This window comes from Delphinus delphis, chromosome 19, assembly GCF_949987515.2.
Source record: "Delphinus delphis chromosome 19, mDelDel1.2, whole genome shotgun sequence".
In the NCBI taxonomy this organism is placed as follows: domain Eukaryota; kingdom Metazoa; phylum Chordata; class Mammalia; order Artiodactyla; family Delphinidae; genus Delphinus; species Delphinus delphis.
In genome coordinates this window covers 56,513,352-56,574,299 of record NC_082701.1, presented here as the reverse complement: position 1 = coordinate 56,574,299, position 60,948 = coordinate 56,513,352, and the positions used below count along the sequence as shown (strand labels likewise).

Here is a 60,948-nt window from a genome sequence, read left to right as displayed (position 1 = left end):
TCCAGTTGGAGTTGTTTGCGGGAAATCTGCTTGCCTATCACTGTTCTAGCACATGCAGATTCATAGTCTATATTTGAACTAGACTGAATTCCTCTTTCCTATTTATATTTATGAGGTTATTTTGAGCTCTAGTATTTGTATTACTATTTTCATTACACTCTTATTCTTAACAAATCCCTTTTGAGCCATTGATTCTTTTCTGCGAACTGGGGATTTAAAACAACAGAGAGTGACACCACCAAAAAATGACAAATTTAAAAAAAAAGGATAATTTAAAAAGAAAATAAAACGAAGTGCTTAAATGAATTAGATAGATGTCCTCGTACAGGATGGATATATATTCAGTAAAAGTTGGCTTGTGAAAACAGTATAAGCAAAACTCAGTATCCCTAGGGACAGGTAATGTAGAAAACCTTCCGTCTTTGGTTTTCAGGAAATGGGAATCATCTGAAAAGTTCAAAGTGTGTGATTCCCCAGAGAATGTGATCCCCCCATTCTATCAGACAATGTTCCTCTAAATACCCTCAACCAAGTATGGGGTTTATTGTTTTCCCTTTATTGCAAGAGATGCCCCAATTATTTAATTGATCCCCCTTTAACCTTCTGACTAATTGCCACGGTGTGAATGGAGGTTTAGAAGGACATTCTCTCCTCCTGCTGTTTGATTATAAACACAGGTCTCACTAAGCAACAGAGAGGCATTTTCATTTGCATGCTTCCTTTTTAATGGGATATTGGGTCTACCAATTCAGAGCCCAACATCCCAGTGCAAAGTGTGGGAAATTAGAAGAGCGTTTTCAAGTTTGGGACAAGACGGGGGCCTCTTATTTCCTGGCTCTTACCCCAGAATTGAAATCTGGGGACCACATTCTCAGATGGTAATGGAGAGAGAGAGATCGGGCCCCAAGAGAATTCCTGACTCAGCTACTGACTGTCGCACAAGAGTGAAGATAACTAGCTGGCTTTACGTCGCTAGTAATACCCAAAAGAGTGTCAGGCCCTTGAGCAGGGGCTTGAACCTAGCGGCCCCAGTGCTGTGATGATTTTCACGGTGCAGTGAGTCAGTGATCCCCAGTCTTTCCTGGGGAAGGGCCCTGGAAGGGGGTAGAGAAAGGCCAGCGATGCTCCCTTCAAAAGTGTTCCATAAGGAGGGGAGAGAAAGTCTATTCTTCTGTGACCAAAATATGAAAAGGAAGATGTTCCTTCCCTCAGGCACTAGTGTTCATTGGCTGCGATGGTTTGAACATGTGTCCCCCTAAAATTCACGGGTTGAAACCTACCCCCCCACACACACACCAGGTGATGGTATTAGGAGGCGGGGCCTTTGGGAGGCGGAGCCCTCATGAATGGGCTTCTTGTCTTTATGAAAGTGGCCTCAGAGGGCTCCCCTGCCCTTCCACCACGTGAGGACACAGCAAAAGGATGGCCGTGTGTGAACCAGGAAGCGGGCTCTCACCAGACACCAGACCTGCTGGCACCTTGATCTTGGACTTCCAGCCTCTAAAACTGTGAGAAGTAAATTTCTGTTGTACATAAGCTCCCCAATCTGCAGTATTTTGTTATACCAGCCTGAACGGACTAAGACATTGACTCAGAAGATAATGGTAGCAATAAAGAACTTGAACGTGGTGTCAAGGCTCACGTAGAAGGGGTGGTAACTCTATCCAGTTAAACTTGTGTGGGATCCTCAAAGGTCAGGTGACGCAGGGAGCACTTCACAGCGAAGTGAAGAGGAGACAGGTCTGCCCTTGTGCTTGCAGGGTCATGGGGGGCAGTTCTTGGAAGACAAGGTAGGATAAGCGCCATTCAAGAAACATGAAGGAAGTGGTGTAAGGAGGTAAGGATGGAGGTGGGGGCTCTTTTTAGGATCTGGGAAAGCTTAATACAGGGGGTGAGATTTAAAGTGGGAGACAGATGAAAAGATGCTCAACATCACTAATCCTTAGAGAAATGCAAATCCAAACTACAATAAGGTATCACCTCACACCGGTCAGAATGGCCATCATCAAAAAATCTGCAAACAGTAAATGCTGGAGAGGGTGTGGAGAAAAGGGAACCCTCCTGCACTGTTGGCGGGAATGTAAATTGGTGCAGCCACTATGGAGAACAGTATGGAGGTTCCTTAAAAAACTAAAAATAGAGCTACCTATGATCCAGCAATCCCACTCCTGGGCATGTATCCAGAAAAAACCCAGAATTTGAAAGGATGCATGCACCCTGATGTTCACTGCAACACTATTTACAATAGCCAGGTCATGGAAGCAACCTAACTGTCCACTGACGGAGGAATGGATAAAGAAGATGTGGTACATGTACACAATGGAATACTACTCAGACATAAAAAGGAATGAAATAGTGCCATTTGCAGAGACGTAGATGGACCTAGAGATTGTCATACAGAGTGAGGTAAGTCAGAAAGAGAAAAACAAATATCGTATAATATCGCTTATATGTGGAATCTAGAAAAATGGTACAGATGAAACTTATTTGCAAAGCAGAAATAGAGTCACAGATGTAGAGAACAAACTTACGGTTACCAAGGGGGCAAGGGAGAGTGGGATAAATTGGAAGATTGGGATTGACATATACACACTACTATATATAAAATAGATAACTAATAAGGACCTACTTAGCACAGAGAACTCTGCTCAATACTCTGTAATAACCTGTATGGGGAAAGAATCTAAAAAAGAGTGGATATATGTATATGTGTAACTGAACCACTTTGCTGTACACCTGAAACTAACCCAACATTGGAAATCAGCTCTAATCCAATAAAATTTAAAAAGAAAGAAAAAAAGAAAGGAAAGGAAAGAAAGAAAGGAAGAAAGAAAGGAAGAAACCCAGAAACTCCAAGTCTGCTCTTTTCTGGGGAGAAGGGAGTTCAGGCGTGATGCTCCAGTTCTCTCCTCTCAAATTTGTCTTCCCTTTGAAGAATCCCTCATTAATCGCCAAGGCTCCACCACACTGTTCTCTGTAGGGATGTGTTACGTGTTGTGTGTGTCCCCTAAAATTCCTATGTTCAAGTTCTAAACCTCAGTACATCAGAATGTGACGTATTTAGAGACAGGGTCCTTAAAGAGGTAAGTTAGAATGAGGTCGTGTGGGTGGGCCTTAATCCACCAGGACTGGGGTCCTTACAAGAGGAGGGTACTTAGACACCGACCCACACAGAGGGAAAGCCAGGTGAAGACACAGGGAGAAGTTGGCCGTCTTCTCTGGGCAATTTGTTGGGGCCACCCTGGCTAACTAATACAGTGGGGGTGGAAAGTGACTTCCTTTGATGTCTTAGAGCCCCCCTGAGAGGAGGCATTTAAGGCAGGCTTCTGTAAAGTTTGGGAGACAGCAAAAAGGAACCATACTCCCAAACTAAGGTAAAACTAGGTCATCAAGCTTGTAAGAAATGGCTTGCTTTTAAAGATGCTCACGAATCATCCCATTCACAAAAGGGTCTGTCCAGGGATTGATGATGCCTTTGGGTCCTACTGCCGTCTCCTGCCTCCAGAGGGGGATCCCCAACAGCACAGCTGTGTCATTTTGTCCCGCAGCCATGTGGTCACACGTGCTGAGAGCAGGGTTAGGACTCAGACCACAAGTGGCCTGAGGCTGGAGTTCGTGGCCAAGAAAAGAACCTGGCGTCACAACCCCCGGGCTTGTCTACAAGCTGGCGTGGACGTCCCACGTATCTGTCTGGCCGTGGTGTCCGCACACATGCGCTGAGAGGGCTGTGTAATGAACAAAGTGTTTATAAGCATCTGATGAAAACTGTGTTCCCACACCCCTGGGAGGGCCGCAGAGCAGGCAGCTGCATCCCTGCCGTGCACAGCAGGGGCGATGCTCTCCTCTCACTCGAGAGAAACGATATAGGAACATTCTCTGGCAAAGACAAACCCCTCCAGCGTGCTCCAGGAAAATAGTTCTGAACGTAAGATCTGCCAGGTCTGGATAAACATAGCTCAGTCCCTCAGATGTTTGGACCATGACTGAGTGTTCATACCACACAGCCTTTCATCAGAGGCCCCTAAATAGTTCACATAAAATCCTAAGCCTGTTCCAGGCAGCGGCTCGTCAGGAGTTATCAGATCCGCCGTTAGAGCCACCCAACGCCGTGAAGTATTTATCCTTGGAGATAATGAGCCCCGGAGAAAGTTGAAGTTTGAGATCAAGCTGGTGGCAGAAGAGTCCAACTCCAGCGGACTTAGAAGTTTCTCTATACTTGGAACCCCATTTTCCTCATGTTTAAAATGGGAATAATAATAATAGTGTGTCTTCACATACATGCTCTAAGTTTGTTTTTTATAACGTGTTTCTTTAAAAAAATTATTTATTTTATTTATTTATTTTTGGCTGCATTGGGTCTTCGTTGCTGTGCAAGGGCTTTCTCTAGTTGTGGCGAGCGGGGACTACTCTTGGCTGTGGTGTGCAGGCGTCTCATTGCGGTGGCTTCTCTTACTGTGGAGCACGGGCTCTAGGGCGGGCGGTCTCAGTAGTTGTGGCGCACGGGCTTAGCTGCTCCGCGGCATGTGGGATCTTCCCGGACCAGGGCTCGAACCCTTGTCCTCTGCGTTGGCAGGCGGATTCTTAACCACTGCGCCACCAGGGAAGCCCACATGCTCTAAGTTTTTAATCAGATTAAAAAGCAAAGAGGGTTCCTACTTTATTGTAGGAAAGCTCTCAAAGTTCCTATACACATTAGCGTTCAGGAAGCGTCATAGAGAATGATGGTGAGATGATAAAGACCTTCAAAGAAGCATTTATCACTGCCCTAGGCATTCTTGTGACATCCTATGATTCTACTGTACCACGTTCTATTTTCCTTAAACCTGTCTTGAAGTCCAAGTGACAGAATGGATAGTCGATGAATCATTAGGTTGGAAATTTAAAATGCTTGAAGTAACATCAATAAATGAGTTGTAAAACAACTCAAAGCAATATTTAACAAAGTGTGGTGCATATATAAACATGGGGTCCCCATGTTCACGTGCAGGCTTCCTAGTAATACATGGAAGTCTGGAGATTTGTGTGTTTCTCCAACAACCCTTTCATGCATGCATTCAACAGATATTAATAAAGTGCCTATGTTATGCCAGGGACTGTAGTTAGCCACAGGAATCAGAAAATGGTAAGACAAGTCCCAGCCTTCCAAGCCTTATAGCCTAGAAGGAAGACTCCACTAAGGAAATAAATGAAGAAATGCAATGAAGTATAATTAGATTCTCAACAAATGGACTTGGTATTCATGGTGTCAGCAGTCTCTGAGTACTTACATAGGTCTATGCCATACATTGATTTTGTTTTTTTTTTTTTTGCGGTACGTGGGCCTCTCACCGTTGTGGCCTCTCCCGTTGCGGAGCACAGGCTCCGGACACACAGGCTCAGCGGCCAAGGCTCACGGGCCCAGCCGCTCCGCGGCATGTGAGATCTTCCCGGACCGGGGCACGAACCCGTGTCCCCTGCATCGGCAGGCGGACGCTCAACCACTGCACCACCAGGGAAGCCCTTTACATCGAGTTTTTAAAAGACTATTTTTAAAGAGAAGTTTTAGGTTTACAGCAAAAATTGAGAGAAAGGTACAGGGATTTCCCATATAGCCTCTGCCCCACACATACACAGCCTCCCCCATTATCAACGTACCTCACCAGAGTGGTACAGTTTTTACACCTGATGAATCTACACTGACACAGCATCATAATCCCAAGCCCATGGTTTACCTTAGGATTCACTTGGTGTTGTATATGCTATGGGTTTGGACAAATGTATAATGACATCTACCCATCATTATATCATACGGAGTATTTTCACTGCCCTAAAGATCTTCTGTGCTTTGCTTATTCATTCCTAACTGCTCCCCAAATTCCTGGCAACCACTGATCTTTTTACTGACTCCATAGTTTTGCATTTTCCAGAATGTCATAGCGTTGAAGTCAAACGGTGTATAGACTTTTCAGGTTGGCTTCTTTCACTAAGTCATATGCATTTATATTTCCTCCACGTCATTTCACAGCTGGATCGCTCATTGTGTGTGTTCAATAATATTCCATTGTTGGGATGTACCGTAGTTTATTCACACATGCAGTGATTTTAATTTTGCTGGGTGCGGTATGACCTGGTTGGCTGAGGCCACAGTGTGAAGTGTATGGACAAGAACATGTTGCCAAATTAATGAGGACACCAGCTGACTTCCCACCAACAGATGCTGGCTTCTGGGACAGTGATGGGGGGACTGGCACAGTTACCTTCACGGTGTCATAAAAAACTCTCAGTATAGTGAGAAACAACCTTGAGAAAAATCCAGTTGCTAGTGACAATGATAGAAAAGAGGAGAAATGAAAGACCTCCAAGGACACAACTGTTCTTGTCCAGAAAACAGAGCATTTAGAGAGAATAAGGGTGCTTTACTGGTGGGCCCCGATGCAGGAACTCATGAAGTGCTCAGAATGTATTCCTCACGAATAGAAAGGCTCTATTCTATACAAAGTGCGTGGTGGTAGCGGGAAATTGTCAGGTTAAGCTTCGCGAAGGGAGTGATCTTGGGGCAGATTCTTGGAAGATAAGTCATGTACCGACCATGTGACTAAAATCAAAAGAAGAGAAAGACCCTCGCCTGTTTGGAAAATACTGGTCAAAAACCAAACAAAGGGACTTCTGTTGCTGGCCAAGGAGGGTGATAGGGATTTAACCGCTGACCGGAAACAAACAAAAGTGATCGTGGCAGGAAAAGGTCATAAGCTGGTTGTTTGCCCTTGAAATATCGTTTCCAATAGCATCAGTTTTAAGTGGTACTTTCATTCCTGGCTAACCCACAAAAGCTTGTTTCCTGCACATGACGGAATTTCAACTGCGTTCTCTGTTAAGTAGGTTTTGTGGCCTGGTTTGAAGACACAGTCCCCACTTTAACATTGTTTTCCTGGAGGAGATTTTGGGAGACAAGAGCAAAGAAACCATGTTTATTCCAAAAGCCCTTTTACCTGCTGCCAGGTGCCTGCTGAAATGGAAATGGAGAGGTGTGGGTGACAGGTCTGGCCTCTGGGAACAGTTAGGCGTCTTTTGGTCAGTGGATGAAGGTCTTGTCTAAGCATTGAGGGCTCGCTCCTCCGTGGGGAGGGCTGTCCGAGGCTCTGGGCTGCCCTGAAAGGGTAACTGGGGAATTCTTATGGACCCAGAGGCTCTCCAGCTTGATACAGCTCCTTTCAACCCAGGTAACGTAATGAGTGAAAGGAGTGGTGGGAGATGATAAATGGCAAATAAATATCAATGTTCAGCAGGTAATAGGGTCTGTGGACATTTAGCAAAACAGAGAACACATATTCCTGTGGGGCAGAGAAAATACTCACCGGGTATTCTGTCGGCTCTTACATTGCCCCGTCTCCCTTGTAGCTGAGTTGGGTCCACCTGATAAGTTTTGGTCAATGGATTCTGAAGCGAAATGTCAAGCTGGGTGGTCAACCGCCAGGGTGCTTCCTCCACCTCTCCTTCCTCCCCCCAGTAATCTTGGATGCTACTAATTTATATGATGGGTCACAGGAAGGAGGAAGCCTGGATCCCTGAGTTGCTGCTTGGAGCAGAGCCCTCACCAACCCTCAGTGGACTTTGAGTGAATGAACAGTAATCTTTCGTTGGGTTAAGCTGCTAAGCTTTTTTTTTGTTTTATTTGTTATGTCATCAGAGCCCATTCTGTCTTGACTAATATACTATTTAAGTCTGAGCCAGACGGTTGCTGCCATACATAATGCAGGATTGGTGTTGCCTAATATCCCAGTTTTTCAAAACAAGCCAGAAATGGACATTTTCATGTGACTCCGGGTTTGAAATGCTGGCGACATATTCAACTTGAAAACACCATGGTTCTACGCTTTGTAGACCAAACATGTCGGTGGGCTGAGTTCAGCTTATCAGGGGCCAGTTTCCAATCTCTGAGGTCCCTCCAGCCTATTTAAGTATTTTACAAACTGAATGTCCTGTTACCATTCTAATTTCAGACTTAAAGGCAACAATTACGGGGATCAGTGGCAGGGAAATAAATGTCTCAGAAACTTCAAGCTAAAACGTACGAGGTCATAGCCAAGGAAGGTAACCCAAAGAGGAAGTTCTTCTGCTTCTTCTCTCTCCCCTCCTCTCTTCCCTGCCCTTCCCACCACCTTCCAAAAAGGATGTGAGGCGTGCCTTAGGTCAGATTCTCCAGAAGCAGATGCTGAGATGGGGCTTCAAGAGCAAGTGATTTTGCTAAGCAGATGCTCTCAGGGCAGGTTGGTTAGGGATGGAGAAAGCAGGGAGCGAAAGGGGAGGAGCCAAGCAAAGATGCCACCATCTCAGGCAACATCCTGCAGAAGGGAGCTTGTCCTGACCCTATGGGGAAGCTTGGAGGGCTAGTTACACCTCCGAGTTGTCCTGACCCAAAGCAAGGGGTCTGTGCTTTCATTCTCCTCAACCGGACAGTCGGGCTAATGACCAAAGTGGGGGTGCAAGGCAGGTATGTGAACACCAGGCACCACCAGCTCTCCGAGCCTGCAGGTGGAGTGGTCCAGGAGCCCAAGGGCAGCCCTTCAAAAAAGACCTGCAGGTACCCGCCATTGGAAGCACAGTGATGGGGGCAGTTGGGGGCGCAGGTGCAGAGAAATGCTAAAATGGGATGTGAGGGTATTGGGGCACAGCATGGATACGGCCCACGTTAGGCGTAAAAAGATCTAAGGAAAAGAATTCTCTAAAACTGCATCATTAGGGAATGGAAAAGAGTGATTTTGTTGGGAGCTCACGTAGTAGAGATCGTAGTTCTTTGTAAGCACATGGTAATTGTGTGACTTTGGGAATCTCGTTTAATTTCTCTGAGCCTCAGTTGGCTTGGGATGATAGGGTTGCTCTGAAGAACACAGAAGTAGTGTGTTAGGCACTTAAGCCTGGTGCATTTTGGTGCTCACCAAAAGTCCTTAGCACCTTCCTTCCACACACTCCTGGGACCCCGGGTCCAAGCACCTGCTGTCCGATGCTCTCCTCTGTCCGGACGCCCTTCAGTAGCCTGCACCTCCCCGCTTCCCCGGGCGATGCCTCCTCCCAGAACTGGTCCTTCTCTGGTCCACGGGGTCCTCTCCAGGGAGTAGATTCCACCTCCATCACTTGGAAGCATCTGATACAAAACTGATGCATGTTTCAACATTCCTAACCTAAAAGGACCCTCCAGCAATGAAATCAAGAAGTGTTAAAAATCTTGCTGTGCAGGTAGTTATTCTGGTTGTCAGAAATAGAGACAGAGGAAGAAGAAGGAGCTGCTTGTACGAACATATGAGAACTTGAACTGGAATCCAAGCTGACCAGGGTCCCGGGCAGCCTCAGGGACTCGATGGCCCCTCCATCTCACTCACTTCCCATCCTCCAGGGCCAGACGTGACAGGGGGCAGCAGCCAGCCTGGGTGCCCCCATTACAGTCCGCGACTACCTCTGTGCACAGTCCCCGGGGTGCTGGTGGCAGGATTGTGACATTTGTGGTTTTGTGGGACAGGAGCCCGACCAACAGCACTTTGTCACAGATTCATTTCTGTGATATACTAGGGACTCACCAACAAGGTCAACCCTGCTCCAAGCTGCAAGGTTAAAATTCACAGTCATCCACGGAGCACCTGCTGTGAGTCAGAAATGGTGCTTTGGCCCAACTCGGAGACAGTGCAGAAGATGGACAAATAAAAAGAGAATCTCCAAGGCAACGGAGAGGAGTGCTATTTGGGCGGGATGCGGGGGTGGTGAAGTGGGGACCGTAGCAACACAGGGGATGGATTCCTAACCGGTCCTTTCAGGGCGTTTGGGAACTTTCCAAGAAATAATAAGCTGAGAGCTGGGGGATGAGCACAAGTCAGAGAGGAGAAGGAGGCCGAGAGAATTCCAGGCGGTGAGAAGGGGTAGGGCAGGGCTTGGAAGACAGGACAGAACACACATGTTCATTAGAGGCGCTGCAAAGTGCAGCCCACCTGTCACCTGGGACGGAATATGTCGGGGATATTTCAAAGCACCATCACAGCAAGTTTTGTTACAGGAGAAAAGGATGTAAGTCAGCTAATAAGTAGGCTATAACCAGGTTTTCGTTTTGCTCTGTTTTGATTTTTTTTTATTGCAGGACTTCTCAGAACCTTTAGAATTCTTCTAGATGCTCATGTCCATCAGGAAATCCTCCAATGGACTTTTTTCCCAAGAAATATTTAGCGTGCTCCATGGAGCCCTTAGTGGGCAGTGCTACCTCGGTAGAGGCACCTGGCTGAAGCTCCGTGGACAAAACAGGGCTGAGAAAGTGGTCTCTGGAGATCGAAAGACCCAGGTTTTTTGACTGATTCTATGAACAAATTGTTCACTGTTTCTAGCTTTGTTTCCCTCATTGGTTAAAAAACAACAACACAAATAATAGTTCCAAAAATAATAGTTGTCAACAGTGGTTGCCCCTGGAGGCTGGAGATGGACTGGCAAAGGGCTTGATGGAATTTTCTGGGTTGACAATAACGTTCTGTATTACTCAGGTGGATGCAATTATCAAGTTCCACCCGTGATGCCCTTGAGATGTGCACATTGTACTGTATGTAAATCTTACCTCAGAAAAGTTAAACACGTGTTGCACTTTAACGATTTTCATGCCACGTTATTTAAGAGTGAAAAATACCCTGGCATCTGCAACTTACTTTTAAATGAGTAAAAGTTAAATGGGTTGGTAGATGGATAATTCTGTGATAAAGCAAATGCCGCTAAAAGGGAGCAAATAGAGCCTCTACGTGGTAGGAATTTGGGTGTACACTGGGTCACTCTGTCGAATTTTTTGGTAATTTTTTGCATAATAAAATGTTGGTGAAAAGGAATAGTAACTATTTCTCAGGTCAAATTTTCAGTACTTAGCACAGTGTCCAGAACAGAATACGTTGGTGATGATTGTTATTATTAATGGTAAGTAGATAGTGGCAAAATGGAGGCGGACAGAGCCTTTGGCTTTGGCAGTAATTCAGAGAAATTAAACCAGGGCCTAAAATAGAGTAGTTGCCGTGAGAATGAAGGTGGTGGAAACATTTCCAAGGTGCAGCTGCTAACACTTGGTGGCCAGTGGGTAACTGGTGTTGAGAGAAGGGGAAGAGGCTGGGATGCTGCTGCAGCTTCTGGTCTTGGCAATGGACGGATGCTGGTACCTTTCAGAGATAACCATCCTCTCCAGATGGAGGATAGCTGGCTCTAGAATGTCCTGGGACTCCAGGCAGTTTTGTTGCCAAGGAGCCGCCGCAGCCCTGACCCTTTGACAAGTCTTATCTTCCCCCCTTCCAAAGAACAGTTCAACATATGTCAAGCTTTGTTTCCACCCATGAAGGGAAAATCTTAAGGCTTCAAGACCCTCCCTCAGGAAGATGCTTCAAGGGACACTCTTTAAAGTACTTTGCAGATTTCTCTGGAAACGACACCCTTCGTGGTCCTGATGTCTGCAGGTTGTTAAGAAAGTGGTAGCTCCGTGGAGGGGAGTGGCCGCTCAGAGAGCAGGCTGCATCCTTCCGCCGGCTGGAGTGCAGTTCCTGCAGCCCTGAGAGCTGATCCTCGCTGGGCAGTGCTTGTACCAGCGCTCGGGGCAGGGCCGGCACTCAGATCAGCGTTGCCATCAAAACTGGGACCCACAGGTGGTAGAACGATGCTTCCCAGTACAACTACTTTTTCTAGCCAAGAAAGTGCTGAACGTTGAGAGTTATTGTTTTCATTATTCAGCACTCTTCCCAAGCAAGGGTTCTGTCCTTCATAAAAGCTTTCCTGTTTTTTGATTTTCCATAGGCCTTGCGTTGGGGATTGAAAAAGTACTATTTGTTTCGGTGTTCAAAGAAAACATTTTAATAGTCAAGCTTATGCCACAGATGAGAGTTCGCGGTTCCAGGCCAGGGATTGTACCAACGGCAGGGCTGGGCTCAGCCTTCTCCACAGCGATGCTGCTGGAAGTACTGTGCACACATGGGACCGGTGCTGGCTCAAAAACTAGTACCGGGCTGCTGTGAGTAAGGAGAAGTTGAGAGTGAGAATTTAGAAGGTTTCAGAGCAGTTTTACATGGCATGACATCCAGTGCGTGACCAGGGGACACGTCCATCTGGCATGTCTATAGGGTCCTACAGAGGCTCAGGAGTCTTCTCAGTCTCTCTGACCTTACCACTCTCCTTCTTCACGGACACAGCCGAGCCAGCAATGAAAGCCCGTTTTCCAGGCCCCAGAGCACCAAGAGCGCCACCACGTCTATCCACTACCCCCGAGGACATTGCCTCTGCTCTGCTGGCAGAGAGTCCTGCTTCTGAATACAACCTGTGTGGTACCAAACCCCATCCCTGTGATTCTTCATGTATCAGTTAGCTTCTGCTGCGTAAGAAATCATCCCAACTCAGTGGCTTAAAATGACACATTATTGGTTTTCACGATGCTGAGAGCTGGCTGGGTTTTGTTTGGCATCCCTTCTGGTCTGGGCCAGCATCAGCTGTTCTTTCCTGGGGTGGCTCACATGTCTGGGGCCTTTGCTGTGTTGGCCGGGATGGTTGAGCTCATGCTCCGTATGGTCTCTCGATACCCTGCAGGCCTCCCTGGGCTTATTGGGATGATGGGGAACAGTGCCCAGCAGCAGGAGAGTAACCCCCAATGGGCAAGTGGGGGTTAAGCCTCTGCTGATGTCATCCTGCTAATGTCCCATTGGCCAAAGCAGGTCATGTGGTCAGCTCCGGATTCAAACAGTGGAGAAACAGACTGTACCTCTTCATGGAGGGAACAAAAGCTACATTGCAGAGAGGCGGGCATACAGGGACGGGAAGATTTCCCGGCTATTTTTGCATCTAATCAAGATTGAAGAGACCGAGTGACATTGTTTGCTCCTGGCCCATAGTAACTGCTCACTAAAGAGCTACTGAATGAATATGTTTACTTTTTTTTTTTGCGGTACGCGGGCTTCTCACTGTTGTGGCCTCTCCCGTTGCGGAGCACAGGCTCTGGACGCGCAGGCTCAGCGGCCATGGCTAACGGGCCCAGCCGCTCCGCGGCACATGGGATTCTCCCAGACCGGGGCACGAACCTGCGTCCCCTGCATCGGCAGGCGGACTCTCAACCACGGTGCCACCAGGGAAGCCGTGAATGAATATGTTTTTAAGAGACCTTCAGTTTTCCTCCTCTTCACATATTTGAGGTTAAGATGTTCAAAGTACACTGCTCCCAGAGTCTGGTTCTGACTGTCGATGGCCTTGGATGCCAAAAACGCTTAGTCATCTGTTTACTCTGTCATCATGGAAGAAGCCAGTAAAGTCCAGTGACCTTAGTAAGAGGAACTGTATGGCTTTTGTTTCCCATATAGAAGCAACCACTGGTGTAGACTGGGAACTCGATCTTCATTCATTGTGTGGTTGTTAAGACAACACCAACTGGTTTCAGCTATTCACGCAGGTATTCACACATAACATTGTGCATAAAGAATAGGGAGTAGGGATCAGCTGGTGAAATTGTTGGGCAAAAAATGGCTCCATCAGGCAGATATCTGGAGAAAACTCTAATTCGAAAAGATACACGCACCCCAATGTTCATAGCAGCACTATTCACAATAGACAAGACGTGGAAGCAAGCTAAGTGTCCATCAACAGATGAATGGATAAAGAAGATGTGGTGCATATATACAATGGAATACTACTCAGCCATAAAAAGGAATGAAATAGTGCCACTTGCAGCAACATGGATGGACCTAGAGATCGTCATACTAAATGAAGTAAGTCAGACAGAGAAAGACAAATATCATAGGATATCACTTATATGTGGAATCTAAAAAAATGATACAAATGAACTTATTTACAAAACAAATAGACCCACAGACATAGAAAACAAACTTATAGTTCCCAAAGGGGAAAACATGGTGGGGGGAGGATAAATTAGCAATTTGGGATTAACAGATACGCACTGCTATATATAAAATAGATAAACAACAAGGACCTACTGTATAGCACACGGAACTATACTCAATATTTTGTAATAACCTAGAAAGGAAAAGAAATCTGAAAAAGATTTTTCAGAATCACTGTGCTGCACACCTCAAACTAACACAGCATTGTAAATCAACTATACCTCAATTTAACAAAACAGAAGGGCTTCCCTGGTGGCGCAGTGGTTGAGAGTCCACCTGCCGATGCAGGGGACACGGGTTCGTGCCCCGGTCCGGGAAGATCCCACATGCCACGGAGCGGCTGGGCCCGTGAGCCATGGCCGCTGAGCCTGCGCGTCTGGAGCCTGTGCTCCGCAACAGGAGAGGCCACAGCAGTGAGAGGCCCGCGTACAGCAAAAAAATAAAAAATAAAAAAACAGAAAAAAATGAATAGAGAAACTTGAGCTTGCAGAAAAAGTTTTCTTGCCTTTTCTAATAAACCTCACGTTTCCAGAAAAAAAAAAAAAAAAGGAAAATGGCCCCAGCAGTCATCTGAGTGGACGCACACCCACTGGCGTGCAGAGAGTGGCGCTCTGGTGCCACCAGGCTTACGGACAGGTTCATGGACCAGGTTCTTCCTTTACATAGCTCCATAGCTAAGTGGTCCAGGCATCCAGCCCCATGACAGGTCTTTTCCCTCAGCTGGATCGAGTGAAGCTTCTTTGTCAGAAGGTCTTCCAGTTGGGGGCCCATCACTGGCAACCCATGCCAACCACTCTCACCCTGGTTCTCTGGAAGAAGCTCTTCAGCTGGGTCATTTGAGGAAGCTGGGGTGGTCTGCATGATGATACGACCAGGATGCTTCTGTTTCTCTGGAGGATTTCCTGCCCTCCCCTGCAGCCTGCATCCTACGGCCATCGCTGGGTTTCTGTGCACCAGCTCCAATATTCCTCCACGCATCACCTCTCTCTATACGTTGGGGTGCGTCAGAGGGGCCTGGGGCTGATCTAGGAAAAAAAGATATGACCACAGGAAGCTGTAACACACAGCAAGCTTCATTAGGCTCTTGGACAGGGTTGCATGAGAGACAAGGTCTGTCACAGCATGAGACCCTGCATAGGGACCACCATCCAGAAAGGGAAGAAGAAAGGAACTCCTCAGGAGGGGGGGTGTCCCATTGAGGCTGCCCAGCTGCCCGGTGGGGCGTCTCTGGGTCAGAGGACTGAAGGACCGAAGCGGTTTGGGGGTCTTACAACCACAAGGCTCTCATCAGTAGCCTTCAGATGTGAGGTGAGGTTTCATGGGGTATGCAAAGCAGGCAGCTTCTAAATAACTAAAACTTTACTCATTCTGGCTATTTTAAACTGATTGGCTGTGTAAAAACTGGTGTTAGATGCCAGCAAGCCTTCAGGTAATGGGTCTCAGCTTATGCTCAAGATATAAACCACTGAGGGGCCAACACCCAGAGGCCACCTTCGGATCACTCCTATAACCCCATAACTGGGTTCTGGGGTGTTCTTCTGAAGACCAGGATGAGGTCACCCCGAGTTAAGATGCTGTGGTTCCCCTAAAAGGAGAATAAACGTATGACAGGGGAGAGCCTGAGTGGCGACTGGGAACCACGTTGCTCCGATGACCTCAGACCACATCCAGCCGATTCCTTACTCAGGATCACAGACCCTGTGGAAGCTGTCTCTTCCCTGCTGGGGGGAAGTTAGCTGGCCTGCGGGCCTTAGCCGATGCCTGCTACCTACACATCGCCTCTTCATTTCCTGATGTGACTGGAGCCAGTCTGAGGAAATGCCATCTCTTCCATTTGTCTCCACTGATTGAGGCCGGGGAGGGTCACGTAGCCCAGTGTTTCCAGTAGTGAGCTCCAGGGAATCTAAGTCTCGGGAAGAAATCTGGGAACAAACGTTCCATGGTACCATACATTTAGAAAACGCTTCATCAACTAGTTCCCTCCTAGGGATTCCCAAGACACGATTGTAAGTTCAAGGATCCAAGACTATAGAGGAGTGAGTGTGTCAGGTAGAGCATCCTTTGGGGAGACTCTTGAAGATACATCACTTGGGAGGAAAATTCAAAACGGCCCTGAGGTCTTCCAAGGATTTAGGAACTACAAGGTACTGAAATTCAGATATTAAGGGTATTTTGAGTTCATTATGGTTGCACGGCATAAAGGACAGATGAGGCGAGAGAGAGAGAGAGAGAGAGAGAGAGAGAGAGAGAGAGAGAGAGAGAGAGAGAGAGAGAGAGAGGGAGGGAGGGAGGGAGGGAGGGAGGGAGGGAGGGAGGGAGGGGGAGGGAGGGAGGGAGGGAGGGAGGGAGGGAGGGAGAGGTTCTGAGAAATAAGCTAGTAAGACAAGGGGGTCAGTTTAATGCCCTTGGTCGAATGAACCACAGTTTTCATCTGAACCATGTCTGACCTTGCTTTTGCTGAGGGTTGCAGGGAATCTCAGATTCAAAGTCACATACTAAACTAAAGACCTGTTGGCTTATTCAGGGTTCCTAAAGAACAACCAAAGTCCAGGCCACTCCCCCGCTTTTTCTCTGAGCCTCCTGATGTATTTAAACACGAACAACATAAGGTTGCCAAACTCACACATCGTATTTCATTTGTAATTCAGCGGTGTCCTACCACCTCCGTGCCTGGGTGTGTGAGTCCCATCTGGAGACAGCACAAAAGATGACACGAGGCCTGGCCTGAGGCCCTGCTGACCCCTCCCTGGGGTGGGCCGAGTGCAAATTCCTCCACTGACACCAGAAAAGTCAGAGGCTCATCGTGACGGAGGCACGAGGCTAAGATCTGTGATTATTAATCATGAATAACCCTGTGATACGTTCCGTTGCATGCAACCTTATTTTTCCCATTTTATGTTACAAGTTGGAAACACAGACGTTAGCTGTCATTCCCCAAGATTTGCAGTCTTTCATTTTTGTCGCTGTGGAACCTGGGATGAGTCTAAGATGGTACATTGGATGGAATTTAGTGACGTATGGTCCAAGTTTACACTTGGGCTCCACCATCTGCCAGCTCTGTGCCCTTGGGCACTCGGTTAGCCTTGTGGGGCTGCAGGGGTCACAGCGGTCCACCCACCCTGGGATTTTTGTAGGTATTAAATGCGAGGTTTTAGCATAGCACCCAGGGAGTGCCGATCAATTATAGGGATGGTATTTTGTAACTCCCCCCTCCAACCACGCGTTGTTGACTTTTCCTCATTTCATTAAATCATCTTCCTCAACGTTATGTTTAATATCTACACAGCATTTCATCCGAGGACTGTACCGACTTTTGTCCAGTCCCTCCCCTATTGTTCGAGGTTTAGGATGTTCATGTTTTCCTTCGTTATAAAAGTGCTGAAACATATAGCTGCATTCTTTGTTTAGCACATCCACATTTCTAGCATTTTAATTTCTGGATCAGAATTCTGAGGTAATTGCCGCATGAAGCCCAGGCCTTATCACCCACGTCCCCTGGGGAGAAATTTCCTACTCTTTAACAATGAAGAGTAAAAATACTTGAAGCTTTGCTCAGTCCTGCCTTGAACCTCTGCAAAGGTTTTGACCTCGATCTGTGAACATCCTTGGCTTCCGCTGAGGTTTCACGCTGGGTAAGTGGTTTGAGGAGTCGTGAGGAGGAAAACTTCTGCTCTCAAGTTCACTTGAAGTGCAACCTCGTTCCTCCAGCTCAGAGGCGCTCATGGGACAGAAGCAAGCATCGTGGAGGCAACGAGGCTTCGCGGGTGTGCCCCCCCGCCCCCCCAGGTCCCCTGCGGGATGGTCTGCGTGCACCCTTTCTTTAAAAAAAAATTTTTATTGGAGTCTAGTTAACTTACAATACTGTGTTAGTTTCAGGTGTACTTTTTTGGTTTTGTTTTGCTTTTTTTGTGTTTTGCTGGTGATGAATGCCCCACAGCCTGAATCAAGCATTCCCTCGGCTTTTAGTGGACTTCCCTGTCCACCTCCCTCAACAACTACCAACATTGGCATTGTCGCACCTGGTCTCCACAGGGCTTGGAAAGTCCATCCACGCCTCTCCTAGCCCATCATCCTTATGTGGCAAGATTGTCCCCTTCCCCACCTCCGGGAGCCTCTCCCCACCCAGAGCAGAAAAATGTCCCTAGGAGTAAAAGTTTTTAGGAAAGCTTCAGAGTTTCCAATCCCAGGTACAAATCCATCCAGACCCTCTCTTGCTTGAGTTGCTTCTGCATCCTGGCTCTGCCAGCTCGTGAGATGTCAGAGAAAAGACTGCCTTCCCCCCTCCGCTTGCATCTATGGAATCTGGCCTTCCTAAGCAACAGTGCGTTTGGGAACAAAGAATTCTTTGTATTTTGTATCATGCCATTGGTTCCACGTGATCAGTCTGTGCTTTCTCTCTCCCACAGGTGACGGAGCTAAAGGTACAGTTTATCCCATGATACATTGTATATTTGTGTAACTTAGGGAACAGCCTTGGGCCAACCAGAGTTTGTGTCTCATAGGCTGCTTTCCACCTGCTTCTCTGTTGCTCATTGAGAATGTCTTCCAGGGACTTGGAGATGACATAGTTTCAGACACATCCAGTTCTAGCGGGATCTGCTCACGGAAGTCACACCGGCTTCGTTCCTTCCTCTCTCCTCCCCCCTCCCCTTCCTTCCTTCCCTCTGCTCTGCTTTCTTTCCCCTCCTTTGCTAGCTCTCTTAATAATAAGCTGCTCAGAAGAGTCTGGATGGGGCAGTAGCCGGCCTTTGGAGGACCCTTTCAGTCCAGCTGAGTCCGGGCTTCGCCAGGAACGCCCACGCAGGCTGCTGGCTGCCATGAAACAGGAAAGTCCTCCCTGGTCGAGTAAAACACTCCCCAGATATTGACCGAGCGCCTGGTGAGGGGCCGATGCTCCAACAACAACTTCATCCACTGGACAAATGCCCAGTTGAGACTCACCTCTGTTTTTCCTTTGGGAAATCTGCATAATGGAAAAAAAAAAAAAATCACAGGTTTGGAAATCGGAGGAGCTGGTTGCAAGTCCCAGCCCCAGCAGGTACTCGCTGGCCCCTGGAGGAAACACTGTCAATTCTCCAAGCCTCAGTTTCCAGCTAGAAAAACGGTCATGATTCCCCTTCAGGTAAGAGACTATATGAAACCGCATTTTCGCCACCGTAAGTGCAGAAAATAAGGGCTGCCTCTCCCTTTCAGAATCTGCTCGGATTCTCCTCCCCGTAGAGAACAGTGATGGTCTTCTGAAATCAAACTGTCAGCCACGTGCTAATTCCACCCGGTGACACCTCCGAGGCAGGGTAAGTCAGGGCGCTGGAAAGGGGGACGCACAGGACTGGGGCAGTTGGTGGAGGCTTTAGGACATTCTCTTCCTTTTTTAATGAGAAAAGAAACCTGGGTGTGTAAATGGATAAAGCGTGTCAGTATCTTTGGTGAGAAAAGGGAATTAGATTATATAACGTCTATGGAAGCGCCACGGAAAAGGTACCGATGTGCTGTGAGCGTCGGACGCCCATAAGAGACTCCAAACAGCACTGGGTACCGAGCATGGGCTCTGCTGCCACGTGCCTGGTTTGAATGTGGCCTCTGCCATTTCTTCACGGGGTGTCTTGAGAAAATCACTCAGTGTCTTACTGTGTCTTGGTTTCCCCGTTGTAAAAAAGAGGCTGATGGGGTGCCTGTTTCCAAAGACTGCTGTAAAGATAGAATGATCTGATTCACACAAAATGTTCAGAATGATGCCACACACGCAGGAAGCACCAGGCAAATAGGAGCTATTCTTGTTGTTATTACGTTGGTGAGTGACTTGTGGGTGACTTATCTCTAGGGAGCTGAGGTAGCACAGTGCAGCCAGTCGGGACGAGCTCGTCTGATGTGTCTTCACTTTCTTTCCTCAGGGAGTTTGCCCAATTCTCATTTTCCCTAGCTAGAAGATGGGAGGAGATAATTTAATAATAATAATAATAAATGGGGTCTGGTGACTATTCTGTTAATTATCATGGCAAGTAGCCCAGCGGATACTCTCCGTGGTCCTCAGGATACATTGCTCAACACAGATGCCTGGAGTGGGGTCCCATCTGGCTGAAGAGGGGCCTCCAGAAGCGGGAGAGAGGTCTCGGCAGGCCTTTTCCTCGGCTGACCGTGGGGAGGCAGAGACGCTGGCCCAGGTTGGTGGGACAGCGTGTTGCGACCCACGAAGGGGCCAGCAGAGCATGGCGGTGACCGGCTCCCACGCCTCGAAGCCTCCAGAAGCGTGTCAAACAGGTCACAGCCAAAGCCAGCGGGCCCTCAGGGCCTGGCTGCAGGGGGCCACGTGGAAGGAGGCACAGGGCTGGGAGAGCAGGTCCCGGCTGCGGAGCTCATGCCAGGATGGCGGGCTGATGAGACTGGCTCAATCAAGCCAGAAGCAAGATCTATTCCCCACAGCCCACCCTACCTGAGCTTCCTTCCTCTGAATCCTTAGGGGTTGGAGCAGGAAGATCTTCTCAGACGTCTCCAGGCTGAGTCCTGGCCTGAGGGGCAGTGGCCTCTGTCATGCAGGCCTCAGAGTCGGATCATGGGGGCACCCAGGAAGAGGGCTGTCTGGGGAGGCCGGAAAATCATGCTTATCGGTCCCCATCAGCACCGTGGATTGTGGGAATCTCCTCTGTCTGTGTCTGTCTCACACGCACGCACGCACACACACACACACACACACACACACCCCAAATATACACACACGCCCCTGCTTTGCCTGGCAAGACTCTGAACACAGCGTGTGTAACACTGCAGCCCACACTAGGACTTACCTCGATTTGGGTTCCACAAGAGAAGGCGGCTGGAAGGCAACCGGGGACCGCCTGACACCCTATGACAAGCTGGCTGGATGCTGGAACATCCGGGGTCGTTAGAAATGACCCACACCTGAGCCCCCTCCCAGGCCACCGCGTCCACGGCTCTGGGCCCGGGCGAGTATATTCCCAGGCTCTCGGGGGATTCTGAGGAACAGCTGAGGGTGAGATCTGAGATATGAAAAGAGGCTAAATGGTTTCACTGGGCCTGGAAAGATGCTGGCTGGGGGTAGGACGGGGGAAGGCCAGCAGGCCACCTCCTGACTGCGGAGGCCAACAGAACGCAAAGCGTCTGTGGCAGAGAGGGACGTCCCCTCATGCATGGGCGCTCCAGATGGGGGACCCTCGACATAAGGTGGGGAGAAACTGCCAGAAATCCAGGAAACTCATTCAGTGAAACCAAGTCCCCTTGTCTTGAAGCTTCCACCCAAGAGGACTTGCTAGAGATGGAGGATGCTTTCCGAGCTCGAAGGGGGACAAGTTGCAGAGAGCCCGAGGAACACCAGCTTTCATTTGTCTACCTCTCCGCAGCAGCTCTTCAATTGTCCTTCCAGCCTGTCCTGCCCCACAGGTTAGAATGTTCTCAACAGAGCTTTGCTTATTTGAATTATCTCATGAAGGTCAACATTTAATCACGACTCGATTGAAGGCCCATGGAAGACAGAGCTGAAAGAACCCATTTCTTGGAGCTGTGTTCCAGTACCCGCCCATGTGGTAGAGCACAGAGGGGTCTAGACAGACAGGGCAGGTAGCAGGGCCCTTCTGCTGTTGGGGGCTGGGACCGTGGACGTGATTTGGTTCCCTGCAGAGATGCTGTGAAGAGATGACCTGTGCAATGTCTGAGCCCCTTAAAATTATGTTGTTGATAAAGGATGGAACCTACCTGCACACACGTGTTGTACACACAGTGTATTTCATCTTTGCAGACTCCACTGGGAGGGGAGGGGGATGGGACCGAGGACTGGGGGACCTCTTCGTTCTCACACAGGCTGCCACTTGCGGTGAGAACGGGCACACCCAGAGCTCCTCTCCTGGCCGAGTCCAGGCTCTCCACACCCCCCAGGGCCTCTTGGGATCATTGTGTTTACTCTCAAATACGCAAAGCTGGGCGCTGTCTCTTTAAACAGTAGAGGCTGAGAGGCTCTCAGGCCACCATGACATATCCCAGCATTGGACCAGCCCCTGAATAAACTGCGTGGACGCCCGGTCTGGCTTCAGTTACAGGGAGCACCCCCAGGGCACATCTCGAGAAGCCTGGCTGGAAGCAGCGGGGCTAGATCTGCCAGCTGCCGGTCTTTCCACCGCCCTGTTCCGGGGGGGCCTCGCCTGGGCCTCCGTCACGTTTGACTGCAAAGAAAGCCGCGGGGAGGAAGGGGTTACACCGTTTGGCCTGGTGAGTTGTCTTGGCAAACTCTGCCTCTGGATGGTGTGTGCTTATGCTTTGCAGAGAGCTGCCCAGCCCCGCGTCCTGCCAACCACAAATGGAAAGCGTTGCAGGGGAGGTGGCACGTGTGTGTTGGAACTCACCGGAGAGTCAGAGGATTTCTAAAATCCTTGGTTAAGAGCTGGATATATACTCTGGCTGGGGAGGCGAGAAGGACCCTCTAGGAGCATCTAGAAACCTCAGTGTACGCACAGTGGAAGGGAGAAAGGGGACCAGATGCGCCTTCCCTGATGGGAAACAGCTCTGCACACGCAGCTGACAGGTGGCCTTGGATTGGTAAGCAGGTTAGGGAGAAACCTAACCTCTGCTCCACCTGTAGCGGAGCCCTGGCTGGGCTCTGGGTGTGGCCGAGCTGGTGACACCAGCCACACTGGGTGGTATCCTGTCTTCCACACCTCGGGGCTGAGTAGGCGGGACGCAGGCGAGGGGCAGTGAGGTGACCGCCAGGGACGGGTGGGTTCAGGTGTCCCACAGTGTGGTGTGACCTGGTTATTGATAAAAGCATTGGATTCAAAGGAAAGGAAGAGATGAGCTATATCTGACCACGTGTGCACTTTTCTAAATGTATATACTTCATTTAAAAGTTTAGTTGGAACAAAAGAAAGGAAGGGAAAGAAACTCCTGAGTTAAATATGCTAATATTTATAAAGTGCTTAGAATAGTCCCGGGTACCTGGTGACCATGTGAACATTGGTTAGATAAATAAAAATGTCTGAATGGCATATGAAGAGGGGCAATAATTCCCAGGGCAAACCCGGCCTAGACCATGACCCAGGAGGCGAGAGGTCACTCCCATTGGTAGGTAGAAGGTAGTCCTTCTACCTACATATGTGCTTTCAATCTATGGGATTGATAAGCAATTTTAGTTTAGGGGGGTCAGGCTTTCCTTAAAAGGTTGTTGTGAGGATTAAATGTGAAATAATAATTAATAATGATAATAATAGTGACAATTACTGGGTACTGATCCTTTATTCTTTTCCAGACGCTATGCTAATTGCTTCACACACTCTTTTAATCAACACCATAACCCTTTAAAATGGCCATTCTCAGTCCTGTTTCCAGATGAGAAAACCGTAGCACCCCAAACTTCAGCTAACTGCCCAAATCCACAACCCTGAGTAAGCAGGGTAATCGGGTTCGTCTAAACCCAGTGGCAACGTGCCTAACCATTGGACCACACCACCTCTCACAGAGTGTGTCATGCGCGCTGAGCGAAAACTTTACAAGGAGTCTGCTTTTTAATCTAAGGATTTTTGAAAGCCCATTGTTGGAAGATTTTTTTCAAATTATTTTTACCTGAAGAATGTACAATTAGCTACAATAAGCAGCTACTTTCATATAGTAAAATAAGTAGCATGGGAGTATTTGACTCGTTCAGAGCGATGATGTTTTGTGACACAAACGCTGGCAGGTGTAGGTGTCTTGTGTACGACCTGCTGCATTAGCCGGCAGACGTTTAATACCCACCTTCCGGCTCCGGGTTCCTGCCTCAAGGCTGGACCCCCAGAGCGTCTTGTTGGGGCGCGCCTGTCGTGCGCCCGGAAGGGCTATCCTCTCTCCCCGTGACGCTGGGCGGACCCCGTTCAGGCGGCTGTGAATCAGCTGCTTTCCCTGGCTGCGCTTCCCCCACCTCAAATGGCCAACTCCCCACCCTGTGGCCGGGGACGCGAGCCGAGGCCGGGCGCCAAGCCAGGCAAACTCGCCTGGAGCGTTCCGGGTTGTGGTCTGGATTTCCCCAGCGACCCCAGGGCGCGCTGTCCTGCAGTGGGCAGGCCTCTCCCTCCTCCCCCAACCCTCACCCGAGCAGACCCGCTAGATCGGTCCCGGGAATCCGAGGCACCCGGCGCTGATCGCGCAGGCGGGCTTGGCGCGGGTGCGCCCCGCTAGGACTGTAGGGCAGGCCAGGGACGCCAGGACCCGAGGGAAGGGAGGTCTGCCAGCGCTTAAGTGCCATCTCCCCCTACCCGTGGCAGGGGCATCCAGGCTGGCTCTCCCCGCGGGCGCGGTCCGACTGCGTGCGCCCCAGAGCCCCGCGCTGGTCACCCACGGAGGCGACCTCTGGCGGGCTTTCCCACGTGGGCAGAAGGGCCAGTATATCGGTCAACTCTTGGTCTCCGTGACCTCCGCGGAGCCAGGGAAGCGGAGGTGAGAAAGCTCGCTGCCTCCTAGTTTCGAGGACAAGCCACCGCTGTTTTGGAGTCATCGACTTTCTCCTGGGGCGCAGTGAAGGCCGAGGAACTGGCTCCTGCCCTGCCTCCCTCCTCACTGCCCTCTCCCCTCCCCGGGTCCCGCCCCCCTGCACACGCTGACCCGGGGACACACCCTACTGCAGCGACGCAGACAGGGCGTTGTTCCCGTTAAAGGGGAACGCCGGGATCCTCCCTCCGGCCCCTAGCTCGGCGCACGCAGCCCCGCAGAGCAGCTGTCTTTCCGGACGCCAGCCGCCGAGCGGACGCACGCGGTCTGTGCCCGAGGCCACTCTGAGGATCTCCGAGGATCGGGGACAGCTATCCCTTTGGGCTGTAAGTGCTTTTGGCAGGGAAAGTGGAGGAGATGGAAGAGGAACGTGGGCATCTTTCGTAGACGGTGACAGAACGCGCGGAGCAGGGGGCCTCGGGCTGGCGCGGTCCCCGATCGCGGGTAGACCACCGCCTGTCTCGCGTCCTTCCTACGGGGCTTGTAGGGACCCATTGCGGGGTGCCTGGTGGTCTGTAAACCGCCGGGGACGCGGGTGCTGGTGTCCGGGTATGGGGCAGGGGCGGAGCACTTTTCGCCTCGCTGGACTCACTGGCAAAGCGGTCCCTGCGGTGGACATCTCCGGGGTACAGGACCCCCGTGCCCCCCACCCCCACCCCCTGCCCTCGGCATTAGGAGTCACTGGATTTAATTTAAACCTTCTGGGAGACATCAGAAAATCGTGCTTATTTCCTCTTGCACATTCCAGAGTTTCACTGAACGTGTTGCTTAAGGGGAGGAACGGAGAGGTTTGCGATTGGGTATTTTAAAAACCGAGTTATTGAAACGATGTCTCTGGCCCAAGATTCTGTCCTGAAGTAGCCCCCCAAACGCAGCTCATCTTCGCAGACGTGCAAATCCTCCCACAGGTCGGCGGATCTCAGTCCCTAAGGTCTGCAAAATGTGGGGCTAGGACCACGCCGTGGCGGAGAGAAGATGTCCTGCCGGCTCCGTCCGGCTGCGCTTCTCCTGGGACCCAACCCATTCCCTCCGCCTCTCCTTCCCACCGGACACTGGCTCCCCTCCATCCAGGCTCCTGGGCCCCTGTCCCGGGAGCGCAACGGCCCGGCCCGCAGGGCTGCCGGGGGAAGCGCGCGCGGTGGGCAGGAGGCGCCGGCCCCAGCAGTTCTCTCCGGCCGTTCTTTCCTCTCCGCTCTATCCAGCTCTGCGCCTTCTCTCCGGGGCCGCTGGTGTCGATGCCAAGCTGTGCTGGGGCCGGGACGGCTCCCCTGCGCGGGAGGAACTGGGTGGAAACTTGGGAGCCTAGCGGAATGCGGAGCGCCCTGGGGTCTGGGAACCCGGCTTCCCGCCGCGCGCTCTCCCTCCCAGCTCGCCGCTGGTGTCCCCGGGCCTCTCGCAGAAATCTGGGCCCCTTCCGCTCACCCCCAGCTCCACCCCACGGGGGAACGCGACCTCTCGCCCTCCGCCCCCCTTCTCCTCGTTGGGCTGCCCCCGGAACCCCCAGGTGGGTGGAGGCGCGCTGCGGCCTCTGCTTGGCACTCTGGAAAAACCTCGCCTCCCGGGGTGACTTCGACGTGCGTCGTGCGTACCACTTGTTTTGTTCCAAAAGCAGAAGATGTTCGGTCGCAGGCGGGCTCGACGGACTGTGGGGCGGGGATGCCGCGGTCGGCTGCTGCCCTCTCTCGGCGGTCGCCGGGCGGGGTGGGCGGGCGGGCGCGGCGCCAGGCCCGGGCCTTCCGAGCGCAGGACCCTCCCTCCGCGTCCCTCCCTCCCTTCTTTCCTCCCTCCTTCCTTTCCTCCCTCGCTCGCTCGGTCAGGCCGGTTCGCTCGGCCTCACGTCCAGTTCGGCCCTCTCTCCGGCCAGGCAGAGACTCCGCTGAGCACAACTCGCCGCCAGAATGCTTCTCCTGCTGCTGGGTATCATCGTCCTCCACGTCGCGGTGCTTGTGCTGCTGTTCGTCTCCACGATCGTCAGCGTGAGTCTCCGGCGGGCAGCGGGCTGGCGGCGGGCGGGAGGGGCGCCCGGGGCTCACCCCGAGCTCGGCCTCCGGATGGCGGTTCCAACTGTGTCCCCTCCAGTTTGCAGACAAAGCGTCTCAGACATCCCAGGGCCCTTTGCAGTTTCTGGCAATCCGCGCCTTTTCAAAAGTAGTTTTGCGAAAACCAGAGCAGATTCAGCGGGAGGAAGGAAGCGAGCGCGGGGCTAGGTGAAGCCACGCAGGCCTCTCTTTAAGCCAGAGAATTTAGGTACAGATCCAGGGGTTCCCCCCGCCCCAACCCCGGCCCTTCATTTGATAAGCTTGTGTAGCATTTTCCTTAATGCAGGGTCGTTGAGGAAGGAAGTGGAGTATTTAGGAAGGTTTGTTTTTTCTCCAAATGGCATCCGTCAGATGGGCGGTTTAGTTCATAAAACAGCCTTTAGGACTTGAAATTGGAAAGTTCAAACTGGCTTTTCCCTAAGAGTTCACAGCCCCAGGTCTGCTTTGCGCTGTGGACGTGGTAGCTTCTTAGAAAAGCCTCCTCCAGTACAAACAGGTCACTGGGATAACTTGTGTTGCAAAACCATCAGACGTCAAGCTCATTAGCTTTTAAACTTATTTTCTTGAAGCTAAGCCCAGACTCGGGCAGTTATGCGACCGTGGCCTTAACTTCTGTATATACAGCAAGTCCCAGGCGTGATGTTCTGGCCTGGTTCAAAGGTTGAGAAATAATTATGTTGGGGATTGGTGAGTTGGTCCATCGTTTACCAGCATCCTGCCAACATCTTAAGTGTGCCTTATGGCGATCTTGTCAGGTTGATAGGAATTGTAAGTAAGGAAATGGGCTCAGAGTGGCTGCGGCTTTGGGAATGATACCCGGGAGATGGGGGGTGGGGGGAGCTTGGATGCAGGTGTCCTGGGTTGAGTCCACGGCTCCTTCTACTACAGCACACACCTCGGCGCAGAGCAACTTATGTGTGTGTGTGTGTGTAGTACTTTTACACTTACAGAGTGCTTTTCACGAGCAAAGCCCCGGCCCTCCCCTCTGGCTGTCTGGGCCAGACCACCACATCTCCCCTTTCTCAAGCACGACCCTGGACTCTGGCTAGGCAGCCCCGGGGCAGGGCAGGGGCAGGCCCCGTAGACAGGTTGAGGAGGTTGCTCTTTGCCTACCCTTGGTCTTCTCCCTCCCCCTTTCCGTCACTCCTCACGGACTCCCCTGATTTACCACGTCTGGTTCTCTCCAGCAATGGATGGTGGGCAACGGACACGCGACCGACCTCTGGCAAAACTGTAGCACCTCTTCACTGGGCAACGTCCAACACTGTTTCACATCGTCAGCAAACGGTGAGAATGGTTTTTTGCTCCACAGGTTCGTCCTGATCTGTCCGCGGCATGTTTCTCTGTCCAGACCTGGAAGCACTTGTTCTTGGAAGACATAAGCTAGAGAGTTGTTGCCAGGGTGGGGTGGGACATGGCCAAGACGTCCCAAGACAAAAGGGGAGGGGCGGTCGCTTCACTGGCTACACTGAGATCCTGGGGAGTCTTTGTGCGTTCTCTCTACCTACAGAGAAGCCCTAAAGCACCCCACCCCCTGCTTCCCATCACTTGTGTAAGGCTTCTTGTGAACGAAGAAATGTGGACACACATAAGCAGTGATGATGCAAAACCTTAGGCAGACCCCACTGGGAGTTTCAGTCCAGTTAGCGTCTTTGGTTTGGTGGCAGGATATCCAGGAATGTCCTGTGTCTTCCTGGTGCAGTGATGGGGGGGCTGTCCTGAGGATAGACGGGCCAGCTTTTGGTCTCCAGTTATAGGATTTCCTCTCTGCATCTTGGGCCTCAGGGGTACCATTTAGCATCATAGCTGTTGAGCGATTCCTCGTTGCAAGATGGGGCATTGACGCTATTTGCACAACCCCAAGCTTAGCCCGGGAGTATTTCTGCTCTGTCCTTAGCATCTTTTCTGTGAGATATTGGAAACCAGGCTTTCCTGGGTTCAGGTTAAGGAGTTAATTGGCCATGGAAGCACTCACCAGCTACTTCCAGTGCCCAGAGGGACGGAGGGCTCAGTGGGGACCTGGTGTCTTTGGATGTGGAGAGGCAGAGAGAAACAGGATGCATTCTTTTTGGTGACTGGGAGGTGTCTGGTGGCAGCGTGGACCCTGGCAGGGGCCACAGTGCTCGGCATTGAGGACACGGTGGGCCAGGCTCTGCATGGTCTCGTGTTCCAAAGGACATGTCCTTAGCCTGGAGAGGGAAGTACCTATAGATGTGACAGAACTTTCCTGACATCTTGGGTTTAAAGACCAGCAAAGTACACGTTTTGATGAGGCTGCAGCCGCCCCTAGATCAAGTATTTCTGTTGAAGATGTTACGCTCAGTGAGAGAAACCAGTTCAGACGCAGCTCAACAAAGCAGGAAGGGCAGTGGCCCTTCGTTCTGTATGTGCACGGTCCAATTTCTTTGCGGGACTTTTCCCCTCAGGGCTCTGCACCCAGCAGTACTCAAGCTGTCCCTGAAGTATCACCAACGAAATATCTCCAACCTCAGTATAAAGAGAAACTGCTCGAACTACTGTAGTTTATATGGGGAGGATAGGCAAGGACTAGAAGACCCTGCTTTATGTTTCCACTTTCCTGGGGGAAGAAAAGAAAAGACACCAGTCTTTGTTGAAGGGAGCAGTCCTTAAACTTTTCTCGGAGTCTGTGAAGGATATTGAATTCAAACCACCCTAGAGGTTGCATTGTGAGTTGGCAATCAAATAACTGAAACACTCGGAGCGTCTGCGCATGTGGCCACAGCACTGCTTGGCCCCAAAGCCACAGCATCCGGTCTCCGGGGCAGGGTTTGGCTGGAGTTCCTTGAAGCTCAGGATGGGAGGCTCCCTGCTCGCTACTGACACCTGGTGGCCACGAGTGGTGACTCCGCCCACAAGGGCCGGCTTTCCCTGAGACCCCCCCCCCCCCCCCCCCCCCCGAGGTGTCCACCTGGACATTGCCCAACTGGCATTTGGCCACGTGGGGTTGGCAGGGGTTTCTCGACTCAGTCCCGGAAGGAGCAGTTTTGGCAGGCATACTCCAACCCGGCTGGGTTTCAAGAGGGATGAGTCGGCAGAGGCGCAGTGATCTAAATTGTCCGACCTGCTGGACCGTGATGTTTGCCTGCTGCGGACCTGCCTCCTGCATCTTCTGCGGTCGGGAGTGGCTGCTGTTCCGCCCTCGCAGCAGCTCTCAAAGAGGCACCAGCGTTATTCCTATCGCTCAGCTGGCTCTTTGTGTACAAGCTCACCTTCCTGGGTTCGTTGACAGTGACTTTGGGGTGTGCATCGCGGGTCTTTATCCAAATCCGCGTGGTTGCTTCCCTGGGCGGGGCGGGTCCCAGATCGTGCTTCTCCTCCGCATCTGCCTTCTCGGCTCTCCCAGTAAGGGCGTTCTGAGGAACTCTGGACAAGCTGGGTTTGTTTGCACTTGGGCTGATTCTAAGTCAGAACTTCCCATTTAAGCTTCCCCAGTGGTCGCTATCTCTGTTCTCATCTTCTGATGGGTCAGCTTGTGTTACAACCTCAGCTCTGATGGGGGTGAAGCCTCTGGGACTCCTTCGCCTTTTCGATTGGGTTGAACCGTTTCTGTGCCAAACAAGAGGTGAAAAAAATACAGAATTAAAAAAAATTAGACTGCCTTTACAGATGAACTCTGCTAGTTGTAAACCAGTCACCTCGGTCCATAGTTGCTCTTAGAATGTTTCAAACATACTTTTTATTTTAGTAACTGAAAGTAATTTGTTACAGATACCAATTTGTGAAGAATATGTTGCAAGCATGTTATGTGAAAACGCGTTGGTCTACGAGACTTGCTATTTCTGCTGAAGGGGCTTGTTTTTGCACGTGCGGGGCTGGGGCCGTGCACCTCTGCAGGGCGTCATTCCCTTGTTTTTCTTATACGGATGGTGCTTGTGCCACATTAACTGCACAACAGTCAAACGTCTATGTTATACGGTTGGAAGGAAACAGATTAGATTTTTTTCCCTCAAACTCTTTCTTGATATTAGAGTAGTTTTAGATTCCTCACTAAATGCCCTCAACTCTGTCTGCTTTTCCATTTTCTAAATGTATTTACACACCCTCTGGCCCCATCCTGATCCCGTCTGCAGGTGGAGGTGAAGGAGGCTTAGTGGGGGAATATTTATCATGACTTTGTTTTAGCCTTTCGGCCTGAGGGATATAAGGACTTGGAGAATGTGCACGTTGGCCTTGACAGTCCTGAGCTCTGTGCAGGGGGATGAATCACTGTGCGGGCAGCATAGGCCAGATACCCAAGGAGTGGGGACAGGCGGGCAGCGCCAGAGTTCAGGGGAGGAAGTGGAAGGCAGGTCTCATGTGGGAGGGGGGATTTGATCCATCCTCCAAAGGATGGGCAGGATTTAAATAAATGCAGGCAAGGAGGAGGCGATTCCCTACTGAGGCAATGATGACCTAAAGCAAGGGGAAGGCAATGGAAGGACACATTAGACCGGTTGGCTAGCGTTCCAAATGGGATTAAGATTGACTGCATAAAACAGTACATCTTTAGATGGTAGTGGCCTAAATAAGATAGTTTATTTCTCTCTCTTTCAAAAGAAGTGTGGAAGTAGGCAGCCTGAGATAGGTATGGCTGTTCCAGGAAATTGTCAGAGCCCCAGGCACTTTCTAGCTTATTTCTTTGCCATCTCTCAGATTTGGTCCTCATCCTCATGGACCAAAAGGCTGCTAGAGCACCAGCCATTTCTCTACCCTTCAAGCAAGGGTAGAGAAAGGAGGAGGAGAAGAATGTGTCCCCCTCCCGTTTAATGAAACGTCCCCGGATAGACCACACACTTCTGCTTTTATCTTTTCCTGGAAGTTCATCACAGAACCACACCTAGTGACAAGGGAGGCTGAGAATGGGGTCATTTGGCTTCATGGGAAGCATGGCTTCTCGATTCATAGAAATTTAATAGCAAGCACCTCCCAGTAAGCCTGGCTTGAGACTCTTCCCTTCAGGGCTTTGACTACCCCGCTCCATACCAATCTCTTTCACGAGAGCTCTGCTGTGTCCTATGCAGTTTCAGAGCAGAGCCCGATTACTTTAGGATTCTCCAAATGGCCCATCTCTGCTGTGTCCTGGACGCCATCAGCAAGACAGTGACCCGTACTGGAAACTGGAGATTCCTTCGACTTGCCTCTCTTTCTTTCCACCTCCCAAGTCGTTAACAAGTCTTACTGTTTCATGATGTCTCTTGAATCCTTGTTTCCTTCCTGTCCAGACCTCTCTTCTGACCTCCAGATGAGCATATACAGCTAACCTACCTGACAGTTTGGCTGGGATGTCCAGAGGCATCTCCAAACCGGCCAGACTTTGCCCCCCTCCACCCGATCTCCCTCTTTGATGGTCTCTAGTGTTTTAGTGGATGCCGCTTCACCATCCAGTGAGCTTCATGCCCAGAGTCTGCCTGGATGTGTTTCCTTCTCTCCCCTCTCAGAAGCATCCTAGGTCCCACTCCACGCCCATCACCATGCCTGCAGTTACTGTCAGGGCCGCTGCTGCAGCCTCCTAACTCCTGACCTTTCTTCCTTCCTTGTAACTCGTTTGCATATTGAATCAAGGATGATGTTTAAAAATACAAACCTCATCGTATTACTGTCAGTTTAAAACCTCTCAGAGGTCCTTTACTGGTCTGCATCTTCAGATGAGCATCTGTGCTAAGGTCCATACCTGAATGATCTGTTCCTGTTTCCCATTAAGCCTCACGTCCCATCTCTCCTCCCCTTCATCTTGGAATTTCAACCTTCTCTCACTTCCTTGATCCTGAACTTCCCACCTCAGGACTCCCCCTGCCCTCCTTTCCCCCCTCCCTCTGTTCTTTCATGCAGGACTATTCATTGAACACCTGCCCCGTAGAAGATTCCACCGCAGACACCAAGGCTGCAAGAGTGGACAAGAGTTTCCGTTTTACTGGGCGGAACAGTCAAGAAACATGGATAGTCAGGGGCAGTGATAGGAAAGACAAAGAGAATAAAGCAGGGTGATGTGTAATGAGGGACTTGGGTGAGGAAGGCTGTCCTCTTGGAGAAATGACCGCCTGAGGATGACCAGGAAGGAGTCAGCCACAGGGACATCTGGGGCAGGTTCTAGACAGCGGGACCTCCCGAGGACAAGATCTCTGGGGCGGGAAGGAGCCTGGCAGAGTTGAGGAACAGAGAGCACAGGAGATGGAGCAGCGGCCAGCCTGTAGAGCCTTCTAGACCCCAGAAAGGAGTTTGGTGCAGATGGATGGTTTCTAATTTTTATGATTTCATTTAGACCTGCTCTGTCTTATATGCATTTCTCAGCTGTTTTATTCCAAGATGGAGTAAAAGTCTTGTGCGTTTATAAGGCAGAATACATCAGAAATCTTACAAAGTAGAAATGCACCTATCTATTTCCAGCAGCAGCGACCTCGTGGCCGTTAGGTTGTGGGCAGCATTAGACCAATGCTTCGGATTGAAAATTAGAAAAAAATAAGTCTTGCCAATCTCAGGAGCCCCCGACTTGAGCCCTCGGTGGTCTCCTGTGTCTGTGTCTTCTGTGATCTCAGATATATCTCGTTTATCCAATTGGTGGCATTGTCATTTCTGCAAGGACATCATAGCATTTCTTCATCTGAGGCTCAGCTTTTGGTCAGAATTTAGAAAACACAGGAGGCCCTCTGCACTTATGGGTTCATGTTTTGCAATTTAAAATCTCTGTGGCTCCCTGGGCCAACCCGCAAGCTCTGACCCAGTAATGACTCTTGATTTAACAGGCCCTTGTGGGATGAGGAGGTCCTGGCAGGCGAGGGAGGTGCAGGGAGTGGGACGTGGTGTCATAATGATGATGTTTCAACCCTTGGAGTCTCTCGGCAGATGCCAGCATCCATGAGTTAATTCAGAACGCTTGTTCAGACCTGTGTCTGTACCATATGGCCCTGGAAGCTCAGGCTTTGCTTTTTAAAAAACTTAAATTGGGCTTCCCTGGTGGTGCAGTGGTTGGGAGTCCGCCTGCCGATGCAGGGGACGCGGGTTCGTGCCTCGGTCTGGGAAGATCCCACATGCCGCGGAGCGGCTGGGCCCGTGAGCCATGGCCGTTGAGCCTGTGCGTCCGGAGCCTGTGCTCCATAACGGGAGAGGCCACAACAGTGAGAGGCCCGCGTGCGGCAAAAAAAAAAAAAAAAAAAAAAAATTTAAATTGCATTTCCAGGATTTTACCAGAGTCAAGAAAGCATCCCTTGTAGTTTAGGAGCAGGGATTGGCCGTGGGGTGGCCTGAGGGTGTGGATTTGGTCTTTGGTGCCTGAGAAGAGGAAGTCTGGCATGAAGGCTTCTGAGTATGTGGTCATCAGCACACACGTAGACTCTGACCTTGGCGGGGACCTGGGAGGTCATCAGATTCATCCCCCTTCCCATCCCACTAGCTTCGGACTGTCTGCAATGTGCCCACCATGTGCACATCCTACCAGTGATGGGGAACTCACCACCCTTCAAGAGAACGTCTTTCATTTTCAGAGCTGCCAGCGTGGTCCATTCATCCATTCTTCAAATATATGGAGCGCATCCTAGGTGCTGGGCAGACAGAGCTCAACAAGAAAGACCAGCCCCTGCCCCGGCGGATGGAGCTCACAGTTACGCAGGGGAGACGGAGGATAGACAATGAATGAGTCATTGTGGGCAGCGGGCAGCGCTCTGTAGGAGACAGAGAGAGCGATGGAATAGCAAGTCACCACTGGGGAGGAAGCAGCTGGTCATGGCAGGCCTCTTCCTGCCAGAGTCCCGTGGATGGAGGCTTATAAGATGGGAGAGATCAGCTGTGTGAAGAAATGCAGGAAGAGAATTCCAGAAGGTGATGGAAGGGCCAGGACCCTGAGGCAGGAAGAGTTTGGTGTGTCCACCAGTGCCAGGCTGGCGTGTCTGAGTGTGCTACAGGCAGGAGAGGACGGGCCGACGGCTCGGGCCATGATGCTGAGAAGGACAGCCCAGCCACACTGAAGGGTTTGGAGCAGAAGAGTGGCGTGACCTGACTTGTGTTTTGAAAGTTCATCCTGGCCGTTAACACTGAGAATGTAGAATGTCAGCAAAGCACTTGGATTTGGGAATCTGTTGCTCAGGGCAGAGGTCTGGGCTGGAAATTCAGATTTGGAGTCATCCGTGTCTACGGAGGGTATTTGACGTCCTGGTGCCGGGGAGTTGATGAGAGGAGAGGCAGAGGAGCAGAGGGATTCAGAGTGAGTCCTGTGACACTCCAGCAGCTGATGGGTACAGGAGGGAGCTGGCAGAGAGGTTGGGGAGGAGGGGCCGGTGATGCGGGGGAAATGCCCTGGGATGCTGTCATTAACAAATTACATAGCTGAGGCCACGACTGTCCTCTGAATTTCCAGTCGTTTCTGGATGTCTTCATTCATGCCTGGGGGGCTGGACCTGGGTTTTATAGGTTGCAAGCTTGTCCTCAAGGAGTTTAAACGCCCATCGTGTCCCCAGACTGACTTCAAATATTTGGAGGCTGTGGCTTTATCTCCCCAGAATCTTCCTTTCTCTGTGCTGCCTTCTTCTTGCAGTGGCTTTTCTGGTGCTGGTGACAGTCCTTGGCTGTCCCAGCTGGCTAACGTGCTGCCTCTGGATGGCAAGCATCGGCCTCTGGATGGCAAGCATCGGCCCCTTGCTGCTTCTCTGCAGATGGCTCGTGGTTTGGCTTGGCAGGTGGATGAGCAGAGAAGGGGGAACTCTCTCCCTTTGCTGTCCCATTCTTCCTCCTTCCTCCCTATGTTCTGTGGATGCCAAACCTAAAGAAGGGCAGCAGGATCCTTTAATTTGTTAGATTTCAAACATGCTTTTCAACTCCTCAGCACCCCAGTGGGTGGGTACCTGGAGTCCCTGCTTTTCTGCACTGGGTCTGCCTCTTACGAGCTGGTTACCTGGGGCAGGTGCCCGGTGGCCTAATAGGGTGAGTGTGGAGGTGGGACCTTGAGTAGGCACCCGTCGCATCCCATGTGTCCTGGAGCCTCTTCCTGTTCAGGATATAACTGTGACAGCGGGTGCAGGGAGGGGAACCTTTGAGCCGGGCCTGGGAAATTGGGTAGAACTTCAGTAGGCATGGGGAGGAGAGAAGCATGGGTGCTTTCCTATGACTGGTGGGCTGGGGGCTCTTAATTTCCATGATGCTTGGCTTCCTTTTTATATTTTAGGATTAAAAAGGAGAGGGGACCTCTGATTATTTTTATATGGAGAATGCCTTTTAAAGGCAAAGATCGTGAGCCCCCTCCCCCAGGCATACCCTCCTTCCCTGTACATTTCCATCAGCACAGCTTGTGATCGGGCAGTTAAAATGCCTTTCTCCTTTCCACTGTCATTGTCTGTGGCCAAAACCCGCATGTCCAGGTGGCCTGTTCTTAACAACACCAACAAAAAAGGTTCTCCAATAAGTCAATTTGGAAAACACCATTTAAAAGTTACCCAGGCTATTTTTTTAATGGTAAGACTTCTCAGAGCCTTGAGTACGTCGTTGTACATTGCAGTGTCCGAGGAGGGAGGTTAATATACTTGACCATGGAAGCCACTCCCTCTGTTTTTCTGTTTAATCAGCAACAAGTCTTTGGGAAACACAGCCTAACCTGACCCTCCTGTTACTAGAGTTTTCCAACCAGGGAATAGAGGAAGCCTGAAACAGCTGAATATTTTCAGTAACCTCAGAACCTCAATGGCTGTATTAAATTCCCTGTTCAAGTCTAAAGACTAGTGAGAATAAGACTTGTGGTATCAAACCACACATATAAATTAGACTCTGGAAAACTAGCTCCTGTGCCCATCAGGAAGCCTCTTGGTTAGGAGGGCAGTTAACTGAGTGATGGTGTCAGGTGCAGCCAGAGCGCCTTGAACTTCTATTCACTAGTCATCAGCCAGAGGTTCTGCTGCAGTTGAAATGCCCTCGTGATTGTGAGTTGAAAGAGCCTCCCCCGTGGCCTTCCTCTTCCGCGTGAGCTCCTGGCCAGAGGGAGCTGAAAGCCCCTGTGTAGCTTTCCCCTCTGGCAAGCATCCTGCGTGGGTCACGGGCAAAGTCAGCCTGAGCCCTGGGCCCGATTTCAAAGCTCCCAGCTGGACTGGATGGGAAGAAGCTGGAGCCCTGGGCGAGGACCACGCGGGGCCCCGTATAGGCTGGCACCGGTGAGCGAAGCTTGACAGCCAAGGCCACCTGGATAGGAGGCAGGCCGCTGGGCAAGTCAGCCGTCTCTGGGATGACATTCATCTCGAGGAGGAAGGAGAGCGGTGGTTTGTGGGATGGCGGTGGGTAGGGTAGCGAGGTTTGGGGGTGGGGATCGGCGGGGATCGAGGCCTGGCGGGTCGCCCGCTTTGGGAAGCAGCACAGCATTATGCAAATGGGCGGCACTTACTCCTGCAGGGGTGACTCACCCCCACGGCCTCTTTCCTCCTGGCTTGGCTACCCCCAGTTTATCCTCTGACTCAACGGCCACCGTCCTTCCGTTCACTTCCGGAAAACCTGTTCTCTCTATGGAGTCAGAGAGCTTTTATGAACTGCCTGAGTGGAATGCAAGGTGGGGAGGGGCTGCCAGGGGCGTGGCTCCAGGCTGGGAGTGAAAGAGGCAAAGGAACGCAGCGGGGCTGGTGCACTGAAGAGGGCTGCATCCCTTCTGAGCTCTTAGCTCACCAGATCTAGGCCCTGGGCTAAGAATACAGCTGAGGGGGCAGATGTATTTCCTTCATTGCTTAGCTGCCGCTGGGGCAGGAATCTGACCTTTGGTCATTGGGCATCTCCAGCTTTCCCTTCTGCGGGGGGAGTGGGTGTGCTGGCAGCCACGGCCTGGCCCACGTCAGAGAGCTGTCAGCAGCCCTATTACCTGGCATGCGCATGAGAACAGCAGGTCTGCGAAAGGCTTTTAATTCCTGTGCTTGGCACCAACGTTGGAGGTTACAACGCTGCCCCCGGGGATTCCACGAATAGTTCCCGGGCGCTGATCATGGGCTCTGCTAACGACCCTGAGCTTGTGGTTTGGGAGAAAAGAGTATCACTGCCTTGGGGCTTGGGTAGAAGTTCAGACTCACCACTGGGCACGGTGGTCTCACATGAAGGTTGATGTGTATGAAACAGGACTGCAGTGGACAGGGCTTTCCCTTCCGTCCAGGTCTCTCCACTCTAACAATTGTTTTCTGAACGTCGGATGTGCTTGTCTGTAGCAGAGGCTGGCAAACGATAGCCTGCAGGTCCAGTCGGGTCCACGGCCTGATTCTGTAAATAAGATTTTATTAGGTGAACAGGCCACACCCACTCATTTACATATCGACTAAGGCTGATTTTCTGCTAAGGTGGCAAACTTGAGTAGTTGCCACGGAGACCGTATGGCCTGCGAAGCCTAAACTATTTACAACCTGACTCGTCACAGATAATTTGCCAAACTCTGTGCTGAAGATTCCCGTATGAAATGATAGCAGAGTTGTATTAAAATACTTTTTGGTGTTCCTGTTGGCACCTTATAATAACATGGCTTATGTGGACACGGCTGTCCCCGTTATACATGTACTTGGTGCGGCCCAGGTGGAGACGCCCCAGGTACCATCCTGGAACAGTCTGTAGGTGCTCATTTACTCTGCCCCTCAGCTCAGCCTTTTCACGGGGTTATTTGTATTGTACAGAGCTTTTATATCAACACTTTTATTTGATCGTTACAACAATCCTCTGAGATAGTTAATCCCACTTGTTACAGGAGAGGGATTCGGGGGCAAAAATATGCAAGTAGCCGGTTAAGCCGGGGGTACCCAGGCCTGTTCTGATGGAGGGCGTGGCCTGAGCACGGCTGGGACCACAGCCTGTGGGTTTAACACACGTACTGTCAATATCATTCCTTGCTGAAGAAATCTTTACTTCTCATCTTGATTTCTTTATCCAAGGGATTATCTGGAATACTATTTTAAAATGTCCCAATTTATGTTGGCTGGTTTGTTTTGAGTTTCTACTTTCTGTTTGCCTTTAGTTGTGTTTACATCATGTCTGCTTTTTTTTGAGATTTATTGAGATTTTTTGGTTGTTGCCTGCTGCAGTTTGCAAGACTATCCCATGTGTGTTTGAAAATAATTTGTAGTCTTTGTTAAAGGGACACACGTGATCTACATAGCTATTAAACTGAATTGGTTAACGCTGTAATACAAATAATCTATATCTTACCGTATTTTGACCTACTTGATTTATCTATTCTGAGAGAGCTATGCTTAAATCTTCCACTATGATTGTTAGCTTTATCAATTTCTTCTCACATTTCAGTTATTTTTTGCTTTATTTTTTTTCCAGGCCATGGTATTATATGCCTAGAAATTTATGACTTTTATTTCTTCATGGTAAACTGGATCTTCCCTCACTGGCCATTTTCCTCTTTTTCAATTTGAATCCCGTCCGCCTGATGCTATTATTACTGTACGTTTTGGTTAATATTTGCCTGGTGTCTCTTTTCAAAATCTTTTGATTTTCAACTGTTGTTGGTTTTAGGTATATCTCTTGTATCAGGCTACAGATACAAATGATGTAATTCAAGATGGAGTTCCACATCTTATAATGAGTGACCTGAACCCATTCACACATGCTGTGATTGATATAGTTGGACTTGCTCTCAGCGTGTATGTGTGTTACTTATTGTGCTTAGGGTTGAAAACTTGCTTCTTCAACTCTGCATCCCCAGAACAAACCAGAGAGCTTGGCTCAAAACAGTAGGTGTACAGCCAAGACCCATTGAATAAAAACTTCCTTGACTTCCTGATTGGGATCTGATGTGAGAAACAGCTTACGGAAAGCTAACTCAATTGTAATGAGCTTGGCACTAAAATTCAAGTTCCTGGTGAAAGAGTTTCGAGAAGAATTTCATTACGTTATTAAATCTAAGGGACTTCTCCTATTGATGTAGGCTTAACATGTATGATTTTGAGTTTTCTCTAAATATGAGGTCTGGCGGAAGTCTCCTGTTGTTAATGATAGGTAAAGACTTTAGGAAAAGATCTCAGAATCAGAGAGGGAAATCTAGGATGTCACCTGCGCCAGCTGTGCCCCTTCTGAGGGTGTGCCTTGAAGGCCACTCTGCAGCAAAATAGAATCACTGTTTTAGTTCTAGATTTGGGGCTCAGATTTCTTTGTTTCCAGCTTCACCTACCGAAGTGCTGGATAATTGCTTTATTACAAAAAAATGACATTACGGCAGCACTGGCTTTGCTGCAGATCACTCCTCCAGAAGAAGTGCTACGCTGGGCATAGTGGTTCAATTAGAGATACAAAAATGAAGCTGGGATGGCTCACAACGCATTAGACATCCTTTTCGAACCATAATTGACAAAGAAATTGCAAAGATAAAAGCAGCGTATAGTCCGTCATGGTGGAAAGAACACTAGACTAGAATCAGGGGCCTCCCAGCTTTGGCTCTGCCAGTGGGGCTCATCCAGACATCTCTGGAAATCTCGGTCAGTACAAAGGGGTGGGTTAGTTGATCCCTCAGGCTTCTTCCAACTCTAAAATGCTTCCGGTCTCAGTCTGGAAAAATGTCTGTGTCTGTGAAACTCGAGTCACAGTTACCCTAACCAGTACCCTTAAAATTCTGCCTTGAGCCACTCGCAGCTCAAACCAGGTTCACCTCTGTGAGTTATTGGACTTCCCTGGCAGCCCAGTGGTTAAGACTCTGTGCTTCCACTGCGGGGGCCTGGGTTCGATCCCTGAATGGGGAGCTAAGATCCCGCATGCTGCGTGGTGTGGCCAAAAAGAGAGAAAAAAAAAAAAAGGGAACATCTTCGCGAGTTATTGATGATTAACCATCGCGATTTCACAGCTTTTTCTACTGTGTTAAGCACTGGTGTGTGTTTTTCTAAGCCAAGACCCATTAATCCTTTACTGAGTGGAGAGGATCAAACCTGGGTCTTCTCTAATTGATCTTTCTCGTTGAGAGCAGCGCCCGCCCCAGCGATTCTCAGGTGCTTGGAAGGAAAGATGCAGGCGACAGGTTGGCAGGGCCCCTGGAGGTCTCCTGGGGGCACACTGCAAGTTCCCCTCTCTGGTGTTAAGCCCAGGTTGTTGCCTCTTGTCCGTTCCTTCCTGAAATGACCTTCATTTGCAGTAGATGGTGAACTACAGAGTTCCCTTCCTTGCCTGAATTTCAGTTGGGTGCCTGGAGATTTGATCTAAGGCTGGGGGTTCAGCAAAGATGAGGAAGGGTCATCCGTGGTGCTATCTGATGGTCGGACTGAGCACCCACTGCTCTGAGATCAGCGTGACTGAGGGAGAGCAGAGGCGTTCATAGCTAAATAAAGCATGCTCTTCCCATCAGCATTTTCTTGCGACTTTCTACAGAATTAGTCTTGGCTCCAATAGCATTTGCGTCTTCCCAGCCATCCCCACGGTCTCTCTGTCTCCTTGGGGGATGCTAATATGTTGAACAGTGGTTTGGAACTATTCTCAGAATCCAGGGACTCCAAGAAGCCCTTCGAACCCCTGAGGGCAGGGAGGGAGGAGGCAGAGGGCGGGGCTCAGAGCCCCTTGAACACACGCACATCTGTGTAAGTAACACATTTGGCTAAAAGACTGGAAGGGAGTTCAATGTATTTTAACTGGAGTTTAACTCCTTGCGGTGGGACTAGGTAGTGTCTTAGAGCCTTTTCTTAAAACGTCTACAATTAAACACGTTTTAATACCTTTTTTTTTCCCTCCAAAAGAAAGCAGGAAATAAAGAATGACTTTTAAGAGTGGGAAGGTGGATAGTCCGACTTCTGTTCACAGGAGGGATGCGGCTGCTGCCCGGGGCGGGTGGGTGGGGAGTGGCTTTCAGCTGTCTTGGTGCCCCGGGCCCCGCCCCCCGCGGCAGAGCCCCGCCTCCCCGCGCCCGCGCCCGGGCTTTTCCTAACCCAGTGTCTCCTCCCTCAGAATGGCTGCAGTCTGTCCAGGCCACCATGATCCTGTCCATCATCTTCAGCGTTCTGTCCCTGTTCCTGTTCTTCTGCCAGCTCTTCACCCTCACCAAGGGGGGCCGGTTTTACATCACCGGAGTCTTCCAGATCCTTGCTGGTAAGTCGGAGATGACTGAGTCCATGAGGGGGCTGGGCACCCCCAGACTAAAGCACGATCCGTCAGAAGGGCGTGGCTCAGAATGACTGGCGTGCAGGAGTCCTCCCCGTGGATGGACTTCATACAGCACAGGTGTGTGTGTGTGTGTGTGTGAATCTGGGAACTCTCCACTTCTCCATGGAACGGGGTGCATAGGAAACAGGGCTAGGGGTTCTGGAAGGAGGGTCCCTAACCTGGGGCGGAGCTACAGTTTGGACATAGCATCAGAGGTAAATGCTGAGGATGTCGGTAGAGCACAGGCCAGGGTGGATTTCTGTAGCTCACGTTATGCCCCGGGACCATCCCTGCTTCAGCACGGAAATGGCCCCGATCTGCTGCCGAGGTTGCTCTCAGGTACCTGTCGCCTACCTCTAAGCAGTGATGGAGTCACCTGACAAATTCTTACTCTCCTTTACTCTGGCCCCTGGAGTCCACCAGCCTCCGACTTACTGGTGTCTTCCTTTCGGCATGTGTAACACACCATCGGTTCCAGGTTATCGACACGCACCGTGTGCAGAGTCCTAGACGTGACGCGTTCCAGCTCTTGTCTCTGGATTCTGGCCGTTGTCTCACTTCGTTTCCTTTTATCCTTCTGTCCGTTGATGGCCAGTGGCCTGAGTCAGCAGAGCACTGGAGAGGCATAGGAAGCAGGTGTGGTGGATTCTACAGTCCAGGCTAATAACTCTTAAAATCTGTATGTGCCAGAGTACATCTGGGGACTGTGAAATGTTCTCACTTCTGGCCCCTGAGTGGGCAGGGCTGTAGCATCTCTTGTTTAGTTGCTGAAGCACCACCATGACTCATGAGCAGTCATTGGAGGGTTGAAAACAGCGCACAAGTCCTGGATGGATGGATGGGTAGATGGGTGGATGGATGGGCAGGCAGAGCTCATGGCTTACATAGGTTTGTATGGCAAGACACAACCTGACGTTGAATGTCGATGACCCTTTTCTAGAAGCCAGAGACTTACGCTTTACTGGAAAAAGTAAGTAAACTAGAGAACCATTTCTCATCAAATTCCTAAATATAATATGTCAATGTGCACCGTTTGGAATTTCAAAACCAAACAGTGCTTTGCTACTTGATTTTATCAAGGTTTTATTATATCAGCCAAGCTTCTGGGAGTGTTGCCAGCTTTGCTAAATTACCAATTCTTCAGTGAGATATCATTTCTGGGTACATTAGGAGCAGTGATCATTATTCACCCCATTTCCAGAAGTAGCACAGAAAACTAGAATATATTCTGGGATTTCCTTTTAGGCTCCCTGTTTGCAGTTTGATATCAATGGTGATCCTGTCCATGGTATCAATGATTATATCCTCAAGAAAAAGTGATATAAAATACTTATATTTGATCTATAAGCACTCGTTATTTTACTGATAAAGAAACTGAGACTGGGAGAGGCTAAATGAACACGGCTCATGCAAGGACACCGGGTGCCCCCATTTCTTCCCATCCCACGTGGACTGAATACATTTAGAGATTCAGAATCCACCCGAGTTTTTAAGGAACGCAACATCCAAGGCAGAAACTCTGCTTTTGATATGATCTTTCATTGAACCTGATTGACCGTGGAAGATGAGTTCAAATCTACCCCATTTATGATTCTCAAGTTCCCAAACATCTGTGATGAATGAGTCTACACCACCAGGACTAGTCAGACTGGAAACATTGGACAGAGCGAACTTACTTTTGAAGGGACATCTCAGGGCAGGGAGTGCCTCATCTTCATTTTTCCAACTGAGATATTTTAGCTTAAAATTCTCTAACACTGTCTTTTTAGCAAGGTCATTTTCGGTCAAAAACCAAAGTCCAGAGATAAGTACTTCGTTCAACCCAAACGCTCTTAGGTACTGAGATTTTGCTAATCTTCCAAAGTTTGTTTACTCATTCCTCCTCGTTTCACTGTTTGGATTCTTCTCCAAACTCAGTCCAAGCCTTCTAGAACTCTGCCATGAAAACCTCCGGATATAGAAGCACATGGTTTGTTCTTGCGTTATCCCCTTCAAATCTAGCTTCTTATCTCTCCCGAGACCTAGTTTTCGGTTATCGGTTTGTCAGTTTAGCCGTCCATCTGTGAATAGGAAGTTGTCTGGAGGTTGAAGTGTTGATCCAGAGTAGCGGTTGTACTTTGTACGTCCTAAGAATGTTCTGTGCTTGTTCCGTCCGGTCAAAAGGACCTGAGAGAGCTAGTCTTCTAGAAACCTCAGCTCTCTAGAATGTTGTGTTTGAACTTGCTGTAGGGTCTTCCTACTAAACTTGGGATTTAAGAGAGTGGGGACTTCCCTTAGAGATTTCCAGACTTCAGTGTCTGACAACCCTGCTCATGTGTGTTTCCTATCTCACGGCCTATGAAGGATTCAGTAACTAGAGAGACAGTTAGGGAAGGGTTGTTGGGGATGAGAAATTACCCCTTAATATCAAGGAACAAATCAGAAAAGCAAAAACAATCAGAAAACAAAAAGGAGAGTAGAAAGGAGGGAGGGAGGGAGGGAGGAAAGAAGGAAGGAAGGAAGGAAGGGAGGAGCCCTTCCATCATGGGATGTGCAATCCACAAGTGGGTTGTGGCCACCGTAGCTGCGATCCACGCAGGGCAGATGCTTCTTGAAGCACTGAAGCCTGTTGTGTGGAAGCCTCCAAACTATGCTGAGTGTCCCAGGGGCTGTCAGGGCCGGATCGTCTCTGCGTAGCTTCCTTCTGGAGGGCCCAGCTGTGGACTTTTTAAACACACGCGTGAGCATGCAGGAAGGGCAGGTGAAAGGCGTGTGGGGCTCTTTGGCTGATTGCAGACTTGGGAGCCGTCTCTGCCTGGCTCTAGATGACTGACTTGCCTGTGCTTGTGGGGCTGCCTGTCTCACTGCATCATCTCTTCTCCACTTATAATAAGCTGCGAGTCTCACCTTTAAGAACTGTCTTTCCTTGATTACATACTTCTTAGGTTGGCTGCTTCTTTTTTTTTTTTTTTGCGGTACGCGGGCCTCTCACTGCTGTGGCCTCTCCCGTTGCGGAGCACAGGCTCCGGACGCGCAGGCTCAGTGGCCATGGCTCACGGGCCCAGCCGCTCCGCGCATGTGGGATCTTCCCGGACCGGGGCACGAACCCACATCCCCTGCATCGGCAGGCGGACTCTCAACCACTGCGCCACCAGGGAAGCGCAGGTTGGCTGCTTCTTGAAGACGTTTTGAGAGGCTCCGTCATCTAGTTGGGTGCTCCTCCATCTCAGCTGCAGACCAGAATCACCTTTTGTGAGAAAGGGGGTGCTTTTAAAAAACGCTGGTGCTCAGGCTTCATCCCCAGAGAGTCTCATTTAAGAGTTCTTGGAGGCTTCCCTGGTGGCGCAGTGGTTGAGAGTCTGCCTGCCGATGCAGGGGACGCGGGCTCGTGCCCCGGTCCGGGAAGATCCCACATGCCGCGGAGCGGCTGGGCCCGTGAGCCATGGCCGCTGAGCCTGCGCGTCCGGAGCCTGTGCTCCGCAACGGGAGAGGCCACAACAGTGAGAGGCCCGCGTACCGCAAAAAAAAAAAAAAAAAAGAGTTCTTGGGCAGGGCTGCTCCCTGGTGACTCTGATGTCCATCCAGAGTTGGGCACCACTGTTGCAGCCACTAACCTGCCCTAATCCCACTGTAAGTTCTTCTAGGATGATTTACAGAGCTCATCCTATCCACGAGCCATCAATTCTTCTAAACCCTCTTCTTAGAGAAGGACCGTCCTGATCCTGTATCTGGATTTTGGAGTCATTCTTATTTTCAGGACCTGCAGCCATCTGTTCCCAGACAGTGCTTACCCTGGCCCCGGCTCTGCTGGGTTGAGCGGCACAGGATGGGAAAGCATCACGGAGATACAGACTATGTTTTGATTTCTTTCACGAGTCACACCCAGCGGCGAGCTCCACGCACACCTCCTAGAACGCCCTGAATGTCCCACTTGTTGGGTGACTGGGTAATGTGTTCCCTTGGCAGAATTAAACTCAGGCCACCTGTGTAGTTTCTGCAATTTGTGTTTATTGTGATTACGAGGAACAGCAAGGATGGTAGGAAACTCCTTTTAAAAGTGACTTTTACTTTTTCTGTTTGTTTTGTTCCTTTTCTTTCATACACATTGAGATGGGTAGAGAGCATTTAGAATGAAAATCTGGGGGAGGAATAAAAGCCCAGTGCCCTCCCTGTTCTGAGTGGTTCCAAGACAGCTTAAGTCGGAGACCACGTTAAGAAACACCAGTTCTGGGCGAATCATCCCAGATGTTGCCCTGGCTGGGCCCAGATGGGCATCTAGTAATGCTGTGGGCGACTTGCAAGGCTGCAGAAATCACACGGAGGCTGAGAATGGAAAGGGGGCTGGCGGCACAGAGGAGGCTCGGTGTGGGTGGGACAGAGAGCCCAGTGCTCTCCGGGTAATGGACCTTCCAGCCTCTTCCTTCTCTACCTCGTGGCCTGAAGGGCGAGGTGGGGAGAGACAGGGGCCTCGCTCACGAAACGAGCTCCAGGGAGGCGCTCCCGCTGCCCATCTCGGTGGTCTCCCCCAGTGCTCACTCCCTAGCCAGCCCCACCCAGGCTCCTGGCTTCGCTCCAGGCTCTGAGCTGCTTCGGCAGAGGTCACGGATGTACACGGATGGCCATTTGCTGACTCCCTCCCCTGCTTTCGATACTGTTGCCATCTCTCTCCTTGAAACTGTACTTCCTCAGCTTGCAAGACCATGTCCCCAAGTTCCCTAAGTTAAGCCACCAGGCAGTCATGCCAGAGCCGCCCACCCCCACCCCAGTCCACCACCGGCTCCTCCGTTGTGTGGCGTCACACCTAGATATTGTGCTCATTTCTTTTCTTTTACTTGCAAACACCATTGCTGGGCAGAAGCCAACTCACGCACCTTCCTGTCCCCGATCTTGTCCCCACCTCTAAATCTGGGGCGGTCTTTCTGGACACACCTCTGATCCTGTTTCTCCTCCACAAAAGCTGTGCTTCCCTCCACAACCTCGTCAAGTGCCCTGGTGGCCCTCTCTTCCAGCCTCCATCACAGAGACTCTGAGTGGGACCCGCTGGTGGTGTCCACGGGGCCCTCCGTCCTCCTTGCCGCGCTCGTGGTCTCCCTTCTATCTGGGATTTCCTTCACACCTTTCAGCACCTGGCCACCTCTTCCACATCCTTTAGACCCCGGTCAAGCCCCGTGTCCCCTTTCAGGATTCCCCAGGCCCCTGATCGATCTGTGCTCTCAGGGCATCCGGTGTGTTTCTCTCTCCTTTCCTTGGAATCACATCCTACTCTCTTGGAAGTCTCTACTGCTGTGTCTGTTTCCGGATGACACTCACCTTGAAGGTGGGGACCACGTCTTGTGGATCTCAGTGCACTCAGCGTCCAGAATGGTACCCGCACATGCCAGGTGCTTATTCCATGTTGACTGAACCGAACAGAATGGAGATGAGGAAGCCTAGAGAACCCCCTCCCTTCCTTCCTCTGCCTTTGGTCTCTTGGGGACTCCCTTCTAAAGATGCCGGGCTCTGATTGTTCACCTGTGGCTGCTGTCACCATTAAAGGGGGCTCGAGGCCTGGTCTTCGGGGAGCATGTCTAGTGATGCAGACCCAGCCATGCTGAGGCAGGGGGGGAACTCTTGGGAAGTCTTCAGCGGCCAGCATTTCTGTGTTGTCTGGACAGGGTCAGTGCCTTTCCACGTACAGCTGACCTTTGCTCCCAGACGCAGGCCCCTCCCTGCTCATCTCTGGGGAGGGCAGCACACCTGCGTGTAGTCGGTGGCCTCACTTACCTTCTCCACGGAGACCTTCAAAAACGCATCTCCACCTACTGGTGGCCAAGAACGCGAATCACAGTCCCGTTATTGGGAGAAGTGTTTGACTTTTCGGGACTCACTACCTGCTCTGTATTCCGGGGCTCGTCTGTTGCTTTGCATACAGACAGCCTTGTAATGATATATTCCCTAAAGCATCAGTCTCCCGACAACAGTAATTATAAAGTGTGTATCCTCTTGTTGACTTTGCAAGTGTACAAGCGTGTGGATTCTTGAAGCGAAGCATAAATCCCTTTACTTCTGAGATTCTCCCAGGGCGAATGTCATATAATTAAGCCACTGAGTTAGTCACTGCACTTGTGTGTCCTGTCTGTCTCGCTCCCCCCAGGTCATAGACAAAGTGTTTTTTCTTTGCTATTTTCTCTTTGCTGGGGAAATCTGGACACAGCTGGTCCATGCAGCTATCACTACATTTCTCATGCTGTTGCTGGCTAGACACACGCCCCATTTGGAAGATGCTGGACACTGTCTTGCCCTTCGATGCTCTGCTTACATCTCACTCTCTCGCTTGCTCTTGCCTCGCCTTTGAGGCTCTGCCATCATTGGGTAGGTCAGATATAGCCTAAGAGACAGGCAAGAATTAGCACTTTGGAGAGGTGAGCTATAGACCTTGAGGTCCAGCAGATCGAAACCGCAGTTTCCCTCCTGTGACCATTGGCCAGCTGTGACTTCCCCGCGGAAACAGATGTCTTCCCGTCTCCCGGGCTATCTGTAGGTGGCAGGTCCTGGAGCTGATGCCCCTGTGGTCCCAAGACTGTTGTGTGGCTCTCTCGACGGGGGCCAATGGAGTGGGTGTTTTCTCTCTCTGACTTGCAGAAGGACAATCTTATCGGGGCAGTGAATGTTACACAGTCCCACTTCTGCACTTTGTTCAAACAGAGTCACAGTGTCCAGTTAAATAACCCAAATAGCAGTGAGGTTAGATGTAGGTGGTCCGGGCCTTGGGGGGCTCTGGACCCACAGGCATCCCACATGCGTTCTGGACTTATAATAGAGTCAGTCAGAGCCTGTCAAAGCCCCTGTGTTCAGGAGCGGACAGAGCAGGCTTTGTGCCGCTCTGGGCTGGGGTGCTCACGTCACTGGACCCCTCCCTGCAGGGATGCTGACCGTCACCGTGGGCATGGACCGTCACGCTTGAACTTGCCTGCTTTGTGGGATCTCAGGTGGAGGATTTTCTTGTCCCTCCACCAAGGCTGTGTGGTAGACAAGGAAGGGGTTGCCTGACCTGCCTGCGGATCTGATACCCTTTCACCTTTGTTTGGGCTTTAGACCAACCTTGGGGGACCAAGAACAGTTGAAAGGGACCAGGCACCACGCAGCTTGCCCGTGACCACCTCCTCTCTCTGCAGCGTCCTTCCCCCCTTTCCTCTCCACGTGTTCTTCTGTCTGCCTAGTGGTGCCCATGGGCGTTGCTTGCTTGGTCTCTGATGTAGCGATCCTGCTAAGGAGGTCAGCGTGGAGTTCCGCCCCTGTGCTCGGCGTGAGTGCCGCTCAGATAACGGTGAGGTGTCCCTTCCCCTGATTTCAGAGGATGCCGCCACCCATCTGTGGAGTGGTTTACCGGCTTCCAGGGGCTCCCACACCCAGCCATCCTTGCAAAGATATAGGTGGGCTTCTCTTGCCACCCGAATTCTCGCTGGGCCCCTCGTGTCAACTGGCGATGGGTGACGGTTAAAGGAAATGAGGAGGAAAGAGGAGGGGAGACCTTGGAAGCCATGGTCTGGGTCACATAGATTGGACACAGAGAGCAGATCGTTTCCTGGGTTCCGGTACCTTTGAGCCCCTCCTGTCAGTTCTGGATCTGGTGGCAGATTCCTGCCTGAGATGGACGTGCCCTCTCTTCCTGCAGCCCGTATCCTTCTCCCTAAGAAAGAGAGAAGGGTGCCCTGGTGTGTGTGTGTGTGTGTGTGTGTGTGTGTGTGTGTGTGTGTGTGTGAGGTGGGTCGAGTCTGGGAGGAGAGCAGGGTGGGTGGGGCAGGTGCTCCGGGTCCCATGGAGTCTGGTTTGGGGGTGGTGCAGGGTCCCCGCTCCATGACCCCTCCTGCCCCCAGCTGGTCCCTCTCCTTCCCAGGTCTGTGTGTGATGAGCGCGGCATCCATCTACACGGTCAGGCACCCGGAATGGCATCTCAACTCGGAGAACTCCTACGGCTTTGCCTACATCCTGGCTTGGGTGGCCTTCCCACTGGCCCTCCTCAGCGGCGTCATCTATGTGATCTTGCGGAAACGTGAATGAGGCACCGGGACAGGACGTCCGAGGGTCTGAGCGCACGCAGGGAGGGAGGAAGTAAACCAGAAGCCAGGAAAAAAAAGGAGCTAGCCAAAAAACCCAAACTCAAACCAAACCAAACAGAGAGCAGGTGCGGGGGGTGGTTAGTGTTGATTGAAGATGTATATAATATCGACGGTTTATAAAACCTATTTATAACACTTTTTACATATATGTACATAGTATTGTTTGCTTTATGTGTTGACCATCAGCCTTGGGTTGAACCTTAAAGTAGCTAAGGAACTTGACATCCTAACCGTATAATCAAGCTCAGTTTTTTTGTTTGTTTGTTTTTGTTTGTTTTGCCCAGAAATAAAATAAGTCCATCTTGCCCCTTCCCTTTCGTCTGAAAGAAGATGCCTCCCTCCCACTCCACCTCATTTAGAAAACCAAAGTGTGGGTAGAAACCCCAAATGGCCCAAAGCCCTTTTACTGTGGGTGACCCAGTGCGTCACACACAGACATGCACTGCCCACGCCTCTGTGTGCAGCCTTACCTGCACTCGGACAGAACCCCCAAACTGGAGCCCTCGGAGAATCACGGCTTGTGGCTTTGGAATACTTGCCCTTGAAGGGGGGTGTCCCAGTCACGCATCTAGGTGAGAAATTGGGGACAACAAACCTACGAAGTGGTGCTATGTATTTACCATTCCTTGTGATCACTAATCATCTAAACGCCTCACTGGAAATTCAATTAACAATTTTACAGCATGAAGTCGAACGGAGACCTGAATAATTCTGTGTAAGATAAATGGTTTATAACCACATTTGTACCTAGCTAGGCTGCTGTTATTACTATAATGAATAACAAACCACCGCCTTTATCACTCCCACGTTTTCCTTATGGTCGGAGCATCAGGACAAGCTTCTAGACCCCCTGGGACAGTGGTTCCTGGGATGCAGCATGGTCTAGACTGTCCTCTGACTCCAAGGACTGTCTGGCAATGACTTGTACTGGCCACCAACTGTAGATGTATATATGGTGCCCTTCTGATGCTAAGACTCCAGACCTTTTTTTTTTTTTTTTTTTATTTTTTGCTTCGCTTTTTCTGATTTTATACCAACTGTGTGGACTAAGATGCATTCAAATAAACATCAGAGTAACTCACTGAGCTCTTGTGGGTTTTTGTGGGTGAGGGTGCGAGGTGCGTGTCGGAGCAGAGGGAAGAGGGTCACGGAGCCGCTGTTGGGCAGATGACCTGGGTTGCTCTGGCGTCTTTGGACATCCGTGATGGAAGGGCTTCTCCCTCCCAAGGTTTCCAGCAGAGACCCGCTTTCTCTCTTTTGACTCGGATAGATTGGGTAAAGTGGCACAGATGGCCACAAGGTGATTGAAAAAACTGGGAATTTCACTTTACGTGCTTGAACTTTGAAACTGCACATGTTTATGTCATAAGGTTTCTTTTATAGCATTTAACTAAAAATAAAAATTAATAATTAAGAACAAAGAAGAACAGAAATGGCCCAAATCTCACCATTTAGGTAACACTTTTGGCATTAAAAAAAGTAATATACATCCAGGATCATGACGTGCGAAAGCCTCTTTTCCCCCTCTTTTCCATGGTCTCTCGCCAAAGGTAACCAGAAGACATAGTTTATGATTTCTGCCAGGAAGAAATGCAGTGCCCACACAGATACATCCATTCAAGTATTTGTAAAACTTACGCAAAATGGAGAAAAATACTCACGTTCTTCTGCACCATGCTGTTCTTCTCACCTAAGGATATAAATTGGAGATCTTTCTATAGGAACATATACCTTGTTCTATTTAGTGAGCTGTGTTTCAGTCTTTCCTATCTGCCTAGTATTTCACTGTGTAGCTGCACACTTATTTACCAGTCCCTCAATGATAAACACTTTGATTGTGTCCTGGTTTTTATTATTACCCAGAATGCTTCAGTGAACATGCTTACACATGAATATTGGTGCATTTTAAGAGTACATCCAAGTGCTAAATTCCTGGTAAGGATATTACCAAGACAAAGGGCATGCATATTTTTAAGAAGTATAATAGGTATGGCCAACTTTGCCTCCAGAAAAATTGGACCAACTCTGTGCTCTTTTTCTACACATAACTCACGGGGGCTGCCCCAAACAGAGGCATGTTAAACTAAAAAATCTTGAGTAGAAACAGGGACTTGGCTACCAGCTCCTTTGCAAGTGGTTGTGGTGGATCTCCCGTCCACGGGCCAGTCTTTCTGATCTGGGAACCCGTCTGCCGTAGTTTCTTCTAAGTGTGGAAATACTTGCAGATCATATATCTGGAAAAGGACTTGTATTCAGAATATACATAAAGAACTCTAACACTCAATATTAAAAAGACAAATAATCCAATTAAGATGTGGGCAAAGGACGTGAATAGATTTTTTTTTTTTTTTTTTTTGCGGTACGCGGGCCTCTCACTGTTGTGGCCTCCCCTGCTGTGGAGCACAGGCTCCGGACGCGCAGGCTCAGCGGCCATGGCTCATGGGCCCAGCCGCTCTGCGGCATGTGGGATCTTCCCGCACCGGGTCACGAACCCGTGTCCCCTGCATCGGCAGGCGGACTCTCAACCACTGCGCCACCAGGGAAGCCCATGAATAGATTTTTGTCCAAGGTATATATGCAAATGGCCAGTAAGCAACTGGAAAAAATGTTCAACATCTTTGGTCATCAGGGAAATGCAAACACAAACCACAGTGAGATACTAGTTCATACCCACTAGGTAAGCTCAAATCAAAACGTCTGATAATAACACAGGTTAATGAGGAGGTGGAGAGATTGGAGCCCAGATACGCCGCTGGTGGGAATGGAAATGGTTCAGCAGCTTTGGAGAATACTGTCCGTTCCTCAAAGGGTTAAGCATAGCAACCCTATGACCCTATGACCCAGCAATTCCTCTTCTAGGTATTTATGCAAGAGACATGAACAAATGTGTCTGAGCAGGAACTTGTACGTGGATGTTTATGGCAGCATTAATTATAACAGTCAAAAGATGGAAACAGCCCCAAAGTTCAGCTGATGAATGAGTTAGCAAAACGTAGTCTATCCACATGCTTTCTCCATAAAAAGTAATGAGGTACTGCTACATGCGACAACATGGATGAACCTGGGAAATCTTATGCTAAGTGAAAGAATCCGGTCATAAAAGACTGCATATTACACGACTGAATTTCTATGAAAATCCAGAACTGGGAAATGGATAGAGACAGATTTGTTTAGAGCTGGGAAAGGGCGGATGAGGATGTAGGGCTGCAATAGCTAAAAAGTAGGATGTTTCCTTTTGAGTGATGAAATGCTCTAACATTGTGATGATGGTTGTACCTCTTTTCACAGAGGCGAATATACTAAAAACCAATGAATTGTATATTTTAAATGGGTCAATTGGATAGTAGGAGAATTATATCTCAATAAAGCTAAAAAAGAAAAGAAAAGGGACAGCTGTTTGCTCTAGCCCTTGCTAATTTTCTCATTAGGTCTGTTCTTTCTGTTTGGAAAGTAGTCACCTTTTATTTTTTGTGCTTTCAGATGTATATTTTAAAGGGATGAGATTCTTACTCCTTCTGAGCGATATAAAGCAAAACAGGATATTAGAGATGAACGGTTAACATAGCTCTTCACTCACAGAATCTTGGGTTTTCCCAGAGGGTTGTTTTGATGACATTTATTTTCCGTCCTTGAGCTCTTCTGAGAAATACTGCAATCTTAGGAATTTGTAGCAATGGAGTTTTGGTTCGAAACTGCCCTCCTAGCAGCTGCTTTGTGTTTGCGCTCAGGGGGGTACCGCTTATGAAATGGCAAATGCAGGGAGGTGTCAGGCTGGCTTCTTTGCAATTATCTTCTCTCCAGGACCTTGAACCCTTTATGTCTTAGCGACTCTGAACTTCAGTTTTGTCTCCCCAACTTTTCGAGGTGCTAAGAACGCTCTTAGCCTTCTTGCCCTTTGCAACTGCTTTCAGGACAGCTTTTCAATCGCTTGGTCTGTGGCTTATTAATTGGCAAATTTTTAAAACAGAAATTTAGGAAAGGACATTGGGGTTTTCTTCTCACATCTGCTGCCTGAGTCCTGGAGGTCTTGGTATCTCTTGATGCTGTCAAACAGATGAAAAAACTAGAATCCAGATTTTCTAGTAGTTCTTGGCCAGAAGAAGTTATCTATTCTACAAGCTGCTATGAGCTATTCTACAAGAAGACCCTTTTATTTTGAAAGCAAAAATTCAGTATTTATTTTGAAAGAGTTCATTTAAATGTATAAGTGTCAATTGGGGGGAACATTGATAACGTCCTGGGCAGGCACACAGTCTGGATAAACTCTAATGATTCCACTCTTTGTTTACACTTTAGTAACATTTTTTGTTTTCATTATGTAGGTCCTATACTTTTACGTTAACTCTGTTTCTAGGCATTTACGTGCTTTATGGCTTTTGTGAATTTCTTTTATTCTATGGTGTTTTATTGCTAGTTATTGTGGGCATGTTGGAAACATTGATTTTTCTCAAGTTTTATACTCGTTTCTTTTACTGAATTGCCTCATTATTTTCAATATTTCTCTAGTTAATTATCTTGGCTTTTCACATAGATAATCACAGCATAGCAAGAACAGAAAAAAAGGGAGATAATGTGCCTTTTCTTCCTTTTCCGTATTTACAGTTCTTAATTCTTAAAATTTTATTAATTTTCTAAAACTTCTAGAACATGCCAAATAATAGCTGTGAGAGTAGACATGATTCCAGTTTTTTTCTGAATTTAATAGGAACGCTAGTGCTTATAATTATTTAACAATAATTTATTTCAGTAAGTACATAATTCTGATTCTCAACTTAATAAGAATTTTAACCAAGAATTTATATTAAATGTTACCAATTTTTTTCAATCTTTATCAAGAAGACTTTATTTTTTTATACCTTTAAAAAAGAAAGGTGAATCCTATCAATAGTTTTCTTAATATTGACTCATTGATTTTATTAATAGAGTCAAGTCCACTTTTTGGAAAGCAGCATTCTTTTGACATATTGTTGGGTTATTTTTGCTAGTATTTTATTAAGGCATTTTTGGTGTTAATGAGATTGATTTTGAGGGCTGTGTGTTGTGTGTTGAGGATGGAAGTGTGGAATGAACTCCATCCGTATTAGTACACAGAACACATCAGCGTGTTTTGTTGGGGGACTGTATGGGGGACTCATTTTCTACACTTTTGGCAGTTTTCAAGTCATGTGCACTTCTGTGCAATGACTGCTGAGAATTGTAAGACAGTTCACAATCGATTGACCTGTTGATTTGACATAATTGATCGTGATGTTTAGACTCTTCACAATCTGATCAGTGGACTCTAACTCCACACGTTGAGAATTTCCAGTGGATCGTCTCTGGGATTGATATTGATCCTTTTCTTTTTGGAATTCCAGCTGGAGCCAAGAAGAAGGTAAAAATAAGATTTAAAAATGCCCAAGCTTTATTACTGCACTCGGATTTAGAATATAAAGTCTTCAGTGGGCCGATCCGTATGCGGCAGGCACGGAGGTTTAAGATTGGGAGAGGTATGGGACCACCTTGAGGCGCCTACCCTGTTTATCAGGACCTAAATCTCTGAGAAATATACGGTGAGTCCACATCTCTGAAGGACTGCAGACAAGAAACATTTCCTAATTGAGTGAAAAAGCATTCCCTTTACTCTTTGTGCTCCTTTGGTTTCCATTAGGTATTTCCCAAGATAATTTTATGGCTTTGCCAAATTAAAAAGAACAACAAGAAGACTATTCTCTAAGAGCACTAGATTCGCACTGTTCATCCTGAAGGAGATGAATATTCTTTTACCTGACGAAATCCGTGACGCACCTTCAAAAGTACTGGAAAGGCTTTCATTACCCAGGTAGACAGGGGATGTCAGTCTTGAAACTTTAAATTATGGGTGCTTTTCTCACGCCACTCCCACGTAGGTAATTCAAGGAGTCAGTTACAATGTATGGGTTCCAAAGTAGATTTCCACAGAGGGAGCCCCTGCTTGGGTAATAGAATATTCCTTTTACCTCCGTTAAAACTAAGAAACTAAAGATTTTGAATAGGATTCATTTGCATAATTTTTCCACCTCCAGCTCTATTTGCATTCAGATGCTCTACCACTGAGCTATACTTCCACGCCACTCCAGCTCTATTTGTTTACTAAGCACAAGAATTTTTTTGGCAGAAATGAACCAAAGGACTGTTTCTATTATGGCTGAGTAATATGCCATTGCATATATGTGCCACATCTTCTTTATCCATTCATCTGTCGATGGACACTTACTTCCATGTCCTGGCCATTGTAAATAGTGCTGCAATGAACATGGTGGTACATGTCTCTCTCTTTTTTTTTTTTTTAACATCTCTATTGGAGTATAATTGCTTTACAATGGTGTGTTAGTTTCTGCTTTATAACAAAGTGAATCAGTTATACATATACATATGTTCCCATATCTCTTCCCTCTTGTGTCTCCCTCCCTCCCACCCTCCCTATCCCACCCCTCTAGGTGGTCACAAACCAGCGAGCTGATCTCCCTGTGCTATGCGGCTGCTTCCCACTAGCTGTCTGTTGTATGCTTGGTAGTGTATATATGTCCATGTCACTCTCTCACGTTGTCACAGCTTACCCTTCCCCCTCCCCATATCCTCAAGTCTGTTCTCCAGTAGGTCTGTGTCTTTATTCCCGTCTTACCCCTAGGTTCTTCACGACATTTTTTTTCTTAGATTCCATGTATATGTGTTAGCATACGGTATTTGTCTTTCTCTTTCTGACTTACTTCACTCTGTATGACAGACTCTAGGTCCATCCACCTCACTACAAATAACTCAATTTCGTTTCTTTTTATGGCTGAGTAATATTCCACTGTATATATGTGCCACATCTTCTTTATCCATTCATCCGATGATGGACACTTAGGTTGTTTCCAGTGTTTTTGACTATATATCCAAAAACTATATATATAGGTATTTTTTTTAGCATTTTGGAAGGATTTTTAGTATTAAAAGATGCATATATGACTTTTTTGCTGGTATCAACTGATATCAACATTTCACTAGTACAGAACTCAGCACAAGACAGCTCTATGAGAAACAAAATAAAAGAAATATAAACGTCTAGAATCTTAGAGAGACTACAGACTAGTGAGGCGGGTTAGACAGATGTATACGCAGAATCTCGGTGGCGTGCTTACAATTTGACCTAAGCTCAAAACAATATGGGTACATCCCAAAGTGAGAAATAATGGTGTCACCTACCACTTATGAAGTGCTTTACTGGGCATGAACTGGAGTGTTTCCACGCATTGTTTCTTTGATGACGCATGGAAAATGCATATGAAAATCTGAACTTACAAGATAGCTCAATTAAAGGGTGACTATTTGCATTATAAAAGAATTCTTTGTGGTGCAAAAGTATTAGCATGGGGTTCCTTTAAATAGCATCTCCCCTGCGTATTAACGTGTTTATTTATAGATCATTAACTACTTGACAGAGATGCCGCAGGGCAGAGCAGCTCACAGACAACTGGTCAGGTGACCTTACCGGTGGAAGATCAATTCGATGTGAAGACAGAGTGTCTTTGAAATGCTACACAAAGTGAATGGGGAAAGGGGATTCATTTGCCCAAATTTGTTTGATCTCAGTGGGGAGCACATACATCGGGTGAACCGCACACCTATGTGCTCTCACTCATGCTTTATCCAGGCAGATGCGTTCTCCAGTCTGTATGGCTAAGGTCTGACCTGTTCAGGGTCATAGCGATGTTTGGCCTCCTTTTGGTTGCGCTTTAATTAAGAGGTAAAATGATTAAAGTGACAGATGTTTCTAGCCTGAGGACCTGGGCCCCGTTACATCAAGCAGATGGTCCCAAGTAGGAGAGCATCCTCTAATGAAGAAACATTTGCAATTCATGAGCGTTCGTGAGGTCCATTTCTCTCACTCTCCAATGTTCTGCTTGTCAGGGGTCCCACTGTGTGGCCAGGGACCATGATGAATTAGGCAAACCCCTTCTGGTTTGGGACAGTGTCTTGCGCTGACGAAAATTAAAAGTATTATCACCCAGAAGATCAGAGTGGGGAGTTCTCCTGCCCTCTCTCTCATGTGCCTGCTGATCTGGCTGAGAGTCAACACCTACGGCACAGGCTCTAGCAAGGTACGAATCGGCTTTAAGGATGCAGAGCTGTGAAAGAACTCACTTGCTTCTCCCTTCGATTCCTGAAATTCTCACTTTGGGATTGACCCTGGGTGATCTGGGGCTCCTTTTCATTCTTTGCCCGGACGACTGGCAGGCAGAGGCTCAGGGAAAACTGTCATTTGCAGGCAAAATATTTTGGCTTGATACCAGAAAACGGATTCTGCTTTTGATGCCCAGGGTGACCTGGGGCAAATCACACACACACACACAACCAGATAAACTTAACCCAAATAAGGGAAAACAAATACACCGCAGTCGAAGTGAGACGGGGAAGGCGACCACAGATTCTAGGTGGATTAAAACAATAAAAAGATGATTCTGGAAACAATTCCATGTGAATACATTTCAAATTGTTACGGAAATGGAAGCTTTTCTAGGAAATTCAAAACTTGACACAAGGAAGAGACCTAAATAAAGCAATCACCGTGAGAAAATGTTTAAACATTTGTTAAAGGACTATCCCATCCCAAAAATACGAGGCCAAGAGGGCACTAAAAAGCAGCTTTTTGACCTTCAAAGGCTAGAAAATTCTTGCACTATTTAATGTGTTCCAGAGCATAGATAAAAATAGAAGGCTTTCCAGTTCGTTTTACTAAGTGAGCCTAACCACACGTATCAATCAGCTTCCCAGCAGGAAACAGATCTCACACTCACATTGACTAATTTGAAGAGAGCTCAGTTAAGGTGTGGGAAGGATGCAGAAGTACCAGATGGTAGTGCAGTCCTATTCACCACCCTTGGCTTGAAGGGGCGGGGAGAGGGTCTTATCAGAACCTCCCAGGAGGGCCTGGCAGCAGTTGTGATCTTTGCTCCTTGGACCCAGTCAGCCTCCCGTGAACTTGCAGGGAAGGCCTGGGAGAATAGATGCCCTCACCCCCTTCTTCTCCCACCCTCCGATTTCCTTCCTGGTTCCTCATTGGCCAAACCCAACTGGAAGCCACAGGTCAATGGAGTCCATTGATGTGGTCCCTGTGGGTCAGCCTCCTAGGGCAGACAGCAGGTGGAGGAAGGTGGAGGTGGCCCTAGAGGGGCCAGCGGAAGTCCTGTCACACACCATAGTACTGCAATACCTTGAGGGCAACCTGAAAAGCACTGCACAAAGAACACAAGTGGAGAACAACCTAGCCTCTAAATAGAGATGCAAAAATATTGAAATGAAATACAAGCAAATTGAATTCAGAACTTTATAATGATACTATTGACAAATAATGCTTTAGAGTTGGGTTGGCTGTTATTCTAATTTCATATATGTATATTTTTAGAACACTTTGTTTTTGATTCTTCATGTTTCAAGGAAAATCCCCACTCTTTCCTTCCTTATTCTCTCCTTCCCAAGGGAGGAGAAATGACTTACTTAATTGATGAGTGTTGAAGAGGACATGGGGCCTGATGGGTCTCTTTTGGAATGAGTTTCTCCATGGAATGTAAGCCTCCTCTGCTTCTCCATAGAGTAGCATTACAGGGAAGACCTCTGGGCTTTAAGCTGGGCCAGTGACCAGGGGGGAAATTTACTGAATTCAAGGGCAAAAAATTAGCAAGACCATTTAGCTGTGCATCTAGACCATGTCATCCAATCCAGTTTTTATCAGTAATCAAGCTAACATTTATCTCCATCTGATTCCTCTATCTTTTTATTCATTCTGCACTTTGGAGGAGAATGAACAGTGTTAATTTAGTGGCCTTTAAAAAGTGCTAACATCAAGGGTGTGGAGAAAAGGGAACCCTCCTCCTACACTGTTGACGGGAATGGAAGTTTGTGCAGCCATGATAGAAAACAGTATGGAGGTTCCTTAAAACATTAAAAATTGAAGTACCATATGATCCAGCATTCCCACTTCTGAGTGTATATCTCAAGGAAACGAAATCATTGTCTTGAAGAGATATCTGCAGACCCACGTTCATTGCAGCATCAGTCAAAACAGTGAAGACATGGAAACAACCTAAGGTCTGTCAACTGATGAATGCATATATAAAATGTGGTCTGTATATATGAAATGGAATAGTATTGAGCCACGAGAAAGAAGGAAATCCTGCCGTTTGCAACAACATGGTTGGACCTTGAAGGCATTATGCTCAGTGAGATGAGTCTTTAAGCAAATACTATATGATCTCACTTATATGTGGAAACTTAAAAAAAACAACAACTGAACTTGTAACAAGAGACTGGATTGGTGGTCCCCAGGGGCTGGGGGTGGAGGATTTGGGGAGACGTTATTTAAGGGTACAAGTTGCAACTGGTAGAGAAATAAGTTTTGGAGATTTAATGCACAACATAGCGATGATAGTAAAAAAGACTGCATTATAAACTTCAAAGTTGCTAAGAGACTAGATCTGAACTGTTCTCAACACAGAAGAGAAATGGTAGTTACAAGACACGATAAGAGTGTTAGCTAATGTTGCTGACAAAATATAAATGCATCAGACTTACACAATGCTATGTGTCGATTATAGCTCAGTTACAAAAGTAAAAAAAAAGTTAAAAAAAAAATGCCAACACCATTTACCTCTAATCCTTCTTTCTGTAGACACTGCTCTGTCATCACCACCAAGCAGTCGTATAGCCAGTGGGACTCTCTATAAATCGCCCTCTGAGCAGGGAAGAATCAGAGAGAGCAACAAAAAAAATTCATTGCCTTTTGAGCTCTGAAGCAGACCTTTAGAAATCTGTAGCCCAAATAGAGAATTAAAAGCCACCGCTCTTCTGTGAGTAGAGAGAATAAAGCTTTGATTTTTCAGAAACTTGGCTCTAAGCGGAAGAATCAGACGTGAAGTATATATCATCTCTCGGAGCACGAGAAGAATTGGAGCTGAAGTAAGACTCTCTCCCCTGCCAGGACAAGGAGAGATCTCAACCATCGGCAAGAAAGGAAGAGTGAGAGGGTACTCGAGGTTGGAGGTGATGGTCAGGGATGGAAATTTTTACAGTATCATCAGAGGAGCTGAAGGAGGGTCCCAGAGCAGAAGAGGCCATTTCCGCCCCAAAGTGGAGTCACTGATGCTGAACCCCATGTCAGGAAACCAAGACTTAATTACAGTTTCAGCCTCTCCCAGAAACGGAATCTTAAACCAGGGAATCGGGAATCCCCTGATCAGCGCCAGTGAGGTCACCTGCCGGGTGGACCCCTGCATCCCCTAAAGGGAAGTGAGTGACCTTGCAGTAACCAGCCTGCTTTTGGCCGAGTACAACTTCCTGTTCCCGCTCCTTCTGCCTGTAAAAGTCTTTGACTTTGTACAGTTCCTCGGAGCTCCGTCCTCTCTGCTGGATTGGATGATGACCAATTTATGAATCATTGAGTAAAGC

At 48.9% G+C, this 60,948-nt stretch overlaps 1 protein-coding gene across 2 annotated transcripts; it reads left to right on the top strand.

The window, feature by feature from the left end:
* The first annotated feature begins 18,145 nt into the window (after window positions 1-18,145).
* PMP22 (peripheral myelin protein 22) lies at window positions 18,146-50,575 on the top strand. 2 transcript variants are annotated; one of them, XM_059996699.1, is made up of 6 exons: window positions 18,146-18,981; window positions 19,053-19,153; window positions 26,188-26,299; window positions 27,550-27,649; window positions 41,231-41,371; window positions 49,281-50,575. In XM_059996699.1, the coding sequence occupies exons 3-6, from the start codon at window positions 26,222-26,224 to the stop codon at window positions 49,442-49,444; spliced, it is 483 nt and encodes a 160-aa protein (XP_059852682.1). In that variant the 5' UTR covers window positions 18,146-18,981; window positions 19,053-19,153; window positions 26,188-26,221; the 3' UTR covers window positions 49,445-50,575. The 2 variants fall into 2 exon arrangements, with proteins under 2 accessions (XP_059852682.1, XP_059852681.1); XM_059996698.1 differs by lacking the exons at window positions 18,146-18,981; window positions 19,053-19,153 and adding an exon at window positions 24,369-24,649.
* Window positions 50,576-60,948: the final 10,373 nt, after the last annotated feature.

Coding starts and splice junctions, on each gene's coding strand:
- PMP22 (XM_059996699.1), top strand. CDS start 26,222: ATGCTTCTCCTGCTGCTGGGTATCATCGTCCTCCACGTCGCGGTGCTT. Junction 26,300..27,549: donor TCGTCTCCACGATCGTCAGC/GTGAGTCTCCGG, acceptor GGTTCTCTCCAG/CAATGGATGGTGGGCAACGG. Junction 27,650..41,230: donor TTTCACATCGTCAGCAAACG/GTGAGAATGGTT, acceptor CTCCTCCCTCAG/AATGGCTGCAGTCTGTCCAG.